The sequence below is a fragment of the Trichosurus vulpecula genome, chromosome 1 (assembly GCF_011100635.1).
Source record: "Trichosurus vulpecula isolate mTriVul1 chromosome 1, mTriVul1.pri, whole genome shotgun sequence".
NCBI lineage: Eukaryota > Metazoa > Chordata > Mammalia > Diprotodontia > Phalangeridae > Trichosurus > Trichosurus vulpecula.
The window spans coordinates 550,241,525-550,313,613 of NC_050573.1; the positions used below are offsets into that span (position 1 = coordinate 550,241,525).

The window sequence follows — 72,089 nt, forward strand, 5'->3', positions numbered from 1 at the left end:
TTGTGGAAATGGAATGGTTAATGACTTTACTAACCACCCTGATCTGCTTGAGCTCCCTCACTATCCAGAGGAGACCAGACTGACCCAATCAGCCAATCAGGAGGCAAACTGAGCACCCCTTAAGCTTGACATACCTGAGATCCTTTGCAGCATTCACTTGCTAAACCCAGAAATCCCTCTGCTGTGCTGGTGACCACAGAATTGATTTCAGGTGGTTCATACCAGCTCTAATGGACAGAACAAGCACAGGCATCCTAGTGTTGGGACCTTGGGGATTTTTCAACCTGACTCTCCTCCTTGTTCTGTGTAGGTGTCTCTTGATCTCTGTGAAATGGCTCCTCCCTGAGAAACTGAATCCAAGGTACTGTGGCAATACCTGATTGGGCCATGACACAATGGGGAAAATCAAACCCACAGTGGCAATATCTGATTGGTCCACGATATGTCCATTCCCACCCAGCTTTTCAGTTTCTTTTTGTCTTTATAATTCTAGCAGCCTAACCCCAAAGAGAGCTCAGTTCCAACTGCAGCTCCGCATGAATGCCCACCAGCTTGAAAGAAATAAATACACATATGACCTAATTCTTTTCATCTTAGACTGAACTCTGGATTTGGACAGTATGCATATGTGTGTATATACAGACACATACACACACGTGAATACGTATCTGTATAGGTATATGCATATACACACATGTCACTCCAATGGCCCACTCCATGTCCAATGTCACTCCATGGTCCCAATGGCCAGACTGGCCCTTTAAGGGGCACAGGCCATTTACCTATTTTGTTTCTTGAAGTACAAGAAGAGGGGGAGTAGCATCAGAGTACATACTTGTGCTACTACAACCTGGTGAGGTTGAGTGAGGAAATAGTTTCCTGAGTTCCTTACACGATAACCATGGAGACAGAAGAAAGTAGCATACTGTATCCTTTTAACTTTGATGTTTATTCCTTTAATCTCTTAATTACCAAATTGGTTTTTGTTGCATTTTGTTTGTCTACCAGTTCCTCACTGTATTTTAGCCCTCAAGGCTAAAAAGCCAATCATTGGACTTCCCTAGCTTAGGCCTGGGCCAGAACAACATAGTAGGTACTTAAAGTGTGTTCTTTGATGTGAAGGGAATTTAGTGATCATCTAGTCCAAATTCTACCTATTTTACAAATATGAAAAATGAGGCCCAGAGAGGTGAAATTATTGCCCAAGGTAAATAAGGACTGAACCTATTTAAGACTTTTCCTGTTATACTACATACCTAATCAAATAGCTACTTCACCAGTTGAAGCCAGTGAAATGATCCTGGCCCTCTTAGTTTTCCAATATGTATTCCCTAAGAAACACTTCTGGTGCACTGGCAAAATGTTATTTGCCAGGTTGCTTTGGCAAAGGACATTTCACAGCAGTTAAACACATACAAGGTATGCTTCTACTAATTATAGTTGTACATGTATTTTTTCCTGAAACCTTGAGAACTTTTCAAAGAAGATAAGGGGAGATTAGAAAAATTAGAATAGAACATAAGCAAAATTAAAATGCATGGACCATGAGCCCAGAATTATCTCCTCAATACGCTCCATGAAGTCAGGAAATTGATATTTGAGAAGCAAATAAATATTGAAAAGTTTACAGAGAGACATAACCATTTTAGGGAAGATTTCAGAGTAATTTAAAAAAAAACCTCTACATAAAGACAAGTACTTGAAGCAGTCCAAACACAGAAACCAAGGTAAACCAGTTGCTAATGAAATTTGAGAAATTTCAGAATATTGTATAAGCTAAATCACTAAAGGTTCCAAAAGGTCATTTCAGAAACACCGAGAAGAAAAAATAGGGAGAAAGACTCCTGTTAATTTCCTACCATTGACAGAAAGGAAGTGCAAAAAGCTTACAGAGTTATGGATATAAATTGGAAGAAACTTTGTTTAGAATGGCTTCTTAAAACTATTTAGTTTAATAATTGAAATAATATTGTGTGTACTTTTCTCTGAAACAGTAGCTTAAGGCAAAACTAACAATTTAAACATTAAATGAAAATGGACTAGATTCTCCAATAAAAACAAAAGAGAACCACAGACTACATTAAAAAGCACACCACAACAATATTTTTACATGAAATATATTTAATCCAGGAAAATTCAAATAAATTCAAATGAAAAGATGGTCTAAAATTTACCTGGTTACTACCAAATCATGAAAAGAAGTAGTACTAATAGTAGTTGAATTCATATATATATTTTTCCCTCATTCCCAGATATTTTATGCAATTTTTTGTTAATTTAAATGGGAATTGCCCTTCTTTTCTTTTTTTATAAAATATTTATTTAATATTTTTAGTTTTCAGCATTGATTTCCACAAGATTTTGAATTACAAGTTTTTTCCCTGTTTCTACCTGCCCCCCATTCCAACATTGCATATATTGTGATTGCCCCATTCCCCAGTCAGCCCTCCCTTCTGTCACCCCACTCTCGCCCATCCCCTTTTCCCTTACTTTCTTGTAGGGCAAGATAGATTTCTATGCCCCATTGCCTGTATATCTTATTTCCCAGTTGCGTACTAAAACAACTTTTTTTTTTAATTTTTTAATTTATTTAACATATTTAGTTTTCAGCATTGATTTTCACAATAGTTTGAATTACAAATTTTCTCCCCATTTCTACCCTCCCACCAACTCCCAGATGGCATATATTCTGCTTGCCCTGTTCCCCAGTCAGCGCTCCCCTCTGTAACCCCACTCCCCTCCCATCCCCTTTTTGAACATCTGCTTTTAAAACTTGGAGTACCAAATTCTCTCCCCTCTTCCCTCCCCACCCACCCTCCCTAAGAAGGCAAGCAATTCAGCATAGGTCACACATGTATCATTATGCAAAACCCTCCCACAATACTCATGTTGTGAAAGACTAACTATATTTTGCTCCCTCTTATCCTGTCCCCCTTTATTCAATTTTCTCCCTTGACCCTGTCCCTTTTCAAAAGTGTTTGCTTTTGATTACCTCCTCCCCCATCTGCCCTTCCTTCTATCATCCCCCCTTTTTATCCCCTTCCTCCTTCTTTCCTGTGGGATAAGATACCCAATTCAGTGTGTATGTTATTCCGTCCTCAATTCAAATCCAATGAGAGCACGATTCACTCACTCTCCCTCACCTGCCCCCTCTTCCCTTCCAAGAAACTACTTTTTCTTGCCACTTTTATGTGAGATATTGTACCCCATTCTATCTCTCCCTTTCTCCCTCTCTCAATATATGCCTCTCTCATTACTTAATTTGATTTTATTTGATTTTTTTCAGATGTCATCCCTTCATATTCAACTCACCCCATGCCCTCTGTGTGTGTGTGTGTGTGTGTGTGTGTGTGTGTGTGTGTATTCCCTTCAGCTACCCTAATACTGAGGTCTCGTGAATTATACACATCATTTTTTCATGTAGGAATGTAAACAAAACAGTTCAACTTTAGTAAGTCCCTTATGATTATTCTTTCTTGTTTACCTTTTCATGCTTCTCTTGATTCTTGTGCTTGAAAGTCAAACTTTCTATTCAGCTCTGGTCTTTTCACTGAGAAAGCTTGAAAGTCCTCTATTTTATTGAAAATCCATATTTTGCCTTCGAGCATGATACTCAATTTTGCTGGGTAGGTGATTCTTGGTTTTAATCCTAGCTACATTGACCTCTGGAACATCATATTCCAAGCCCTTCAATCCCTTAACATAGAAGCTGCTAGATCTTGTATTATCCTGATTGTGTTTCCACAATACTCAAATTGTTTCTTTCTGGCCGCTTGAAGTATTTTCTCCTTGATCTGGGAGCTCTGGAATTTGGCGACAATATTCCTAGGAGTTTTCTTTTTGGGATCTTTTTCAGGAGGCGATTGGTGGATTCTTTCAATTTCTATTTTACCCTCTGACTCTAGAATATCAGGGCAATTCTCCTTGACAATTTCTTGAAAGATGATATCTAGGCTCCTTTTTTGATCATGACTTTCAGGTAGTCCAATAATTTTTAAATTATCTCTCCTGCATCTATTTTCCAGGTCAGTGGTTTTTCCAATGAAATATTTCACATTGCCTTCCATTTTTTCATTCCTTTGGTTCTGTTTTATAATATTTTGATTTCTCATAAAGTCACTAGGTTCCACTTGCTCCAATCTAATTTTTAAGGTAGTATTTTCTTCAGTGGTCTTTTGGACTTCCTTTTCTCTTTGGCTAATTCTACCTTTCAAGGCATTCTTCTCCTCATTGGCTTTTTGGAGCTCTTTTGCCATTTGAGTTAGTCTATTTTTTAAGGTGTTATTTTCTTCAGCATTTTTGGGGTCTCCTTTAGCAAGTCATTGACTTGTTTTTCATGGTTTTCTCACATCACTCTCATTTCTCTTCCCAATTTTTCCTCTACTTCTCTTACTTGCTTTTCCAAATGCTTTTTGAACTCTTCCATGGCCTGAGACTAGTTCATGTTTTTCTTGGAGGCTTTTGATGTAGGCTCTTTGACTTTGTTGACTTCTTCTGGCTGAATGCTTTGGTCTTCTTTGTCACCAAAGAGAGATTCCAAAGTCTGAGTCTGACTCTGAGACCATTTTCCCTGCCTGTTCATGTTCCCAGACAACTACTTGACCCTTGAGCTTTTTGTCAGGGTATGACTGCTTGTAGAGTAGAGAATAATTTGTCCCAAGCTTGAGGGGCTGCACTGCTGTTTTCAGAGCTACTTCTACACAGAAAGCTGTGCCATACCAGCCCTCCTTCTCCCCCAAGAACCGCCAGCCGGGATTGTGACACAGATCCAGGCAGGGCAAAGCAGGTTTTGCACTCCCGCTCTAATCCACTGCTTAATTCTTCCCACCAGGTGGGCCTGGGGCCAGAAGCAACTGCAGCTGTAGCTCTAGAAGCAGCCTCAGAGCTGCACTACCTCTGCCACCCCTGGGGCAGTGGCCCACCATGAACTCCTTTCATTCTGTTCCAGCAGCTTTTCCCATTAACCTGCTCTGTTGTCTTTGGCATTTGTGGGTTGAGAAGTCTGGTAACTGCCACAGCTCAATGATTCAGGGCCCTATGGCCTGTTCTGCCCGGCTCCCAGTGTGGTTGGTCTGGGTGCAGCCCACGCTGGGCTCTGCTCCGCTCCTCTCCCAGCTCCGTGTGATAGACGCTTCCCAGCAACCATCCAGGCTGTCCTGGGCTGGAGCCCTGCTTCCCTCTGCTATTTTGTGGGTTCTGCAGCTCTAGAATTTATTCATAACCATTTTTATAGGTGTTTGGAGGGACCTGGGGGGGATCTTAAGCAAGTCCCTGCTTTCCAGTCACCATCTTTGCTCCACCCCACAGTTGAATTCATATCAGAAATCATTCAAAGACATAAACAAGGATATTGTACTATAAAGATCTACATGAAAATGCAAGTATTTTTATTTTAAATATATTTATGCATTAAATAACTTTATTTCAAAATAAGTAAGTCAAGGCAACAAGCCTACTGTGTTCTAAGAACTATACTAAGTACATTAAGGAATACCGGAAAAGTACCAAATACTGAGAAAGGTAAATAACAGTCCCTGCTCTCAAAGAGCTTATAGTCTAATGAGAAAGATAACATGCAAACAATCAGCTACAAACAAATTCTGTATAAGATAAATTTGAAGAAAATTAATAGAGGGAAGACTCTAGCATTACAGAGTATCATAAGAGGGTTCTTGTAGACAGTAGGATTTTAGCTGGAAATAGAAGGAAACTAGAGGAACCAGGAGTTGGAGATGAAAAGGAATAGCATTCCAGTCAAGGGAGATAGCCAGTTTATATGCAGGGATATAGGAAATGTAGTGTATTGTTTGGGGAACAGCAAAGAGGCCAAGATCACTAGATCATAGAGTATGTGTCCTGGAAAGGTAAAAGGGAACCAAGTTATGAAGGACTTTAGATACTAAACAGAGGATATTATATTTGATTCTTGAGGTAATACAAGATGCTAAAGTTTTATTGCATGGGTGTGTGTGTGTGTGTTTGTATGTGTGTGAAAGAGACAGAGAGAGAGAGAGAGAGAGAGAGAGAGAGAGAGAGAGAGAGAGAGAGAATGAGAATCACATCTGAGCTTTAAGAAGATCAATTTGACAGCTAAGTAGAGAATAAACTGGAGTGGGGAGAGACTTGTGGCAGGGAGACTAACCAGTAGGCTACTCAAAAAGTTCAGGTATGAGTGATGAGGGTCTACAGCAGGGTGGTGGCAGTGTCAGAAGAGAGAAGGTGGCACATATAAGAAATGTCATGAAAGTAAAATTGATAGGACTTGGCAAAAAATCGAATATAAGGGAAAGAGAAACAGTGAAGAGTTGATGATGACACCTAGGTTTCAAGTCTAGGTGATGAAGAGGATGCTAGCATCCTTGATAGTAACAGGAAATATAAGAAGAGGGAAGGGTTTGGGGATAAAAAGAATCAAATCACCTCCCCATTTGTAAGCTATTAAAGGTTTAAAGTTAATCTAGTAGAACTTTTAAAGCTCAATATTGCACTAAGACTTTTGGGACATCATGTTTATTTAGTACTGGCAGGACTATCCACAGAAAAAAGAGAAGGAAGAGAAAATGGGGTAGAGGCAAAAGGGAAAGGATGGGGAAGAGGGTCCTTCAAAGTAGTAGAAGAGTCAGATTAACTAGCACCAGTGACATCTCAGATAAAAGTAGTACAGCCAAAAAGAAGATCACACTACAAAAAGTGGGATGAACTGTCTATTAGATATCAAAAATGGAAATCCCATAGACATCTTAAATTCACTATGTCCAAAACAGAAGTCATAATTTTTTTTTATTTTCACATTAGTCATGTTGTAAAGAATTAGAACCAATGGAAGAAACCATGAGAAAGAAGTAACAACAGAAACAACAAAAAAGAGCAAATAGAATGCTTTGATCTGTATTCAGACTCCATAGTTCTTTCTCTGGAGGTGGACAGTATTTTTCATCATGAGTCTTTTGGAATTGTCTTAGATTCTTGCATTGCTGAGAAGAGCTAAGCCTATCAAAATTAGTCATCGCAGAATGTTGCTGTTACTATGTACAATGTTCTCCTGGTTCTGCCCATTTCACTCAACATCAGTTCATGTAAGTCTTTCCAGATTTTTCTGAAGTCTGCCTGCTCATCATTTTTTATGGAATAATCATATTCCATTAAATTCATATATCACAACTTGTTCAGCCATTCCCCAATTGATGGACATCCCCTCAACTTCCAATTCTTTGCTACCACAAAAAAGAGTTGCTATAAATATTTTTGGACATGTGGGTCTTTTCCCCATTTTTATAATATCTTTGGGATACAGACCTAGAAGTGGTATTGCTGGATCAAAGGGTATGCACAGTGTTATAGCTTTTGGTCGTAGCAGAACTCATTGTCTTTACCCTGTGACCCACCAATACCACTACTAGGTCTATGCCCCAAGGAGATCAAAGGAAAGGGAAAAGGACTCATTTGTATAAATTTTTTTAAAAGTAAGACTCTGAGTGCACTGAATTTAACTGCCATTCTGGAGAGCAATTTATTGAGTTCAATTACTGTATTTCCTTTCTGATGAGAAATGAACTGAGATAACTTGTATTCTGTCAGGAAGACATTCTGAAGAGAATTACCGAGAGAAATTAAGAGATTAACTGCCATCTTGAGAGAAATGAATTGCTGAATTGTAGTTCCAACGTTTTGGAGATAGGTATTATTTACACCTGTTGAGGACCCTGGCTATGGCCTTTCTCACAGTCTGTTACATTACTTAAATGTTTATTCTGTGTCTTTGTACTATTACTGTTAATAAATTACATGGTAAGTAATGTTAATGTTTGCCTAAGACATTGAGTTTGGAGTTTGCACCTAAGAGAGAAGACACAGCTTATGGGAAAAGAGGTTTCCTCAGTTTTTGCCAGGGTGAGGACTCAAAACTGATTAAAGAGAGATTTTTCATTTTTAAGTAATTTTGGAGGTAATTTCTGGTCATCCTTACTAGTTAGCATCAGTGAAAAAAAGTTATTTATGAGGTAAGAAATTGTATTGCAATACTGTGAAATGAGGATTCAGTGTGTTTGTCCTCAAAAGTACCTGGGAAGTTGTAAAGGTAATGTAAAGTTGAAGCTCTTCCCATCCATCAATAGGCCGATTTGAGCTGCTGAAGTTACATGGAAGCCTAAGTTACATGAAGCCTGTGGTAGGAGGAGCCTGCTGAACTCGTGGAACAGGAAGTGTGGAGCAGGAAGAGTGGAGCAGAATGGAGGAAGTTAGAGCAGTTAGAGCAGTGGGAGAAAGATGACATAGGCAAGCAGTCAGCTAGGTTTGTGAGTGTTTGTTTGTGGGAAGGCCCCAGCAGGGGGAAAGGCTTTGGGATGGTGTTGCTTACTGCTATGATAATGTGTATTAACTTCTTTGTTGCTATGATGGATTCAGTGTACTGGTGTTGGGATTTGGCTTTCTGATGTCTGAATAAATGTTTTGGTTCTGTCTTCCATACAGAGAGTCTGTTATATTTTGTGATTCAGAACTACACCAGCATATTCACAGTTGCTGTTGGCGTTGTGAATGCTGTGTTGGCGATACAGAAATACAGGGTGTTCCTAAAGTCTGGACATGTAGGAAATGTGGAGTCATTGCATCAAGTTCACATGAACCTTGCAAAACACATCAACCTTTGCATCACAAATGATGGAAATCATATTGAATATATTATTTGTTAATATTCCAATTAAATAAAATGTTGTTGAAAATTTCATTCATTTCATTTCTTGAAAATATGCATTTTGCCTATGTGTCCAGACTTTAGGAACACCCTATATGTTTCTCATTTTGCATAATGTACACATTTTAAAGTTCTCATCTATGGGATGCATTCTATGAACATAATGGAATATTATGAATATTATTATTCCGTAAAAACAATATGCTCTTGTCTCCTTGTTCTATTACTGATTGGATGATGGGACCTGGACCCCTAAAAGGAAAAGACCATGTCTTTGAAAGCAGCCCATTCCCACACATTTCAGCAGCCCAGATCACTGGCATCTCACCCAAAGCATCTGGCTCAGCCCAGACCACCTAAATACTTGACAATCCTTTCACAGTGGCTCTTGACCCACCCCAGACAACTCAATAGTCCTTTCACTGTGGTTCTTGACCCATCTCAGACCACTTAACTCCTTTCACTGTCACCCCAGGCAATTTACCACTCCTTAATCCCATCCAGATCTTTTCACTCTTCCTTTTTTGTATATAAGTATCAGTCTTACCCCCATTAAGGTGCAGATTCATTAGGAACCTAGCCCCTCTATTGGCATTACAATAAACCTTGCCGCTTTGACTAGAAAATAGTTTGAGTGCTTAAATTCTTTCCAGGCAAATTCCCTTGTACCCTGACATTTCCAGGTTCCCTGCAACCCCAAACCACATCATTAACACTCGTCCCTTTTCAAAACTCAACCCACGATTTCTCCCATCATTCCTGTTCTCTCTTATTTGCTTCTGAAGCAGATGGAGGCAGTTATGTACTTTGATGACCAGGTCCCCTCTGTATGTGTGCTATATATAATGGGATCAAGCAGGTGAACCTGGCCCTGACCTGCAGGACTCTGTGACACTTTCAGCGACAGGCAATTTCATTCATACTTAGGATCTTGCCAAAAAGGGTCTAGACTGAGCCAGATGCTTTGGGTGAGATGCCAGTGATCTGGGCTCCCCTTTTGTAGGGAGGAGTCAATAACTCTTTAATCAAAGTTCAATTATATGAAATTTGCCTTAGACTGGGTATATCTAACCTCAAGAGGGCCTTTACTGTTGCATAACGATCCTTTTTTATTCTCTTCATCACACTCCCCACAGCAACAGCTACAAACCTCTCTCCTCAAGCCCCCATTTCCCAAGGACCCCTCTTAGCTGAATATCTTGGCTTCTACTTTACTGAGTAGACTGAAACTATCAGGTATAAATTCTCTTATTTAGCTAACCTCTAACCAGAAGTCCAAGAGAGAAGAGGAGAGAATGACAGAGATAGAGATAGAGACAAAGACAGTTAACATGTTACATTAGCAGGAAGAAAGAAATGCATACAGAAGCTGACATAGCTTTGATGCAGCCCCAACTCTCAGCTGTCATAAGGTTAGGAGAGATGACCATTATCTCAAAGCACCAATAACTTCAGTGTGAGCAGAGTAGCCCATAGATCTGAAGATTAGGTAGGCTCACCTGTTTATGCTAATTACTCTTGGCACTTTTAGCTATACCTGATCTATGTTGTACATTTAGTAACTATTTACTCCCTTTTTTCAATTTTTTTTTCACTTGAAGGCAGGCCTCGCCCAAGGTCAGATTTTGTAATGTAAGGGAAGTTTGTCTTCAGGACTTCAGGATCACTTAACAGGATGGGTTGAGACCTATCTGATGGTGACTGCTACAGTTTCAGGGGTCTCCAAGATAATTTTGGAACGAATTATTCCCCAATAAGGTTTAGTGGAAAGTATGGATTCAGATAATGGTAGCCACTTTATCTCCAGGGTATTACAAGGAATAATGGAAAGTTTAGGAGTATCCTCGGATTTTCACACCCCCTGACCTCCTCCATCAGGATGGGTTGAATGTATGAATCAGACATTTTAAAAAATCTGTCTAAATTAGTGCTAGAAACTAAGCTCCCGTGAACTAAATGTTTGCCCATTGCCTTGTTGAGAATTAGAACAGACCCAAGAAGGCACTTAGGACTATCACCCTATGAAATGTTGTTTGGTTTATCTTATATGGGGGGCAGGGGGGACTGGAGATATGCCAACAATAGAAACAAAGGATAGATTTTTAAAGGACTATGTACTGGAGTTGTCTTCCTCTCTATCACATCTCAGGAAAAAAGGACTCCTTGCCCAGATGCCACCTCTTGAGTTTTCAGTACATAATATACAACCAGGAAAATGGGTCTTAGTCAAATCATGGACAGAGACCAAGTTGCAGCCCAATTGGGAAGGAACCTATCAGGTGCTCCTGACCACAGAAACTGCAGTCCAGATGGCTGAAAAAGGTTGGGCTCACTACATCAGGATCAAGGCACCAGTGGAACTCTCTCATGTAAAAGCTGAACAGTATAGTACACATCCAACCAAAGACCCCTTGAAGCTAAGGTTAAAAAGACATTAAACAAAAGTAGAACTGGGGAATGTACTCAGGGTGAGGGGGACATTAGCTGCTGGAATTTTGTTTTTGATCTTTGTAGGAATAATATTCATTTGTTGTATTGATAAGGAAAGGTTCTGTGGAAAGCCAAGGACAGATGAGGGTTTATTAATCCTGTGGGGAGGACCACTATTGTGGGCAACTCCAACAGCCAGTCAAGTGGATTTACATGCTCAAGATGATAGGATTAAGGAAGGGGGGTACCCCATCAAAATTTGGATAAACATCACCAAAGAAGCTACCCCACAAGCAATTCAGTTTGATGCATGTCAAATTATAGAATATGGAGACTTAAATAGTCACAGGCAATTAAATCATCATGATAAGTACTTGTGCCCAGAAACGCAACCTGCTACCAGGGGATACGTTAGCCTGTGGACCTATAGGGAAACCCCTGGTTTGAGCTGGAATGATGTCTAGTTCACCACATCTTATAAGGGACAGACCACCTCACGTTCAAAAGGAAACCCACTAAAATCAAAATTGAACATGTTCAAAGGAGAAGCTAGATCCAATTGGCAAAAGTTAAAATATAATCCCGTAATTTTAACTATAAAAAAATGTAGATTAGAAGTGCATCAGACTATAGGCAGGACAGGTCAAGATCCAGGAGCAAGATTTAGGATAGTGGTTTGGAATCTGGAGATACAGGGAAGCCCTAGTGCAACCATAGCGCCCCCAGTGAAGGAATGGAAACCCCTGAATGACCCTAAGATTGTGAAGGTAATCTAAGTTAAGGACTTAAGACAGACCATAGAGATAGAAACAGGATATGGTGATACAAATGGCTGGGTGGAATGGGTAAAATATACCATTACGAACTTAAATAAAAGCAACTGCTATGCCTGTGCCTCAGGCCAGCCAGTGGCCCAGGTCGTCCCCTTCTCCTTGGGGTGGACCAAGGACAAACAAGGGATGAGGTATATGGTAGTATTATATCAGAATAAAATTGCATGGAGAAACAATACCTGTAAATCCCTCTCACTACTGTTCCCAGCTCTACGGGGCAAAGTTATCAGGATACCTCTTGCCTTCTCCACAGTGACTGGAAACCATACAGTTTGTCTGTCATGACAGGGTGTGAATGCTACCAGAGATCTGGGAGAACTGGAGACAACCATAGATACATGGGATATGACTAAGGATGAATCTACTCTGCTTTGAGCATCCCCAGAGCAGATTTGTGGTGGTATTGCGGGGGCAAAACCTTGAGACCTACACTTACCCTGAATTGGAGAGGCACATGTGCAATAGTACAATTGGCTATACCATTTACCCTGGCATTTGAGGGAGAAAATGTGTCTAAAAACAGAAAAACAAAATGAAGGAATGCACCAGCTAACTCATTTGGCAACAGAACTTACCTCGATGCCTTTGGAGTTCTGAGGAGAGTTCCAGACAGGTTTAAGACTAAAGATCAGATAGCATCAGGATTTGAATCTTCCTTATTTTGGTGTGTAACCATTAATAAGAATGTAGATTGGATTAATTATATTTATTATAACCAACAGAGGTTTATCAATTACACTAGGGAGGCAGTTAGGGGAATAGCCAATCAACTGGACGCCATGAGTCAAATGGCACGTGAAAACAGAATGGCCTTGGATATGATGTTAGCTGAGAAAGGAGGAATATGTGTCATATTGGGGGCAGATGTTGCACCCTTATTCCCAACAACATAGCGCCGGATGGAACCATTACCAAGGTATTGCGAGGTCTAACCACTTTGGCTGAAGAATTGGCAGAGAACTCTGGCATAGATAATTCATTGACAGGATGGTTAAAATCATGGTTTGGCAAGTAGAAGGGAATGGCAGTCTCTATCTTGACCTCCTTAGTAGTAGTTGCTGGTGTATTGACAACCGTAGGCTGTTGCATCATAGCTTGTGTAAGGGGGTTGGTACAGAGATTAATTGAAACAGCAGTAACAAAACAAACACCCATGAATACTTGACCAAATAATCCATTCCTACTAGGTGAAGAGACTGAGAAGGAAAGTGAAATAATGTTATCGAAACTAGAATCTTCTTGTGGTATAATGAAATAAGATACAGACGTAACAGAGGGTAAATAAAAAAGAGAGGTTGTGGAAAATGTGGTTGGAGATGTTGCTTCTGCACATCATCCATCAGGGTGCAGAAGCCTATGTGACAGCACACTTGAGAACATATACTGGAACTGGCAGGGTTGACCCTGCTTGAAACTGGTCTTGTGGTCCAACATGTCTGCTCACGCTTACAGCTATGGGGAATTATGATCAAATAGGATAAAAAGGAAATAAAGGCAAGGGGGCACCGAAATGTTGGGGATGGGAGATGTGAACAGGGCAGAGACTCATGTGGGGGGTTTAGGTGCTCTGGATAGTACCCAGCCAGTGGAGAAACAGGCGAGGGAAATGCAAATCGGGGAATAAGGAATAAAAAGCTGTTTATTTGTCTTAACTGGTGTGCCTGCTTGTTGGACAGCCGCTCTTGCAAGAACATTAATAAAAGTCTTTCCTGGTTCACCAACAGTTTTGTGGGGTTCTTGGTAAGACATTTGTTTCTTACATCACTACAGGATTTCTCTTATAACCCAGGGTAGCATTGAGGAATTGACAGAAAAACTGTTAATATAATAACAGAAAACTGTTAATATCAAATGTAATATTATTCACCACTTCCTTAATGACACTATTAATGTCAGGATTTCAGTAACAGCCTTACATTCCCACTCTTAAGATATTTACTCTCAATTAGGTTGAGTCGAACGACAACCTTTAAGTACCCCCATCCTGAGATTTTTAACTTGTAAAGGAATTCAGCTTAAGCTGGACCTCAGTTCCTAATGTCCTTGCTGCCTTCCATTGAGATTCATGACATAAAGGGCAAAACAGTCAGAATGAAGTGGTTTTCCTTGCCTGGATTGCCAAGCATAATTGGGGGTCTCATGATCAGGTCTTGCTACCTCATACTACCTCCTCCCTCTTTTCTCTGAAAAGTATAAGAACCTTTCTCTTGGGTCTCTGGGTTGAGAAATCCATTGTACTCATAGGACATTTCCCCAGAGTGGCAGGTTTGCTACCCTGTTATCTCAATTAAAGATGCTCTATTCCCTCACTTATGACTTTGATCTATTTCCAGACTTGACAGAACCAATCTTCAATTTGAGTGTAGGTTGGAGGAAAGAGCCCAGAGACAGTGCTATATTGCAGATAAAGAGTCATAGACTCTCCAGGCAGGAAAGAGCATCAAGAAGTTGTCTAGTCCCTCTCTTGGACCTAACACATAAAGGAATACAATATGGTTTAATGGCAAGTTACTTGTACTTAGAAGACATGGCTTTGAAATCTAGTTCTGCCATTATGGAATATGTGACCTTAAGAAAGTCACCCAAGATTTTTGATCCTCAGTTTCCTCATCTGTAAAAAGATGAACTTAGGTCACTAAAGTCCCTTCTAACTCTACCATTCTGTGATTCATTCCCTATAACTCTTGAAGAAGCTTAAATAATGAAATAAAATCCCCAGGGATTAAATAACCTGGTGATTTTAGCAAAAAAAAAATTGGATATGTTGTGGATTTGGCCTAAATATTCTTACTGTTCAAAATTGTTTTCTGGGTTTTACAGGGGGTGTCCCAGCTGATCGGTTGTCTGATAGCAACAATGAAAATACACAAATCTGCAGTTACTACCAATTAGGTTAATCTTTAGCTGTAATTGGAAGATAGGTCATTTTTTCCTTCTCAAATAGAATCAGTTTTTTCTTTGCTTGCTTGGGTTTTGTTGTTTTGTTTTGTTTTTTTGGTCTCAGCTTGCATTTTTGTCAATATAGGGAGCTTCCTGTGAGGAAACTTCCTCTACCTCTACCAATGAAAATTTATACCATCTCTGCAACTGTCATCTTAAAGAGTTACCCGGGGCAGTCACAGAGCCAGTATGTGACAGAGGACAGATTACATCAAGGTGCATCTCAGGTAAAAATCATTTTCCATTGGGATAAGACAAAGAACATATTGCCCCCAAGTGCCATCTTTTTACGGCCGAGTTAGAGCTGAGCCCTGCCCTCCTCAGACCTCCACACCCAGGGGCCTGCTGAGATAAACTCAGGGCTCTGAGATATGGGTGGAGCCGGGAGGAGGGGTCTCACCTTTGTTGCCTCCATAGCAATTCCAGGTCTTTGCAGGACCTGCTTGAGCACACGGAAATTCCGGCTCTCTGTCTGGGCTTGCCAGAGCACATGGAACTTCCGGTTCTCTGCCTGGACTGCCTGACCGCAGGGAGCTTCGGGTTAGTGCAAACCCAGGAAGAGAAGGGGAGGAGAGTAGGCAGAGTCGGGGCGGTCCTAGTACCCAGGTGTCTTGATTTTACCTGTTCTTTCACCCATGTAACCAAAGAATGTAAAAGTTTGCTGCTATCCTGAATAAATCAGAGTTATTAACCACCTTCAGCTCCTGCCCCATACATTGTCCACGAGATCAGGCCCTTTGCTAGGCAAAGGCCTGGGTGTGGGGGGCTAACAGACCCCCACGAGTTGGTTGTTGAGGCGGAGGACCTCGCAACACCATCTCAGTGAGAATTCTGGCATTTTATAATGAACATGCTAAGGAACTTAAAGTAAGAGTCTCAAAATGATTCACCATTTATGTTTATTCACCATTTGTTGGGTTTGACAAGAAGCACCTGACAAGTACATTTGATTTGGGAGCATAGAGTACTAATAAAGATGGTGTCAGGAGTATGAATTTGGACACCATCTGGCTTTGTGCTATGAGGACTCAAAACCAACTAATTGCTGGAAAGTTATTTTGGTGTTGTGGGAGGTTAATAGAATTTGTGTAGGCTACCCTGTAATATCAATGCCAAATGACCATCCAAAGTAGAGGTGAAGGACCCCTCTGTGTATTCAGACCACCCTTAGATAATGCTTTTGGTGTTCACTTCAGAAGTGTAAAGAGGTTTTTCAAATGGGATGGCCTGGTCACTTTAGAAGAATTTGAATAAAAGAAACAGGTTATATAATATGATGAGAAATGATAGCTCAAATTCAGAGTTGAAACCAGAAAGAAGGTGCTTTTTTCTTCATTGTCATTCACTAGACCTTTCCTAAGATGAATCAGAAAAAATACTTGAAAAATACTTGTGAAATGAGCCATTTCTATGTTCCCTTGGTCTCTTTATGACACTCAGTGGTTGTTTATTTGGAAAGAGTCTCCCCAGAGTTCAAGATGTGAAGGTCTAGAAGACATCTTCAAGTCAAGGTAAGATTCCCCTAGAAGGTAATGAGGGATTTTCCAGGTGGTCATTTGGATTTGAGGTTTTATTTGGTTGTTTTTGGGTGTAGAAAGAGAAGGGAGAGAGAAGCAGTGGCCTGGCATCAAGATGTTTCCCAGACCTACATTATAAAGGTCCCATACTCTTGATTACTCCCCCTGGACACACTCATTCATCAGAGGCTTGTGTCGGTCATCTGGCCAGGATGCTGCAGTAACTGCTTCCTTCTACCTATGGCATTGAGGATTTTCTTCCTTGGGCCCAGCTGCATTTGTATGCTCTGGAGATCCTCATCTGAGCAAAGTAAGAGGGCTTCTAGATCTATTTGTTCTCTCATAAAGATGGGGATGAACTCACTCAGGTTCTGAGATATCAAGAACAATTCAAGAGGGGTAATATCTGCTTCATCTTCCTCCCATTCCACTTCATTCCCATTCCAAGGCACATCATCTTCATCTTCTTCTTCTACCTCTGCTTCTGGGTCAGTCTCACTAATGCCTCCTGATCCTTCTTTCTGGAGTAATCCAGAAACTATATTAAACCTTATTTCTCTTTTGCTGTCTGAGATATCTTCAATGGCTGAATTTCTTTTAAACACAATATTGCCCAGACCAGGACGGTTGAAAATGGACTCTTGCTGCTCATCACTATTCTTGTCTTCTGTGAGCTGTAGCTTATCTTTGAAACCATTTGTGAATGACTCTTCCTCATCTTCCTGGAACACTTCCATCACATTTTGCTGCCCTCTCCTGCTCTTCTTCTCTGTGCCTTTTCCCATCTGTTCTTCTGCATTCCTATTCTTCTTATATCTTGCCTTGAAGGTACCTTTTAAACCCTTGGAGAATGTTTCAAATACAGTGGGAACAGAGGAGTTTGAAGATGACCTGGAAAAAGTACCCTTGGAAGAAGTCAGGGTCCCAGCCTTCTCCTTGTTGAATGTGCGATTCATTTTATTCTGATGTTTATCCTGAAGTTTTTCACAATCTTTAATCTGCTTCCTGGCATTTCTTTGGGCCTGCTCCTTCTGTCTGGCAACTTTTTTTGGATTCAGGATGCTCTGATCCCTGGCGGCTTGGTCTAAGATGCCAACACATTCACTCTGCTCTCTGCTGGCAGCAGCATCTAGTGGAGACTGTAGGTCATTGTCTAGGGCAAATACATTGGCACCAAAGTTGATCAAGAATGAAACACAGTGGGTGTGTCCATTGGAGGCTGCACAATGGAGGGGAGTATTTCCCCAAATGTCACATTTATCAGGATCACCCCTGAAAGAGAAAGTGTAGAAAACACATATTAGTGTCCTGTCTTCATTCACTCAGCACCCATTATGTATCAGGAATAGTCCTCGGTACTAAGAATGCAATGAAAACAACCCCAAACCTGGAACAGTCCCTGACCTCAAGAAGCTTATGTTCTATTGGTAATAAAGAGCATGAACACACAACAGCTCATATGAAACAGATACAAAGTACTTTTCCAGAGGCGGGGGGGCCCTAACTAGTGGGAAGATTGCTTATAAGAGCTGGCACTTGAGTTGAACTTTGAAAGAAACTAGGAAATATAAGAGGCAGAGAGATGAAGAGAGCACCTTTCAGACTTGGGGGCAAAGAACTGAGGTAGGAGATGGAATGTTGTGTGCTGGGGCTGGAGCTTAAGAGGGTGTAGATGAGAGGATTGCAATAAACCTGGAAAGGAAGACTGAAGACAGATTGTCTTTTAAAGCCTTAACAGTGAAATTTTATTTTATTCTAGAGTCAAGAGGGAACCACTGGAGTTTCTTGAACAAGGAAGCGATGTAATCAGAACTGCACTTTAGGAATATCAGTTTGATGTCCACATGGAAGGTAGATTGGAAAGAAGGAAAGACTGGAAGTTGGCAGACCACTTAGGCTACTAAAATAAGCTAGGCAAGAGGTGATAAGGACTTAAACTAGGTTGATGTCCCCAGGAGAGGAGAGAAAGTGACGGACAAGAGAAATCTGATGGAGATAGCATTGCCGAGACTTGGTAACTGGTTGAATATGAGAGTTGAGGAAGAAGGAAGAGTCCAGGATGGATGATTCTAGGATTGGGAACCAGGATGGCTAGATGGATAGTGCTATCATCAACAGAAATAGGGAAGTTAGGAAGGGGAAAGGGTTAGGGAAAAGGTGATAATGAAGTGCTTATGGGACATCCAGTTCAAAATATCCAATAAGCAGCTGGGGCAGTAAGACTAGGGTTCGAGAGTGAGACTGGGGCTGGGTAGAATTTATCTGAAAGTGGTTTGCATAGATGTGGTGGCTGAATGCAGGGAAACCAATGATATTCTTTAGACAAAGAAACTGTAGAGAAAGAAGGGAAGAGGGCCCTGGGGTTCAGTTGTGCATAGGAGGTGGAACATTAATGATAACCAGCAAAGAATATTGAGAAGGAGCAGCCATGTAGGAAGGGGAAAAAATAGGAGAAAGCGGTCACTAAGACCTAAGGAGGAGAGAGTGGTTAATATCATTAAAAATGGAGAGGTCAAAAAGGATGAGGACTGAGAAAAGGTCATTAGAAATGACAATTAATAAATCATTGATAACCTTGGAGAAAATAGTTTAGCTTGAGTAATGGAATCAGAAATGAAATATTTATTGCAATGTGGTTGAAAAGTGAGTGTGAAGTGAGAAAATGGAGGTAGTATATATAGACAGCTTTTTCTAATAATTTAGCTATGAAAGGAGAATACATAGGATGGTAGTTTGAGGGTACAGTAAGGTCAAATGAAGGGTTTTTTTAAGGTTGGGGACAATCTGGGCATGTTTGTAAGCAGCAGGAAAGGAGCCACTAGATGAAGGAGAGATTGAAAACTAGAGAGAAAGCAGCTAATGAAGGGATATGCTCCCAGAAGAGACTGAAGGGAATGGAATCAGGAGTAGAGGAAATGGCATTGTCCAGGAAAAGGATCAGCTCTTCTTAGATTGGAGCAAAGGAAGAAAGAGTGGGGAATAACATGAAGGTGACTGGAAGTGTAGACCTGTGGAGAAGAGAGAGCTAAATTATGGTGGATGGCCCTGATTTTGTCAGTGATGTTCAGAAAGATAGACAGTCATGAAATTAGGCTTATAGGAGTCATCATTGGTGGGATTGGAAGACCCTGGGCATTCCTGAATTTATCCCTAAATGCTATCTTTCTAATACAAAGGCAAATACAGAACAAGAAGAAGTAGAACCAGGAGAATTTGGTAGGAAAAGAATAAACGTCAGGGTGCTTGGAAAGAAGGACAAAATAAGTGGAAAGGGCGCAGCTTGTCAAAGCTTTATAAAAGAATAAAAAAATCATTTTTAATCACTTATTACGTGCCAGGAAAAAATAAGTGGCAGGAGTCCTAAAACTTAGAACAAGCTAAATTTGCTGAAGAAAGCTAAAGTCAACCAAAAGGGGTTGAGTTTTGAAAAAAAATATATATATATACTAAGGGAGAAAAAAGAGGATGATAGAAGAGATAGGTCTGTTGCTTGAAATGGATGGCAGGAAGGAGGAAGTAGAGCTGCTCATTTCTCACTGTGCTGGTTTTCTTTGACCAGGAGCATGGCTTTTGAGCAACACAACAAAAATGGCCCAAGGGGAGTTGATACCCAAGTAAGGAGTGAGCAAAAGGGCTCCTCACCACCCTTGATCAGTTCAGGTTGACTTGCCCAGCTGAACTGAATCCTGAAGTACTCAAACTGGCAGCTGTGATAGCTAGCTCACTGTCTGGGATATTTGAAATATAGTGGAAAATGGGAGGGGCTCTATGGGCCTGGAGAAAGGCAAATGTTTCAGTTTTCAGAAGAGGAAATAAAATCTGCAGTGAGCAGTGATTCCTGGGAAAATTCCAGATGAATTGCTAAAAGAAATGGTTAGTGGGGCAGCTAGGTGGTGCAGTGAGTAAAGCACCGGCCCTGGAGTCAGAAGGACCTGAGTTCAAATCCAGCCTCAGACACTTGACACGTACTAGCTGTGTGACCTTGGGCAAGTCACTTAACCCCAACTTCCCTGCCTTCTCTCCCCCCATCCCCAAAAGATACAGTTAGTGAACACCTAGCCAAGGATGCAGTGATTTCAAAGAGCCAGCACAGCTTTGCAGGGGTAGGTCATGCCAGACTAAGCTTATTCCCTTTCATGACAGCATTACTAAACTGGTGGATTAGGGAAATGCTATACATACATTGTTTAACTAGATTTTAGAAGAGTATTTGATGAAGTATTCCATACTATTCTTGTAAGAAAAAGGAAGAGATGTGAGCCAGATAGTCATACAACTAGATTCTGAACTGGTTGAAAGACCAGACATGCTTGTAAGCAATAAGAAAGAATCCTATGGGTAAGAAAAGAGCAAAGTGTAGTAGTTAATGGTCCAATGAAAAAAATAAAATTGGCAGGAGGTCTCTAGAGCATGGGAATGATCGAAATAGGTCATGGTATCCAAATGGTTATGGCCCTATGATATTTAACAATTGTAATGATGGCTTGAATAAAGGCCTGAATGGCATAGCCATCAAATTTACAAATGTCACAAAGGTGAGAGTGGCAGCTTCCATACTGGATGGCAAGAATTGGGATCCAAAATGGTCCCAACAGTCCTAGAGAGTTGAACTGACTCTAATAAGGCAAAATAAAATGAAGATAAATGTAAAGTTTTACTAAGGTAGAAAAAAAAATCTGCCTTGTCCAGTTTAGTTTGTCTACCAAGTTTGGCAGGAAGATTGTAAAGGTCTGTAAAAGCCCAAATGAGGAGTCTGGATTTTATTTTTGAGGCTAGAGACATGATCAGACCTACACTTTAGTAAGCTATCTATTGGAACCCTCTCCTTGTCCAAGGCACACCTGCCTTAAGTTCATCCTTCAAAAGTCTATGGAACCAAGGGAAATGCTGTTGCGTTCCTCTCACCCCTGGTAGTCCTTGACCAGCAAGCAACTGTCTCGGTACGCAGTGATGAGGCAGGAGTCAGGATAGAAGGCACTCCATTTATTGTTTCAGCAAGCAGGATTTTTATGCAGTACTAGCCTTCGTTACTGGGTGCAAGCAAGCTCGTGCACGATCCTCTAAGCCTATCAGGAGCCCGAAGGCCATGCATCACAGCTTGTGGACAACTCGTGTCCAGTGCTTATTTGGAAGGGGGTATGTGCTGTTCACAGCCTGCCTTATCAGAGGAGGAGGACCTGAGCCAGACTGTGTAGCCCCAGATAATTCCTTTTTCCCACGGGACTGTCCATGGGCCTCAACTCCCAAGCTCTCAAGAGCCCCTTATAGAATGCCATAGATAAAGTTTACCTAAATTTTAGCAAAGTATTTTGTAAAGTATCTCATATTATTTATAGAACAGATAGAGAGATATGGGTCCAATGATAATATAGTTTGAAGGATTTGGAACTAGTTGAAAAAAGTAATAGTTAATAGTTCAATGACAATTTGTCTAAAAGTCTCCATTGAAATGTTCCAGGGGCCTATTCTTGGCTCTGTGCTATTTTTAGCATTTTTATCAATGACTTAGATAAACGGATAGATGGGATGTTTATCAAATTTGCCATCCTGTGTGTTAGCTACCTCTCCCAGTTTTTAGCACCTACAGAGTCAGGATTCTAGAAGGTTTCAATAGCTTGAATATTTGGTTGACTCTGATAAGATGACATTCAATACAGATAAATGTAAAGTTCTACCCTTAGATGAAAAAAAATAGTTTCACAAGTATAGAATGGTTAGACAGTTTGTCTAAAAAAGGCATGGGGTTTTAATGGACAGCAAACGCAATGAACCAACAGTGTGAAGTGAAAGCCAAAAAAGCTAATGTGACCTTGGGATGCATTAAGAGGAGCATAGCTCCAAGACATAAGGTGATGCTATCTCTATGTACTCTGTCATGATAAGACTGTATCTCAAGTATTTTGTTTGGTTCTGGACATCAGGGTTTAGGAAGAATACTGATAAGCTTGAGGAAGCCAACCAGGAAGATGAAGGGACTTGAATCCATGTCCTATGAGAATACCGTTGTTGTTGTTTGGGCGTTTTTCAGTTGTCTCTGACTCTTTGTGACCCTATTTGTAGTTTTCTTGGCAAGGACACTAGAGTGGTTTGCCATATCCTTCTCCAGCTCATTTTACAGACAAGAAAACTGAGGCAAACAAGGTTAAGTGACTTGCCCAGGGTCACACAGCTAGGAAATGTCTGAGGCTGGATTTGAACTCAGGTCTTCCCGACTCCAGAATAAGCACTGTATCCATTGTGCCATCTAGCTGCCCCCTAGGAAAAGAGGGCAAAGGAAATTGGAATGTGTATTCTAGAAAAAGAGAATGAGTTTTCAGATGGGGCATAAGACATAAGACGTGTCTTCAAGTATTCAAAACACTGTCCTGTAGAAGAGAGATTAGACTTGTTCTGTTCTGTTCTAAAGGATAGAACAAAGAGCTTTGAATAAACACTGTTAAGGGGTAAATTGAGGCTTGATGTCAGGAAAAAAACTTCCTTACAAATGTAGCTATCCAAAAATATAATGGGATGACTTAGGAGGTGTTGGGTTCTTCTTCACTGAAAGTCTTTAAGCAGAGTTTGGGTGAACACTTGTTGGGTAGGTTATAGAGGAGATTCCTTGTACATATGGGATTGGACTAGATGGCTGCAGAGATTGGCTCCCTTTCAGCTCTACAATTCTAAAACATGAATATATCAATCACAGACCTAAAATTTGTGGAGATGATATGTAATGGAAGGGTTGTAGCTGTCTTCCCATTCTGCAGGCAGGTATGTGAAGTTAACAATTTCAAATTAAAGGGCTTAACATTCTCTTGGTCTCCTAAAAAGAAAACCAAAAAATACTTCCAACAGATGACAGTGGTCAAGTAGGAAAAGTGCTGCATTTGGAGTCAGATAGCCTGGGTTTAACTCTTAATTTTCTTATTTATTCCTCCCACAACTTTGGGCAAATTACTTTACCTCTAAGCCTCAGTTTCCCTGTCAATTAATGAGGTGGTTGTACTAGGTAAACTCTAAACTTCCAGCTCTAAAGCTACGATTCTATAAATGTATTTTCTGAATCCAGCAGACTGTGGTAGGGGTGAAAAAGAACCCTAACCTCCTGAAAGAACAAAATTAACCAATGAAATTCAATTTCGTCTTTTTGATTGTAGGATAGAACATTTATTCCTGAACCATGAGGTTGAGACCCTGGGTAACCCTATTTGTCTCAGTCTCCTCATTTGTCAAATGAGCTGGAGCAGGAAATGGTATACCACTCTAGTATCTTTACCAAAAAAATCCCAAATGGGGTCATGAAGAGTCAGGTGTGACTGAAAATGACTTAAACAACAACTTCAGATTCTAAATCCTACACTCATTCTGGCCATTAGAATGAAAGGAAGTCTTTTAAAAAAATTCTGATAGCCAGCTACCATGTTGTGACGGCTCTAGCATGTTGGGTAGATACTCTGTGGAGAACTGATAGAAAGACATGGTCAAGAATCACACAGGACGAGGAAGTGTAGAGGGGTTGCAATACGAATCAATGGAAGAAGTAATCGACACCAGAAAAATCTATCAAAGTCGAAGTTATGGTCAGATTTAATGAACTTGCCATCTGTGACTTGATCTGAGTTATTGATGAAAATGTTAAACACCACAAGGCCAGTCAGAATACCTGAGGTACTGGATGGTTTCTCCCCTACTTGTTACTATGGAGTTGCATTCTTTGACACTTATTACTATGAACTTGGGCAAGGAGCTTAATTTCTCTAGGCTTCAATTTCCTCATCTGGAGGATCGGTTGGACTGGTTGGACTAGATAGATGGCCACTGAGGTCCCTTCCAGCTTTAGAGCTATGATACTATAATCGTCCAAGAGAGAGGTTAGCTTACAGTTGGGAATACAAATAATAGCCACTCAGCTGCAGCAGAAATAGTCTCTAAGTCACTATTATTCTCCATAATAGTTGCGATTTCAGTCCTGTTTTTGTTTTTGACTTGTGGGTGTTTATTCCTCAACCCTAAGGACCTGGTTGAAGATTTTCCAGCCAGTTGGTACCACTCAGCTTCCTTTCGTTAACATCACTAGCTTCACAACCATGTGGCTCTCTCCTTTTCATCCTTACACCAACCTTCTATAGGTTTCACTAACTTGCCCCACCCACTAACCCCCTCTATTCATTTCCTTTATTCTCTAATTGTTCCAGTTACCTTTTCTAATTTCCCTTTACTCATCTTGAAACTACCTCTTCCTTATCCTTCTTAAACTTCATAATTCTTCAGGTTTTACTACCTAATCTTGTGCCACTGCTGAATGGCACAATGGATGGACCAGTGTCCTTGGAGTCAGGAAGACCTGAGTTCAAATCTAGCCTCAGACATTCACTAGCTATGTGACCCTGAGCAAATCACTTAACCCTGTTTGCCTCAGTTACCTCATCTGTAAAATGAGCTGGAGAAGGAAAAGGCAAACCACTCCAGTATCTTTGCCAAGAAAACTCCAAATTGAGTCATGAGGAGTCAGACACAACTGAAATGACTGAACAACAAACTTTCCAGGGATATTGTGAGCATGAAATATATTTTGCAAACCATAAAACACCATAAATCCTAGCAATTATTATTAATATTATCATTATTATCATATCCTCTTCAGTTGTCTTTGACCATGCTTTTTTTTCAACCCAGAAATAGAATGTGGATCAGCATCTGGGCTTGGAGATTGTTTTTAAAGTTTTCCTCAATTTATTCCTTTTCACGAAATTTTTCCTTGCCTTATTCAACCTCTGATGTACCTCAATAGTCCAAACCCCTCGAAGACACCTGCTCTATGTCCTCCTCCTTATCTGGCTTAGGTCCTCCTTTATTCTCACACTCTTCTCACAGAAGCAAAAAAATAGTTGTATCTTTTGTATCTTCCCTGCCTAGAAATATCTGGGGAATTGCTCACATACTGTCCTCATAATTGTGTCACTCCCAGCATAAATCTCCTCTATGTACACTTGATGCAGGCCAGTTGCTTTTCCTACCTTGCTTCTCTTTAGCACCATTTCTACCTCCTCCATGAGTACAAGCGTGGTGGTTCTGTCCTTATGGATGAAAAACATTTGTTATCAAAACAAAACATTTGTTATTTAAAAATCCTTATAAATCTTTTCTATTTTTTTTATTTATTGTTCTCTATCCTTTCTCATCCCTAAATTTTCTTGGGCTGAATTTGGTTGGTTGGGTCTATTGTCAAATTTTCTTTAAATTGGTTCTAGTCTATATAGCTTCTCTCTGATAACATCGACTGTTTCTCTGATTTATCAGTGGATACTGCTTATAATCTTCTGTCATCCACTACACAAGATTTTACAAATGAGTTTTATTCTAAGTTAGTGCTTCCTTGGGCTACTATTTCATTCTCTTTGGTGAATAAATCAAGAGTTTGCTGACTAAGGCACCTTTTAGTCTCTTTGGGTATCCATGTTATGGTAACTGATTTAAAGTTAAACTAACGTATGAAATTATTGTCTGGGTCAATGCCCTTTCTATCATTATCAATAACTTGTTTGTATAGGTCAGGATTAAATTGCTTCCATTGCACTCCACATGTTTTATTTCCTTTCATGCTTTCTCCTTGCTTTGTATTCATTTTCATCCTTTTTCTCCCAAGTCTAGAGTCTGACTGACCAGGAATGACTCCCGCACTAGTAATCAAGCATTTCCAGGTGTTAAAAAGATAATAAATTATTTTTTGTGATGCTATACGGTTCTCACCATGTCTAGAGCTTAATGATTCTTTTCTTGAAGAAAGTAATTATGGCATTTAGGCTTAAGGCTTCATCTTTGAATGCTTTCATTCCTTTTTGCTGGTCCTTTTTCTCCCAATATATTTCTTACCATTGTTACCTAGTCCTGCCTTTGCATTGAAGTCACTAAGTGACCAAGTGTATATGGATTTAGTTTGGAAGATCTTGTCAAGTTCTTCATATAATTTTTCTACCTCTTCATCCTGAGGCATCATATTAGATTACTAAATATCCTATGCATTGATATTTCTTATTGTTTTGGGATGTCTAATAAAACCAATTGCCAATTCCTTTGTCTTGCCAAGGAATACCTATGAACCATCCTTACACTTAGCTTCAAATTCTTTCTTCTGATTTTTTTTATAGTAAGCTAGTCAAAATAGATGCTATTCAGTTCCGTATTTAAATATGCAATGGTGGCCACCCCATGGAATATGCATGCAGCTGGACTGAGCTCCCTTGGGCCACCTCTGAGTTGGGCCATAGGTGCTGGGTTGGTAATGGAACTTAGCTGCTTGAGATGGTGAAGCAATCTCATCATTGGTCGTCTGGTCCATGTGACAGTGGCAAGGGGTGCCTGTTGTCAAAGAAGGTTGGTCACTGAGTCACATTAATATTTTCTATCACGTTATGGAAGTAACCAAGAATCTGCTCATTCAATCCTGAGGCTAGAATAGAGGAGCTTCAAGGTCACCTAGTTTAGACCCTTGCTTCTAGGAAAGATTATACAGAAATTATCCTAGACAGCTATTTTTGCAATTCTTAAAGATCTCAGGGGAATGAAATTACAGGTGGATGATTTTTTTGTCTTCCTTTTTCACATTCCTTCCCTTTCACACTCCCATCTCTCCACTATAGCTCCCTATGTTAAACCCCATACTGTCATGTATTATGCTGAGATTGGCAAACTTTGATAGTGTCTGGCTGAGGTTCCAACTCTTTTCTCCTAGTTTTCTTTTCTGATCTGAATAATGTAATGAAACTGGCACACCCTCTCCCTTGCTACCAATCATCCCCTAGCACCCTTCACTCAATCTGACAGAATCGTACTGTGTTGGCTGACCAATGTTCTTATATTTTGGTGAGGCCCCTTTTCTCTTTCTAAGTGAATAATCCTTTTTGAACCTTGTTCACTGAGAAATAGTTAGGACCTTCGGTGGAATACCGGGATTCTGCAATAACCTCACCGCGATCATTTTCTTTTCTGTCCTTGGAGTAAGGTAGATAAACTGGAGCCTGAAGAAATGATTGATGATACTCTGCTTAAGGCTAACCCTATATGTAAATAAGTGGGTAGGTACCACCCTAGAGGCCCATGGAAAACTCACTGCCTAAAACTATTCTTACCCTTCCGATTTGAAATCATCACCTATGGATTACAAGTGGAGTAGAGGACAAAATTGGAAAGGGGTGCCATTAAGGTTGTTTACCTGGGAATGGCCTTTAAGACCTCTTCCATTAGTGCATTAGGGAAAGCTAGTTTATTAGATGATCTTTGAGCCTAATGAGAGAAGATGTTTAGTAAATTTCAAAGAGAAGATAAGTAGAGAAAGGTTAGGAGTGTGGGAGTCAGGGAACAGCAGGAAAATAGCAAACTAGGGGAGGCTTGTCCCCATAATTGGGAGTTGGGAGAAGAGATGTCAATGTCAAAGTTGAACAGAACATAAAAAACGTGGCTAACTTCACAACTCTGTCTAGGGGCTGGCCTTGACCCTGATTTTCCCCATCATAAGCATCTTTTCCATTTCTTTCCTCCTTCCCTTCTGGGTAATACCTTCTCTCTCCCTCTCTCCCTCCTCCTTTATTGTCCCTACACACACACACACACACACACACACACACACACACACACACACACGCATTGCTTAGTGCTATTGGTGGTCCTCAGAATTAAGCAGATTGCTAATGCCTCAATTAGGACAAAGAGAGATCATTGTTTAGGCCTAGCTTTGGATGAAATGGTTTCCATAGTCAGGCTAACTCAAAGTCCTATAGCTTATTAAATTGGCTCATAAATAAGCCAGTGGCCCAACTTTGAAACTGGGTCTTGCTACAGGGGCAGGGACAAGATCTTCAAGAAAGGAAAAACTTCATGCAAGAGACTTCATAAGTGAAGAGAAAATAAAAATTCTATAAGCTAGAATTTATGTTGGTAACATTCTTGGAAATAAAACTTCTTAAAGGTTGAGCATTTTCTTTTGGGTAAAAGAATTCATAAAATAATACAATTGCTTCTCCCCTACCCCCACTTTGTACCCATTTAAACTGCATTTTAAAATCATGCCAGATACATGGAGTTTGTCCTCTTGAAAATCTTCAACAAAGACGATTATGTATTTATCCTTGGCAACCCATTCCAGTGTCTCCGGCTTATAATAGAAACATCATCTTTTCTTTGCCATTATAACCAGGCCATCCTCCTCCATCCTCAATGGCAAAACCAAACAAAGCAAAACAAAAAACCTAGTGGCAGCTCAATAGTTAAAACATGCATTTCTGGATCTGTGTAAATGTCTATTATCATGATCATTATTATTGAGATAGGCCTGTTATTCAGGATTGTAAAACACAAGGAAGAAATGCTAACTGTAGGATTTCCCCTTTTCCCAAGGAGACAGTTATTTAAAGACTTCTGGAAAGAGTCATAGGATTTGCCCCTCGTGCCATTCACATTACTTTCATGTGAAAAAAATCCCCTAAGTAACTTGGCCTTTTTCAAAAACTATAGTCTAAACTTACCCCCTGCTACAGATGATCTCTAGGGCTTCCAAGTTGCCATGGTAGGCTGCCAGGAGTGTGGGGGTCATGCCATCTTCGTCAGACAGATTGAGATCTCGCTTGGTAGCCTCTTTCAGAATTTCCAGGTAGCCATCAGTTGCGGCCTGGTGGTACCGGGTTGACATTTTAAATTCGACTCTTCCCTTACCTCACCCGGCACTCATAGAGTATTTACTCTAAGTCTTCCACCAGGCAGAGTGGCTTACCCAGCAGCCCTGCCTCAATGGGGAGGGTTAATCAGTGACTATAAGCTGCAGTATACCTTCAGCAAGGTAGAAATACGAGGGCAAAGCTCATCCCCTATCTGCAGCCCTGGAGGAAGGCAGAAAAGTATTTAGGTCTGAAATTGGAAATTGTCCTTCCAGAATGGCTGTGCTCGTGGTTATTTTATTTCCCTCATACTCCCAAGTATTTCACAGTTTGGAGGGAACTGAAACAGTGGTTAAGTCACTAGCTATTATCATAAAGGTGACATACATAGGCAATATAGTCACTGAACAATAGAAGACAGTTTTCATTGTCACATAACCTAGCACTACTCCCCAGATTTCACCTGGAAAGTGTCCTTTTAAAATCTGTAACTATGCTGTCCTCTCCTGTTTTCTCTGCCCCCATTGTCACAAAGAAAACATTATTCTAGGGGGATGCTTCTATGCTTCATGTATCTTCCATTCTCAGCTACTTCCCAACAATAATTTGAGCTGAAAGCTGTCCTTTGATCCCTTTTCTGGTTGTCATGTAAACAGTAGGAGGAGCATGTGAGATAACTGAATCATTTGGCTGCAGAGAAGAATGAATTCTGCTAGGGCAGGCTAACTTTGTTCAGGAGACATGGCTAACCTGGGAATAAAGAAGAGATTGAGCACAAATGTTGACTCACTTATGAAGAAACTTTTAATGCCCAGAATGTTAAATTTAATATCCCGCCTATTTTAATCTTTTTAGTTTCTTTTGTCCCTAAATAATTTTTCTTTGTCTCTCAACCAATGTAAAGTTTTTTTTAAACAAAAACAAAACCATTATCCATATCTTGCCCCCAAAACATGAGAGAGTAGGTAAATTACATGGATTTCTTTTTGCTTGTTAACTGTATTTATTTGTTGCATTTGTCCCATTTGAAGTATTTCTAGACCAAACAACTTGTTTGTCTCTAGTTTGTTCTGAAAGAATGATGAAAATAGTTTTTTGGGGGGAAGGCTTTGAAAGAGAAAGGGTTGGGAGAAGGAAAGAACATCTTGAAACGACTGACGTAACAACAACAAAAAGGCAGTAATAGTGCTTTTCTTTAGTCGAAAGCCTATCTTTTTATCGATGAGCATGAATATGCTCCACATTGCAGGATGTGTGATTTTGGGATAGATTCTGGTTGCCTTGGCAGGGAGCAGGGGAGAGGCGGTGTTATATTCCAAAGGATATTTGAATAGCTTTTCCTTAGTAGCTAAAAGCCGCTCTCTTTTCTGCCTGCACTATCTATTGTTGGACTTTGAAATTTTGGTGTTTAACTATATGCTGCTTTGTGATTAAAGATTGAGTTGTCTGTGCTCCAAGATTTTTATAGATTAGAGCTCTGTCATCCATTTTCAATATTTCTAGATAGTTCTCATGCATTGTTCCTACATTCAGGCTTTTCAAATCAATAACATTTTCCCAGGATATCAATGATCCTCAGATTATCTGAGTCCTTTTCTCAAGGTCAGTTTGACTTTGGTAGAATATGAGCTCTTCTAATGATGTTATCCTCTGACTCTGTCCTACCAAATTTTCTGTATCTATATTTTTGAATCCCAAATCTTTCATTCCCTTTTTACAGTTTCTATTGTTTTATAGAAATTCTTATTGTTATGTGTTTTTGTATTGTAGGAGAGTCCAGATGAAATACATCATCCTACACAGAGTTAAAATAAACTTTATTGCCACTCATAGGGGAAGAAAGAGAATAGTTGACTGCAGGAACAGTCTCAATGTACAGCCTCTATGCCTGCAGTGGGTAGTACCAGGTAGCAGGGGAGAGAGGAGGAAGAATCCACCAGGTGATAGAAACCCTCAGGCTCAAACTTATACATTGTTTGAGGAAAGAACCAGTATGTTACCAGTGTGAGGCTGACTTGTTATCTATAGAACCAAAAAGATGAGAATATTTACAAAATTACCCAATGAGGAAGGAGGGACAAGGAGCAGGGAACTAGAAATGATGATGAGGGGAAAAGGAAATTTAATTCTGATAGTATCACTCCAGGAAAAGGCTGAAAAGGGTGCTTAAAGTCTAGGTTTTTGTACACTTGCATCCTAAGGGGTCTATGGCCTTATCAATCAAACTGGTTTTCACCTGTCAACATTTATTAACTGCCTAATTGCTCATTTGTTTTACTGGATTCTTCAGTAGAAGCTCTGGTTTGTTCATTAATCTCAGACCCATTTTCTACCCTTATTTCCATTCTAAATTTTCTTATTTCTTTTTTAAAAATTTGTGGAGTGTCTTGTTGCTTCAATGTTTCTCCTTTTAAAAAAAACCAAAATATTTCAACATTTTCTTGCATTTCTTTCTAAAATAAATTTTATTGGTATCTTTTGTTTTTGTATTACCTGCATTTCCCAATTTTTCTCTCCTCTTCCCCTTCACAGAGAGCCATACTTATAACAAAAAAATTTTAAAAGATAGAAGTCAGTTCAACAAAGCAACACAATGGAAAAAGTCCAACATTATCAATATTATTTCAAACCCATAATCCTCTACTTCTTCAAAAAAGGTAAGGAACTGCCTTATTATAGCTCTTCTTTGGAGTCAAGCTTGGTTGCTGTAATTTCATAGCATTCAATTTCCTTCTGGATCTTTATTTAGATTCAGCCTTGGATTTGGCCAGTGTTCTGCTATCTCTTCCTAGTTCTGATATCCGCTTACCTCCTCTATGCTTTGATTCTCTTGAGGCACCTAGGTGGCATGGTAGATAAAGCTCTGAGCCTGGAGGCAGGAAGACTTGAGTTCAAATCTAGCCTAGATATTTATTGTGTGACCATGGGCAAAGTCACTTAACTTCTGTTTGCCTCAGTTTCTCCAATTGTAAAATGGAGATGATAATAGAACCTATCTCCCAGATTTGTTGTGAGGATCAAATGAGTTAATATTTGTAAAGAATTTAGCACAGTGCCTGGCACATGGTAGGCACTAAATAAATGATATTACTGTTGTTCTTATTATCTTATTATTTTAGCTTGGCCAACCCTGACTGATGGGAGAGCTTATTAATGCATTCTTAATACCACTTCTGTCCATAGGAAAGGGTTAAAAAGGCTTTGTATTGCCAGAGCTAAATGAAAGATAGCAAGTCTGAGCATGTACATTCTGGGTCAGATATATGAAAGAGTCCATTATGAATTGACTAAAAGTAGCAGCAGTAAAATTATTTCATTAGGGACTGCAAGATATTTCATTCCCATGTGGTCATTTAGGTGGAGGGTGGGGAGGGCAGAGAAAAGAAAGCAAAGGCTATTACAAATTCATATGCATACAAATTTCTAATCCACCCTGAGAAAAACTTGTCAGCCCACTTCCAACTAGACTTTTTTCCCTTTGTTCTCTAAAGCTATTCATTGCTAAATTGTAAGAGAAATGCAGTGGCTTGGGTGACCCAGAAATACATACATTCATGTAACGAGTAGACCCTCTCTTCCCCTCAAGAGATCTGGTTTTCAACAAGCAGTTTTTCTCCAGTCTCTAAAGCTATTCATTTCTAATTATAAAAGAAACTTGCTTGCATGGAATATAAACCCACACATATTTTGGTAAGAAGGAAAAAGGCGATGAGAGGAAATCTGCCTTTCACAAATCATTTTTAATTAATGTTGTCTTGTTTTGTATTTCATTTAAGGCAAAACCAAAAAGGAAATAAGGGAGTTTCAAAAAACTCCCCATTACAACATGACCCACAGGAACCTTGTAAAGCCCAAACAATGCATCACTTTACTACCTTGGGACCTGTTGTGAACGTGTGCATGATCCTATAAAATCTCGTTATCTGTTCAGATAAGCACATTGTTGTCAAATGAACTCTTCAGAAAATGACTGCTAAATGTCTTGTCCTTTTTAACATTGGGCCAAAATTGTTTCAACCAACTTGAATAAGACTTTTCTTGTTCACAAGATTTCAGATACTAGGAATAACTGGCACATTTTCCTATTAAAGGATGTAAAAAGACATTTTTTCCTCCCATCATTACCATTGCCTACCCCTCCTTCATATTAAAATGTAAAAGAAAAACGAGGTGGGTAGATCGACTCATGGAATTTTAATGCCTCTGAAGGTCTGGTGGGACTTAATTTGTTCACATAAGTTTCAAACTATTCACAGTCCTATTTTCCTGCCAGAATAAAAAAGACAAAGTTGCTATTGTACCATCTGGTTTGCATGAGGTATTATTTGGCATCTCTCAACTGCACATTTTAAAAATGCTAAATCCCAGACGGTATTACAGTCTAATTAGGACTAGAAACAATGAAGAGGGTTTTTTGTTTTTTTGTTTTTTAAGCCCAGCCAAAAAAGAAAAGAAAAGAAAGAAAGAGACCGACCCTCTCATGATTTGGATGTGCTTTATGATGAAAAATAATGGAGAGGACGGGTTGGGGAAGACATTCACAGCAGGTGCTATGAATTTTAACTCTACTTTTGCAAATAATTGGCTTTTGTAATCTAGGGAAAGTTCTCTTTATTCTGTGCTTTTCGGATTTTGTACCAATAAATTATTCTGACCTGAAAGTCTCAATCAAGACAATCATATACTTGTTACCCCTTTTCAGATAACAAAGGTCATCAAAATCCACATAAAATTACGGAAAAGATGATTCCCTTTAAAACTTTCATTGGCTGCCATTTTCTTTCAGGACAGCAGACTGAATTATAAATCAAACTACAAATGATACACAAATGATCATCAACAGATAAGGATGATAATGATTTGATCTGGTTCTTTGGCTTTTCTCCTAAAAAAAATTCTCCTAGTGAATCATCGACTTACATGGTTTCATTTGCCATTTATACCTCCACAGCCTCATACATTATCTTCTCTTTGGTCCCTCATTTCTTTCTGTGTACAAGATACCTCGTGATAGAGTGGAAAGCACACTGAATTTTAAATTGGATGACCTGGTTTGGAACCCTAAGTCTGGCTATTTCAACAGCTTTGTGATCTTAAGAAAGTCACTTTCCTTTTCTGGTTCTCCATTCCTTCATCTATAAAAACTACTATAGATGGGGGTAGGGGCAAGTAAGAAGGCCTCTAAAGGGCCCACCAACTGGAAGTCCTATGAACGATCTACAAAGTATATACCTCGACCTAAAGTAAAATATAAAAGAAATTGAGCTCATGTGAGTCCCTTCTAAATTTTCTTCTCTAGGGCTATGAAAGATGGACACATTAATGCACTGTTACTGGAACTGTGGATTGGGTCAATCAGTTTTGAACTATACCCCCAAAGTCACTAAACTATGCATACCTTTTGACCAACCATACCACTAGGAGACATTTACTCCCTAAAGAGATTAAAGACAGAGGGAACAGACTCATATGTATGAAAATATTTATAGCAGCTTCATTTGTAGTAGCAAAGAACTGGAAACCAAAGTAGTACTTATCAATTGTGGAATGGCTGAACAAATTATGGTATAGGAATGTAATGGAATATTATTGCACTTTAAGAAATGATAAAAGGGTTAAATTCAGAAAAGATTTGAGAAGACTTTATGAACTGATGCAGAGTGAAGTGAATAGTCAGAACAATTTAAACAATGACTACAATAATGTAAAGGAAAACAACTTTGAAAGACTTCAGAACTCTGATCGAGTCAATGAACCATCGTGTCTTCAGAAACTGATGAAGAATTACATTTCCCAGGAAGGTGATAGACTAGAGGTACAGAACAACACATTCACTTCCAGACATAGCCAGTGGGTGAATTTTTTTTGCTCCATCATACTTGTTTGTTACAAGGGAGGGCTTCTATTTGGGTGAAAATAGAGTAGGGGTGGGGAAGATGTTGGTGGGTAATGATAGCCATGTGGAAAAAGAAAAGAAAAGGGTGTCAATGAAACATCTTAAAAGTATACAGAAGGGACCAAAAGGAAGTTCACAAAATAGACAAGGCAGTTTTGTTACTTACGTGTCAAATTTAATATATATTTTAAAAGCTACAACTGACCATTTAACTCAATAAACATTTTTAAGCACCTGCTATGGGCCAAGCACTGTGTTAAACTCTGGGGATACAAATAAAGAAAGAGACACTTTCTGAGAACACATAAAAGAAAGTTGAAAAGGCTGGATGCCACCAGGGATGTAATTGGCATGGGGCATGTTGTTCCCCCAAATTCGAGGCAAGCAAAGCAGCTAATAGAAAATGGAGTTACCAGGAAAGTTATGAGCCCTCTATATATGAAGGTTTGGGGAAGAGTTTAATGCTCTTCTGATAACAATTCACCCTTTCATATACAATCCTCTTTTTCTCTTCTTTGTTTATTAAGATGATTATGTATATCAATGTCTGTCAAGTTCATGCTGGGAAAGGAAATTTAAAAAAAAACTTTCCCCTCTGTCTAGCTCCATTACCATAATCCTCCTTGTCCTTCAGACTTAGAATCCTAGAACTTTAGAACTTTAGGACCTTTGAGTCATTCTGTGTGGCCAGCGCTGAAATCTCCTTTACAGCATCCCTGACGTGCCATTTGTGAAGTACCACACACATACACATCTTGAGTTGAGTAAGATTGCACTTCGCTTTGTTCTTCATGCATCCTATTGAACTTTTCTCTGAAATAGAGATTTCTACCCATTCTCAGCTACAACCTCATTTTTGGTCTTATACTCTACGCCTCTGTTGGCATAGATCTTTATCTTTTCTCCTCTCCAAAGTCTTTCATATTCAGTAGAGTACAGAGTTCCAGACCTGGGTCTGCGTTAATTACCTGGACAAGCGACTTGCCTTCTCTTCTAAGCTACGTCCGTGACATGCCTTCTGCATGCTGACCATCATTTCTATATCTTCCCCACCAGAACCTTGTACTCTACCTCTGGAACCATCCCCAATTCTGAAAGGTGAACTTTTTCCTTATCTTGCTAGGGCCTAGGTCTCTACCTCATTTTCCAGTCATCTCCATGCCATGACTCCTCTACTTCTACCATCTATTGAGTGTGCGCGTGCATGCGTGCATGCGTGATTCTATTTCCAATTTATATGCTAGCTTCCCTCATTAGAATGTAAGCTCCTTGAGGCCAGGGACTGTGTTGCCTGCTTGTATTTGTGCTCTCTAGTGTGCAGCCCACAATACTCCCAAGTGCTGCAGGAATCAGATTAAAATGTAACTGGGAAATATTTAACGAAATAATTAAAATATAACAAAACCTAAATAATATTAGTATGTGGTTTTCTAAGAAAATATAAGGCCTGCAAGGATCTTTGTATATGAGTTAGCAGCCTCCATTTCTGTTTGAGTTTGACATGACTGCTCTGCTTTTTAAGGTAAACTAGCGCAGCCTCCATGGTAGGGCCTTAGTGGTTGCTATGCCTACCACAGCACTGCAGAGTTAATGTCTTACAATTATCTAATAGCATAGTTTACTGGGTATTAGGCATTAATTTTCATTGCAAAGAATATACATGATCCATGACCTAGTTCTGGAATTCCTGTTCTGGAATGACATGGAGCCTCCATTCATCCTGGGTGTGACCTGACCCAAAAAAAGGAATACAGGCATTTCTTATTTCCCTGACTCAGTATACTTCTATTCATTCCCAGAGTAGAATCCTAAGGAAAAGCCCTAAACAAAGCTTAAGTACAACTCATATCTCGAGGCTCCCCAAAAGGGATTAACAAGGTGCTCAATGTACAAAATAGGTATCAGAGAACAGCTATTTCTTTCCTCTATTACTCCAAAAAAAATGCTTAAAAACACAAAAGACTTCAATATAGCACAGTGTCCAGCACTTATTAAGCACTTAAAATACAAGCTTTATATATTTGTCTATTGTTGTTATTAAGTTGTGTCTGACTTTTCGTGACCTATTTGGGGTTTTTTTGGTAAAGATACTAGACTGGTTTGCTGTTTGCTTCTCCAGTTCATTTTACAGATGAGGAACTGAGGCAAACAGGGTTAAGTGACTTGCCTAGGCTCACACAGCTAATGGGTTTTAAACGCAGGAAGATGAGTTTTTCTGACTCTAGGCCCTGCACTCCATATACTGTGCCACCTGGCTGCCCCTATTTATCTATGAACAAATATTTAAAATACAAACAACAGTCCATCACCATCATTATAATCTCCTCTCAAATATAAAGGCAATTTGTGAGAGACTGCTGAAGAGTAGCTTCGCTTTCATTTCATGCCTGAACCACCTGAGTTCCTCACAAGGTCAAGATCTCCTAGGCAGCTAGGCATAGCTCTTTAGTTTTATTAGGTTCAGAATGATTCTTTCAGTGGTCATCTCCAAGAAATGGCGCACAGACAGCCAGAACCAACTGGGAACCTAGGGGCTTATGGAGTAATGACCAATATTAAAATATCCAGGCGTTGCTGCTGGCTCCTTACAAATCTGTGCTCAAGGGGCAAAAGGGGCAACTATCCAGGCAAGCACATGTCCTCATTGTCCTGAGCATAGAGCCTCAATTTCTATTGGAAGGACAGGGAAAGAAATCTCTCCAGAAGTCTAAGAGAGAGACAACAAAGTCCCAAAGTGACTTGACCAAGAACCAAGAGAGTAGAACCACTCTCCAGCTATTTTATAACCTACTGAAGACTGGAGATTCTTCCTGGCTCTAGCCCTGTGGTGAATCATATTCAACAGAATGTCTATCATTGGGATCAAAGGATCAAAACTTATCTGCTTAGCAAGGGCCCAGCTCCATGGGAGGTGGCCCAGCCTGTTCTGTTATATATCATCTTTTCCCCCAGGTTAACTGAATGTAGCAAGACAGGAAGGGCCCCAGGTATGGTGAGCATGGGTGTAGTTGTATGACTCAAAGGAAGGCCTTTGAACCTCTTTTCCAAGAGAGACTTTAATTCCTGCCAGGAGGGGAAGCAGGAAGTTATGGCTGGAGGCTACTCTGAGAGGCTAAAAGCATATCTACTCCCTTAAATATTGTTAGTCTAGGGTTCTGTTAAACTTCTGATCACCTTGTCATTTTGGGGGGAAAGGGAGACCCTAAGCTCTATATCCAAGGTTAGACCCCTTTCCCACCAAATGCCAGTTCCATCATGAACACACATAAAGAATAGTGAAGAAAACCTATTTATCCAAATTGGTAGCAAAACAAAAAGCAGGGAATATGTACCAGACATGGGAGAATATGTACCAGACGATACAGAATGAAGGAACTCTCTCACTGGGAAGAAGATAACTCAGATTAACCAAGAGAAAGTGTCCTGGATCTCATCCAAGGGGAAACTCCCCAGAGTCTCTAGTGTTTCGAGCTGGGGACAGGAGAATGGTGGAGACTGCCAGCTCCTCTCATGTCTTCCCAGAATCTTTCCTTCAACAACCTGAAATGGAGTTGGTCTCTTCCACCTTCTCTCTCAAAGCTGGAGGCCAGAAGTATCTGAAGCAACTCACCCCTTGATAAGTCCCCAAAGAGGAGCTGACAAAGACTGGCAAAGGCTAGAACTCTCCCTGCTTTTGACAACCCCAACCTGCTTCTCATGCGAGTCAGTGCATTCGTCTAGACAAATACGTAAGAGAATCTCATACCAACAGAAGTGAGAGAAGGGTTACATCAGTTTCATAGGATCATGGATAAAAATCCAGAAAGGACCTAAAAGGCCATCTAGTTCAGTTTCTTCATTTGACAGATTAAAAAAAAAACTGAGGCCCAGAGACTTAAATGACTTGTTCAAGGTCACATGAGCAGTAGTCAGTGACTAGGCTGGATTTGAACCTAGGTCCTCTGCTGCATTGGCCCATGCTATTTTATACTCTTTTGTTTGTGGCTAGTTATATTTTCTATGTTTCTGATTGACCACAGAATGTCTCAACTAGAAGGAAGGTTAGAGGTCATGTCTTTCAACTCCCTCACTTTACTGGACCCAGAAAGGTAATATAATTTTGGCAAGTTAGTGGCAGAACCCATTCCTCATGCTGTCTGTGGAATATTTCTAATTAATCCTTGCACTCAGAAGCAAAGTGCACTGTACACAGGGGTGGGTTGGATCCAGACCAGCTTGAGCCAGCGAACTAGAACCAATTGTTGAATTCTCAGTGCGAGCATTTATGTCCTGGAAATCAGCGGAAGCTACAAATCAGGGCTTGAGTTATTGTTCTGTTGATTGTCTAGGCTTAATGGAAGGGCTGGAGAAAGTGTGACTACTGCAGATTATTCTCCAAATCGTGTCCTGCATTTTCAGACAGCACACACTGCTGACTGTGTGTGAAGCATTTAGGAGTTTTGGCATGGTCCCACTCTGGAATTTTGTTGGGATGGAGAATTCTCAATGAGAAAAATCACTCTACTGTTGCAGATCAAAAGCTTGTCTGCAACTTACAATCTCATCTCAGGAGCATTGAGAAGCAAAGTGTCCTGCCCAGAGTGACAGAGCCAGTACTTGTGAAGGGCTAGATTAGAACCCACATCTTCTCAACTCTGATTCGTTACAGCAAGCTTCTCCCTGCATGTGAAGTATGGCTTGTATACAAATTTACACACATTCAATTATTCTAGATCATTTGGCCAGTCTGGTTTCCGGTTCCTCTTGTTTCCTGGAGCAACAAGCCAGATTGTCTCCATCTCTTTAGGACTCAGTTTCTTCATCTGTAAAATGAGAAAGACTAGATGATCTCTGAGATCCTCCTTTCTAACTCCAAAACACTAAACTCCAAAACGCTTAAGATGTTACATATTTTAATGGTAACAGAACATTCTTGGAGCTGAGAAACTTTAATGTCAAGGAAGAATTGTCTAATAATGGTGTCAGATATCGTGGCAGGCCTGTTGGGGAGATTTTGGAGCAGGGGTCCTCGAGTGAGACTAAACTAGCAACTGCCTACACAAAAGACCATCCTTGTAAAGAAAAAAATGGGGGAGGGGATCCTTAGATGCCAAGCCCAAGATAAAGTCCACAGTGGCTGAGCAGGAACTAAATAGTCCTGACCTGCATCTAAAGGGGGTTTTGCCTGTATCTTTTTGCCTGCTGCCCATGAAACTTGCACATAAGCCAAGAAATTAAGAAAAAGAAGAAGGCCCTTTGTTCACAGCATCTAAATACTGGACTTGGGAGCAGAGAGCCTGAGTTTGAATTTTGGTTTAACTGTATGACTTTGGAGCGGTCACTTATTCTGTCTATGCTTAGCTTCCTCAGGTGTTAAAATATAGATTAGGAGTAAATGATCTTGTAGGTTTCTTCCGCATCCAAATCCTCTGATCCTACTGTAGTGGTAGGAGAGTTGAGAGGTATCACACTCAACTTGTTTTCCTCTTCTTTTCTTAAGCAGCTCATTTCCTTTCTTTTAAAATAAAAAAAGCTTATATTTATGTAGCCCTTCAAAGCTTACAAAATGCTTTCTAAATATTATCTCACTTGATCCTCTCCACAACACTGAGAGGTACTTGCTATTATTAGCCCATTTACAGAAGGGGAAACTGAGGCAGACAGCCATTAAGTGACACTGAAGGTCATACAACTAGTAAGTTTCTGAGGCTGGATTTTAACCCAAGTATTCATTAGTCCAAAAGTGTAGGGTATTATCTACCAGTCACCTAGATCTGTGAAAACCATTCCCTTTCAAACATGGTGCTACCAGGTGCTAAAGACTGGCATTTTCCTCAACCACTGAGAAGGATTCCAAGCCACTCACCTGGCACCTCTTGGGCAAGCTCAAGGTCAATAGAGACTTTCTGGGGTGAAGGGTGTGGGGAATGCCTCAGATGAGCTGCAGGACTGTGCAGATCCCAACTTCCCTGGAACAGAAGCACTAGGCCTACTCTCCACTGTTGAGAGGGCCCTGGACCACATTGTCCCCTTCTCTCTACAGGGATTCTGTGCACCCCCAGCTTGTGCTCATTGTGCTTGCCCCAATTCTCTGCCTGAGCCAGGTGTTCTCAATGAGACTCAAAAGTCAGCTATGAGTCCAGGCACCACCTGTGGGGGACAGGGTGGGGAGCAGGAGGAAACCTTGCTTGTGCACAGCCTTCCCTACATAAGTTCAGGCTTCTGAGCTGAACCCTCAGCAGTTTGTTTGCTGTGAACAATGTGGAGAAGGCTCTTTGGAGTCAGGCTAACTGGGGCCTCTAAAGGGACATGGTGAGTGGCCCTAGATGCATGGATTCTTAACTCGTGGTCTTTGGATGGATTTTATAAGGTCTGTGAACTTGGATGTGAGGGGGAAAAAAGCCAAACCCAAACACATCTATGCTTTTATTAGTCCTCATTATCCTCTGTAATCCAATGTGTTTTGATTTTATGCATTTAAAATTATCATTCTGGGAAGGGATTCATAGGCTTCACTATGGTGCTAAAGGGGCCCATGATAGACAAAAGGGTAAGGACCCCTGCACAAAGTGAAGAAAGCAGAGGTGCCCTTGTTATGTTCTCTCACTGAGCCAAGGCCTCTCTCTCTTTTTCCCACAGCCCTAGCCCACAGTTTCCCTGGCTCTTCTGCCTTGTGGCCCTGGTAACCTCTGCAGTGGTTGGTAACTTCTCAACTACCAGCTTCCCAGGTACATTGGCTGTTGTTTCTCCTCTTGGTGTCAGTAGAGAGGCTCCTAGTAAGCCTGGGGCTAAGTAAGGTAATCCCCTTCACCCTTTCTTCCACGTCTAACTAGAAATTCTCTGCCCCCCACCCCAACCTGAAGATAGAAGAAACAGCTGGGTGTTATTTACTCCCCTCTGGTTTCTAGGCACAGTCACTTGCTATGATGATGAAATGAAGATTGGATTTCCTGAAGATCTTGGCAACAAGTCTTGGCAAGCATATGTGGTTGGTAAGTCTTGCTGATAATTGGACCCATTTTACCGACACGTGATTTTGGTGTCTACTGCATGCAGTACCTTACTGTAGAATACAAAGATGGGAAAATGATGAGCCCTGACTTGAATGACTTCACTGGGTTGTAAATGTCCCAGTACTTTGTAACAGTTGAAATATCCAAAGGGTAGGACAGTCTCTATAAAACTTGAGAAGGTTGGGAATAAAGGAAAGTCAGTTCCCAGGGTGGAGATGTCCCTTCATGCCTTTCCTGGAAAGGATAATTTTCTCCACAAGCCTTCATGTGCTTTGCCATCAGGTTAGTTGACTCTTTTAAATATATTATTTATATTTATATGTGTGTATATATATATATATATATATATATATATATATATATATATATATATATGTGTGTGTGTGTGTGTGTGTACACACAAATTAATGGACAATTGGATTGGGGGGTCTTTGTAGGGCAAATTCTACATTGAACATTAACCAAAGTCAAGTGCTTTGCTGAAATTTCTGTGGTGCTCTGGGCCTTTTTCTGATTCTTCTCTGGTTCCTCCAGATTCCTTTGGCAATGAAATCTTTCGTTGTGCCCATGTTGTGACCTCAGAGAACCTCATCTTGAGAGCTACGTATAAGAGTTGTGCTGAAAGGGTGGTAAGTGTTTGTTCTGGAGGAAAATAATTGAGCCACTTCTGCCTGAACTGGGAGGCTATTTTGGTTGTGTTAAATGGGGAATCACTGAACCATGACAACAGATGTCAGAATAAACATTACAGGTGGCAGAGAAAAGCTATTATCTCCTAATAGCGACTATAACAGGAGACTAAGTCAGTGATATTGGCCAGCCAATAGCTAATGCTCTGTGATTTATTGGTGATTGTCATCACTAACAAAAAAACCGAGGAAGCCTTGGAAACCACACATCCAAGGCATCCATGCTATAAGCCATCTTAAAAAATTGTGAATAGCATGCCAAGGATAAAATGGCCAATGGTAGGTTTGGTATAAGTGGTTTTAATTCATCCATTTACTGAGATTGTGGGCAATTCAATTCCCTTTCTGAGTTCCTTCTCTGCAAAGTAAGGGGATTATACTAGATACCTAAATCCTATGATCCTGGTTAAGTAGGAAGGGTATTTCATTTTTTACAGATAAAGAAACTGAGACCCAGAGAAAAGAAGTTTCTTTTTGAAAGTTACCCAGCTAGTAAATGACAGCACTGGTGGATGCGCTAATATCAATCTATAGGGACCACAGATTGACCTAGAAGCAACTTTAGAGGACGTTTAGTTCAACCCTCTGATTTTTAGAGGGCTAAGCTACATTGGTTTCTAAAACTAAACTATAAATAGTCACATCCGCTTGTTCCTATGTGCTTCGTGCTTCTTTGGTGATACTAACTCTAATTTGATTAAAGTGAAATTGGATACGTTTTGATCAGTAGAATAATAGGGGGAGGGAGTTGGAAATGAAACTGCCTGTTGTTGCTCACAAGTGAGTACAGAAGAATATTCCTTGTTCCCTCTCTTCAAGGTCACCAGAGAAAAAGAAATTTTCGGATTGCAAAGAAGTCTGGGAAATTTAGGGTTAGAACATGGGAGCAGATATCAAAGGTGTCAGGCATGGCTTGGAGGGTGAGATGTGATTTATGGGATTATATAGTCTTTGCTTGAGTAACAAATAGGATGAAAGTGGAACTACAGGTCTAGTTCTGGGTGCTTAAATCAAGGACCCAAAAATATACTGGGCTACTTCATTAGAGGGGGGATGGAAATTACAAATTGCAAACTCAGTGGCTCAGAAGGCCTTCTACCAGAAGGTACAACCTCAGCAGACTATCTGAAAGGGTAATTGTTCATAGGACTTCCTCCTGATGTTCAAAACAAAAACTTCCTTCGAGTGAAGTGTGATGGGTTTATTCCAGAGCTCTGAGTCTGCAAAATTTCTTTGATCCAAAGTTCTTATAAAAGAGCCAACTGTGTCTTGTGCTTTGTCTGTATCCAGCATGGTACGTATCGAGTGAATCTCAAATTCCTGTCCAATGAGACTACGAGCAACCAGGTTGTAACCTACCAGGTCAGCTGTCCTGCCATTCAAGCTGATGAGGTTCTAGGTGAAATGTTAGCAGCCACGAACTGTACCAAGGATTTCATGTCTGTGAGTATTGCCATCTGACTATCCTTTTAGCTTCTTGCTTTCAGAGGGCCTCTCCCACAACTTTTGGTTTTCTTTATACATGTGATAATCTAAGCAAGCTCTTAGGTGTTTTGTTTTGGAATCCTGTTACCCCTACTAGGTAGTATGCTCCTTGAAGGCAGGGACTGTGCCTCCCTACATTACCCAAACATCATATACAGATGTGAACTTGAAATGCCTGCTCAGCATCACAGTGTAGCTACTCACGTGAGCCTACAGTTGAGGCCAGGTGCCATGTTTTTGAAAACCCAATAGAAAATTTTAGTGAAGCCTAATAAAACCGAGGGTTAGGACACTTACGTGCCTGTTTTCCTCGTCAGATAATAATAGTACCCATCTCCCAGGGTTGTTGTGAAGGTCAAGTGAGATAATGTATGTTGTGTTTCATAAACCTTAAATTTTTATGTAAACAATATCACTGCTCAGGGTGCCAGCTGATTGGTGTTAGAGGAACTCCAACTGGCCGTGATTCTGGGCAAGTAGCTTCTGCCTCTGGGCAGCTTGTTCTGTGACGCTGAAGGTGGAGTTGGGCTGTGGTAGATTGGGGGAACAGATACTCTACCCAGGGGTGGGGAACCACGTGTGGCCTTCTAGGTCCTTGGATGCAGCCTTTTGACTGAGTCCAAGTTTCACAGAACAAATCCTTTTATTAAGGGGATTTGTTCTGTGAAGTTTGGATTAAAAGGGCCTCATTTGAGGGCCTAGAGGGCCACCTGAGGCCTCAAGGCTGCAGGTTTCCCACCCTCCTGCTCTACATTGTATCTTTATATGTTGCATCTTTTTTATCCTCATTTCTTGAACACAACTACAAGATTCAGAACTAAAACTGTATTCATTGCCTTTGTAGTCATGGATGAACCTGAGAAAGAAGTTTATAATTTTCATATTAATTGATATATATGTAATGAATACTAATTTACTTTTCTCAAGAACTGCCTCTCTGGCTCGGAAGTCAGAGCTCACAATGCAGCTTAAGCTGATTAATCGAACTCTGACCACTTACATTCCTGGACCTCAGGTGAAGCCTATCAAAGGTTGTAGAACTTGTTCTCGTTCCAGAACTCTGGTTCTATACTTTAGGGGAGAGGGTCACAACCCCCAGACTTGACTCCTGGATTGTCATATTGTGGTACTTATGGGAAAGCACTAAATGATGGTTTGTAATCCACCTTCACCCTTCCTTCTCCAATTGTGATTTGAGTCTATAACCTGTGCTTTTACTTCCTCTAGGAGAACATTCCTCACTTTGAAATTAAACTACTTGATTACTGGTACTCCCATCTCTAGGCATGATTTGTGTAGCTTAAGCATTCTCAGATTAGAGAATGGCTCAGTAAAAATTCTGTTAAGAAATCCTCTGAAGGCTTTCAGTACCTTAAGACAAGAGGCTAGGTACATTTTACCTCTAAGATCTTAAGTTCCCTACTCTAACATCAATCAATAAACATTTATTAAGTGCCTACTATATGCCAGGCACAGAAACTCATTATTCAATTAGGTTGTTCAATTAGGTTGTTACTAAACCAGAACAAAAACCTGGGGTCTCCTAGTTCTCAGCCTAATGTTCACATGGCCTATTAATGGGTGGGAAAGATCTTCAAATCCAAATTGCTAAACTTTAAGAACTATGTAAATACCATGTACAATTTTTTTAGAAGCTAGAATGATTTTTTTTTTCCTTTCAGGTTTCATTTTCACAGATCCTACCCAGTTTTGATGATGAGACTATGGTATGGGTTATTTTTTTAATTAAAGACTTCAAGGTAATTTGCATTTCTCTGCTTATGGGCATTAGCCTATTTTAAAGGGCTTTAAGGATAAAGCATCATTTGAACTAATGAGTTTAACCCTGCCTATAAGATTTAATTGAGACACAACATCTAAGAAGGCTTTTTGATTTCAGGGTAGAGAACCTCAGGTGGCTTGGACTGTCATTGTGGGTGATAGCCCCAGAATGCAAACCCTTACACTTCAGGAAGCCATGCAGCAGGGCTACAGTTTTGTCATTGAGAACAGTAAAATCATCTTGCGAGTGTCCTTCAATGCTGCTGGAGTCTTGCACTATGAGGTGTGTGTGTGTGTGTGTGTGTGTGTGTGTTTGTGTGTGTGTGTGAGTGAGAGAGAAGAGAGAGTGAGTGATTAAAAAAAGATTCTTAGTCATAAGAGAAGGTAGTATTTGAATTTCCCTTTTTGTGGCAGTGATTTGTTTATTTGTTAGTTTCTTTGTTTTGGTCTGGACCTGTGATTCCATTAGTATGGAGAACTCTAGGCACATAGACTGCCTCCACAGATGTGGATGAAGATTACCAATTCATCTCTTACTTCTAAATTTGCTGTTCTAAGTGACTTGTCTGTGGCCGAGTAACCGGTATATGTCAGGACTTAAACCCAGGCCTTTCTGACTCAAGGGTTGGCTCTCTGTCCATTATGTAACACTGTTATTCATTATAGCTTACAGCTATAATGAAGACATATACTCTTGCTCATATTTTGTGAAGGCCAATTACCCATTAACCATCACTAATTCATACCTTTGTAACTTCTGCCCACTACTATTAGTGCTGTTTCTTTGCCAAAAGAAAATTTATGGGGTCAAGCAAGTTTTGTTCTTTTTTTTTTTTTTTTTTTTGCTTATTCAGCTGGCATTTCTGAAATGCTTAATGAGAGTATGGTTCCTTCACACAAGAAGTGCTCTAATTTTATAAATTACTAGCTTATCACCTACAGAGAAAGCCATCAAAATGTTAAACTTTGTCTAATGCTTCCCACATGGATTAATCGTACTGTGCTATGATAGAATGTCCATTTAAATTCATCTTTTTTATTTTTAACAGCAAGAAAACAATCACCTGTATACTGTGGCTCTCCAGCTTACATATGGACCTCCTGAACAGAGGCTTACCCTCTCGTCCCGAATGGTTTGCATATTAGGTGAGGCCAATGGAAGTTAAGAAAACATTTTTAGTTGGAAGCCTTGTTTAAAATTGACATAAGTAATACTGATCTCTCCTCAGGTCCAGTCACCTGTAATTCAACACACATGACTCTTATTATACCAGAGTTTCCAGGGGCATTGACAGCCATAAGCATAGAGAATCGTAACGTTCCCGTGAATTTGTCAAAGACCAGTGGCGTTGCTGTAGAGTCGAGAAATGGCTCAAGACTACATTTCAACAAAAGAATTCTGAAATCTAAAGTAAGATTCTTATTTTGCATGATTTCACATGTATAATTGATATATTGCTTGCCTTCTCAAGAAGTAGGGAGGAAGAGAATTTGGAACTCAAAATTTTTTTTAAATCAAAAATTTTTTAAAATGTGATTAGGAAATATTTAAGGAAATAAAAATATATTAAAGTAAGTTTCTTTTAAATCAGGAAAACTTTTAGCTTGTAGTACTTCCTTTCAAAGGAAGAAGGGATAAAGTGTGCTACCTTACTGGCAAGTTGAAGGAATTCAGACCTCATTCATTAGAATGAAGAGATTTGACTAAATATCTACACCTAAGGTCACCTATAACCCTAAGATCCTAGGGAGCTACTGTACTGACCACCTTATTTCCTGTGGTATAAGAGATTCAAACATAGTAACAGCTCTCTGGTACAGTGAATGACTTGTTCACTCTAAGTGACTTTTCCTGGTAACCTGAGGTCATACACCTCTCCTTCCCCCTAAGCAGCAAACCTTCTATTTTCTACCCTTAATGGAAATGCATCTAAAATTCCCTGTTAAAGCAGAGAAGCCTTTTCTTGAAGATTTGTTCGCTATTAACAACATCTGTTCTTTTTATGGAGACATAGTACAAAGAACATTAGAGTTCCTTATGGCATCACCTCTGCCACTTACTGGGTAATCTTAGGTTTCATAACCAGTATCCTCGTCCGTAAAAGAAGGGAATTGGACCCAATGACCTGTAAGGTCACTTCTAGGTCTAAATCTCTGATCCTGTGTTCCCACTGAGTGAAGACTATTGAGGGACGTAGGGACCTGCAATACGCTTTGTGACAGTGGACATTTCTCCTCATACCAAGACCCTCTAGTCATTTATTTAACAATATTTGACAATATTTGACTCTCTTTTGATAACTACTGCCCACTTACCATACATCTTCCCAAAATGTCCAAGCTGGGAAGATCCTTAGAGACAGTGTTCAACCCTCTCATCTTAGATAAGGAAAGTGAAGCCAGAGGAGTAAAGTGAGAGTCCCAGGGTCACACAGCTAGTGAATGTTTGAGCCAAGAATTAAAGTTGGGCTTCTTGCTTCCAAGTCTAATAACTTCTTCTATCCCATGCTTGTATTTCTGTGTCCTCAGATAAGTGGTGTTTTGGTGGGAAAGAAAAGGAGGTGCTGCTGTCGTATATGGTGTCTGCTTCTCCTGATCTCTTATATTTGCCCTTGGATAGGACTTAAAACATTCACACTGAGGCATCATTGTACCAAGGGAAATAACCCCTGCCCTCAAGAAGCCTCCAGATCTAATGAAATGATCTAGAGTCCCTTGACCTGGTGACTTAAAAAAAAATGCTATAAACATCCTGAGTGTTGCCTTTAGTGTTGACCTCTGGTAACTCATACTAGCCTTGATGACTAGTTATTAACTCTTAAATTAATCTCTTTTCAGATGTCTGAGAGTGGTGCAGGTGTTCAGTTTTACTTGCCTTCACTAAAGCTGAGATTTCAGTATTATGGGGAGATGGTATCTGTGATCATCTATCCTGAATTCTGTGAGTCCCCGGTTTCAGTAGGTAAGGATATTGTTGACATCGGCTTTGTCATTTTGTTGTGTTTTTTTTCCCCTCTTCTCCATTCTGGCCATACCAGACTCTATGGACATATAGTTCAAGTGAATCGCCCAGAATTGAAGATGTTAAAATTCTATCAAAGTAGTCAGACCACTAGGAGTCTTAAAGCATCGTTTTATTTGGTAAGATTCTCTGCACGAGGAAGAAGTAACAGAAATAAGCATTTACAAAGTGCCCATTATATGTTAGGTTGTGTGCTAAGCACTTCACCATTCGATCCTCACAACAACTCTAGGACACAGGTGCTGTTATTATTCCTGTTGAAACTGAGGCCGACAAATTAATCATGATCACACAGTAGTAAAATCTGAGGCTGGATTGGAACTTGGGTGTTCTGACTCAAGGCCCAGAGCTCTTTCCTTAACTAAGTAGCTGACAAGTTATCAGTTTATAAAGCTTATTCAGGAAAAAAATTTTTCCTCCCTGTAAACCATAGTTGCAGGTGGCACATGCACCTCCGATGGCTTTATGGACTTTGAAGTGTACAGCCACCAAACGAAGCCTGCCTTGAACCTGGATACACTCCAAGTAAGAGATACAGCCTGCCAGCCGGCCTTTAAGAATCCCTCTCAGGACATGGTTCGATTTCATATACCCCTGAATGGGTGTGGAACAAGAGCAAAGGTCAGTAATGGGGAAGGGTAAGAGGTTGAGATCTGCCCCTCCTCAAGTTAACCAGTTACTAATAAATTCTTCCTTAAACTGTCTTGAAGTTTGAAGGAGGCCAAGCCATCTATGAAAATGAAATCCATGCTCTTTGGGCAGACCTCCCCCCAAACAAAATTACTAGAGACAGTGAATTCAGGTAAGAGGCTCTTGGCTCAGTATTACAGTCCTCTAGGTCAGTATCAAGTCAAATTGTTTAACTAGAAACACTTACCTTCATTTCTTCCCTCTCCCGCCCCCACCCTCCCTTAGTCTGACAGTGAGATGCTATTATAGTGGCACTGACCTCATGGTCAGGACAAATATCAGCAGTCCTCCTCCTCCAATTGTGTCAGTGAAACCAGGACCACTTTCCTTAGTCCTTCAGATCTACCCAGGTAAGAGTAATACAAAGGCTCGATGGCACTTGAACTGTCCAGAACAAATCCAATGCCCTTGGGTTGGTCACTTTTCCATAACCTGTATTAATTTCAGACCCTGTTGGCAAAGTTACCTTTTGCTGACTTAATTTTATACAATCCTGGTGATGCTTGAGTAGCTATTGTCAGTTGTTTCTATTATTATTAACAATATTAGTACACTATAATAATCTAATATTTTTATAGTGCTTCAATATTTGTAAAGCAATTTACATATTATTTGTTTGGCTCTGGCAACAAACATGTTATGGGTGCTATAGAAGCAGCTGGTGTCACAGTGGATAGAGTGCTAGGCCTGGAGGCTGGAAGACCTGGGTTCACATCTGGCCTCAGACACTTACTATCTGCCTTAGTTGGCTCCACTATAAAAAATGAAGATCATAATAGCCCCTACTTCCCAGGCTTCTTGTGAGCATCAAATTTGAACATTTACAAAGAGCTTAATACAGTGCCTGATACTATGGTAAGCACTTAAGAAATGCTTATTCCCTTCCCTTCCCCCTATTATTATCCATTTTATAGATGGGAAAACTAAATCTAAGTGACTTGCCCAGGGTCACACAGCTAATAAGTATATGAGGCAGAATTTGAGGTTGGGTCTTCCTGAATCTCATCTGGTACTCTGCTATGCTACTTGGCTTCCTCATATTTCTACTCTGGTCTTAAAACTATCCAAAAATCTCACAAGAAGTTGTCCCTTCTTTTCTAGACGAGTCCTATCTGCAGCCTTATAGGGATGATCAGTACCCAATAGTGAGATACCTGCGTCAACCAATTTACATGGAAGTACAAGTAGTAAATAGAAATGACCCAAACATCAAACTCGTCTTAGATGACTGTTGGGCAACACTGTCTGTGGACCCTATGTCTCTTCCCCGATGGAATGTCATTGTGGATGGGTAAGGCCTATATAAAATACCTTTAAACTAATTAGTTCTTGGGTGCAGAATTCTGATGACTAAATTAACAAGCTGCCTATGGAATTATGCAAAGTCACTTGGGTTCATAGGAAAGGTGAAGCTGGACGGCCTCTTTGAAATGAATGATTGAAAATAGCATTTACCAGGCTTTCATGTGTCTTGAGCACTATGGATACAAAAAAAATGGTTTCTGATCTCAAGGAACCTGCATTCTAATGAGGAAGACAATGCATATCAGAGAATGATGGCAAGGGAAGGGAACTTTCCTCTGGAAAAAGTTACAGAAATAGTGAGGCTAGGGAGGGGTTAGATTGACACTGTCCATCCAGGAATTACAACAGCTGATTTGATAATGGTTCACAGTACCAGAAAGGGGGGATGGGGGGGAGGGGAAGAAGGGAGGTATCAGTTGGCTGATAAGGACACTATGGATAAGGTGGTGGGACAGGAGGGACTGAAGTAAAGCCTGGCTAAGGCTTTCCTGAGATAGTGGCTTATGACAGAAGGGTCCCAGGAGAGAAATTCCTCTAAGGCCTGGTTTCTAAAGTGGGCAGTAGCTATTGAGGTTCCCTGGCCTGACCCAAGATGGGTGTAGGGACAAGCATAGTTGGGTGACTCTTCTTTCAAGTGGTTTTTTTGCCCCTTGAATCTGAGAGCATTCTCAGAGCCAGCGTAGCTTCTTAAATGCCCAAACAGCAATGGAAACTTGGGTTTGTGAACACAGGGCTTCAAATATTGCCTTGGCACATCATCAACGCTTAATAAATGCTTATTGACAGACCAGAGGTGTATCTCTTGGAGACGGCTTGAAGTTCTGTAATAAACCTTGAGATGGAATACATCTAAACCAAATGGACACCATTAATCCATGCATGCCTAAGGATCCCCAGGCCTCATACTGACAATTTTAAAATGTAATATCTGTATAATTTTATTTTTATTTATTTTGTTTAACATTTCCCAATTACACTTTAATCTGGCTCGAGCTTCACCAGACACCTTGTGTTTGACAGAGGTGAAACAGCGACGTATGTATCTTGCCTTCTAGCTGTGATTATACACTGGACAACTATCGCACAAAATTCCACCATGTAGGCTCTTCAGTGAACTATCCCAATCACTACCAAAGGTTTGAAGTGACAACTTTTGCCTTTGTATCTGGTGGCCAAGCTCTCTCTAGCCTGGTAAGTGATTTAAGTTGTCTCAATCCTCCTGCGACATAGGTCGTTAAACTGGCTAAACTCCTTGTTCCTCCATGTTCACTTATGTCTTTTAGATTTATTTCCACTGCAGTGTCTTGCTCTGTGACCAATTCCATCCAGATTCTCCTTTGTGTTCCGTGACTTGTCCTGGGTCATCTAGGACGAAAAGAGGTAAATACTTAAAGGCTTTGGGACAGGCTCAAAGGTTCTAAAATCTTTGCCCTTCTTAGGAGGTAAGAACTTCTGCTGTTCCTTGATCTTTAACTGGCACCTTTGTGCTTTTATATAAGCTGTCCCCAGCTGAGAAGAATGAAAAGTTCAAGAGACAGTTTCTGGGCAATAATCTATTAATTAGGCTAGCAGATAATCAATAAATTGAGGTCAGTGGTTCTCTCCAAGATCAAAGATCCCATGTGGGGGCTGCTTGAATGTTTAAATACCTTTGGGAAAAGGGGTTGTCCCCGGGATGGGAATCTTTAACAACTAATGGGGGAATGAATATTATAATGGAAGGTGGGCTTATTCTAATGAAGGGCTGGGGTGAGGGGGCAGGGGAAGTCATGACTTTGATCATGTCCCTCTTGGACAAAGACACTCCTCTCCACCAAGATCATTCCACCTCCAGCACTCTATACAAAAGGATCTGTTTTCCACCTTGTCCTACCTAAATACAACAATGGTGGGGTAAGAATTCCACTTGGATAAGATGGTCTAGGTAGGATGAATTTTGGGGCAAAGTCAGAAATGTCCTTGAAAGGCTAGGCTTTGAACAAAAATAATCTTTGGGTTGTATACAAAATTAGTTATTAATATAATAAGAAAATAGCCATTTTTCCCACATCTTTGTTAAAGTCTATTGCTGTCTTTCAGGCACAAGTGCCACATCCTCCATGAAGGCTTCCCTGTTTCAACTAAGGGGGAAGAATTGTGGGTTTTTTTTCTTTTATTCCTCAAACTTTCCTAGATCATTTTGTTTAGATTTCTCCTTTATTGCTCTCCATCCATTTATCTGTTATTCTCTGTCCTTTGCCCCAGACTACTTTTCTCACTGGGCAGGGACTTACCAGATGTGGTAAGTACTGCATTCAGTGTTGGAGATACAAAGATGATTTTTTTAATCCCAATCACATGTAAAAGCAATTTTTAACATTTGGTTTTTTTTAATTTTGAGTTCCAAATTCTCTCCCTCCCTCCTTCCCCTCTCCCTGAGACAGTAAGCAATCTGATATAGGCTATACATGTGCAATCGTGCAAAACATTTCTGTATTAGTCATGTTGTGGCACCTCTTAAGAGTGATATTTACCTACTTTAAATATGTATTTAGTTATGTGCCTTACTCTGTGAGGTCCTCAACTTGCCTCTTAAAAACCTGGAGAGTAAGTTACTTGTCTAGAGCAGTAGAGCCATAAATTGATTTTTTTTATCTTAAGGATACCATCTTATTGTAGAACCATTGTTCTGAATTTGCTTTAGAAGCCATTGCTCATCAGTAGATCTTGCCTTTTGTAAACAGTCATAATTTCCACCAAAATCAAGACTAGGAAATACACTGGAACTCATTTAAAAAAACAGGAGCAAGTAAGTAAATGTTTCTACTAGTTCTAACAGGAATGCTTACAATGGTCTACAGAGGACAAGGCATTCCATGGTATTCTTTCTCATAAACCTTGTACTAACCATTAATCTGGATGACCAGATGGTAACACTAAATGTATGTATGTATGTGTACATATAAATTTTTTTTTCCTCTCAAAGATATAATTGAAGAAAAGTCTACAATAGCAAGTCTTCCTGGACCTGTCTTCTTGGTATCAGATCAAGCCCCCTCATTTAGAGGTATGATACAAGGCATCCGGAGAAATTTATTTTTATTTACTTGAGTTATTTAACTTTAGGTTCAAATATTATCTTGGTCTCAAACTCCTAAACCAGTTAACTGTATTTGTTTTCAAAAGTACCCATCTGATTAAGAATGGGCCTCACCGTTTAACACCAGATTCTTGTTAGCAAATGAAAATTTTGATGGGAAAGGACTGATTCAGACCATCATTAGGACTTTTAATATCATGATACTATACTCAAGTTGTCCAAAAAGTTTAACTTATAATCAACTATGATTAAAACAGTGCTATTCTTTGTCATGGAAGCTTTGAAGAATGATGATCTTAATTTTAATGTAGGCATGACCTGACTCTTGAATCTGCTTGCCTTGCCTTTTAGGACGAACAAACACTGAAGGTCCTTGGTATGAAGGAACAAGTATTGCCCTTCAAGTAGGGTCTATCCTAATAGCAGAGATATTTATTGTGGCAGTGCTTTGTCTGGTTAAATGCATGCCAGGCAGGACAAGAGCTGTGAGTTAACAAATGAGCTGCTTAATAAAATCATCCAAACATCAAATTTATTTTGCTTCTTAAGAGTGAAGGTAACTTTCCAGGTTATAGTCAACCGTTGTCCTCTTTCTATAGCTCCCTGCATCTATGCTGGACACTGCCTTCTAAAATTTTTCTTTATTCATTATTTTATCAGTACTTATACTAGAAAAAAGTAGCATGAGTTATAGAACTTCTATAACTGGAGAAACAGAGAAATGTTTGCAGTTTATGGTTAAATCCCAACTCCTTTACTGAAACCAAGAGGAATCTTAAGCTTGTCTATATCACTTTAAGTATATCTTTGGATAAAATTCAGTCTCTCAGTAATAAAGAAGCTAAGGGTACCATGTTTTGTGACTTAACCCAACAAACAGCAACACAGTTTCATGACATCTAACCCTTTCTTCTTCCCATATGATGGGGTTGTTAATGGAGTTTATTATAGTGTGGATGCTAACTAGACTGGCTAGTATGAGGAGTTGCCTTCCTTTGCACATTCTTCAGCAGATCAAGGTCCTTTAAAACCCACTAAAATACTCAAATAATTTCTTCTATACCTCCTATCTTGGACCTATGAAGTGTAAAAAAAGAAATACAAGCATAAATCATTTCCCTAATGGCAAATTTTCTTAATGGTAAGTTTCCACAACTCTAAGAGGAAGCCTAGCATTCTAACCTATTGATATCTTTGGATTTTGACTCTTATCCAATGTGTTGGCTGCCTCTCCTGGTTTTGTACCACCTGCTGCTTGCTAAGCTTGCCAACTATCCTATATTTGTGTCTGATAAAGATATTAAACACAAAAGGAAACTACCAAGGCATTCTATGGGAGATGCCATTCCAAGCTAAGATATGAATAACTTCTTTAAATGTAGCCATTGAGGATCCATGTAACTGTACCTTTTCTTTTTTTTGTCCCCATCTCTACTTTTGTTAAATATTTGTCAAGTATTTCTACCACTTTCCTCTGATCTACTAGACTAAACTGTGTCAAAAAGGAAATGAGTTAGGCCAGCATGACTTGTCAGTGACAAAACCATGTTTGCTCTGTGTCTTGTTGATCCTTCTTTTGGGATATTCATTAACCATACCTTTGATTCTACAATTTTCTGGGGGAAAAAAGGCTCACTGATCTATACAATGGATGTTCCGTATTCTTCACTTTTTTGAAAATCAAGACACTTGTCTTTCAGTATGTATTCATTTTTTCTTTTTTTTTTTTTTAAAAAGTGTCTTATCAACTCAATCAACAAATGTGTTAATAACCAAAGAATAACAGGATTATACATAAATCCATGAATTTCTGTTGTAGATGTTGTAGAGACTGAAACTATATACCTCATTTTTATTCCTCATTAGAATTATTTTTCTTTGAGTTCTTAGGGAAATTCTCAAATTAAATTCAATCTCTTTCCTTTACTGACTTCCCTTATAGCATTTTAGATCATGGGATTATATATAGCCTTTTTTCTGAACCCTTTTAAGTCTGGATGTCAGAATTTTATTGAAGATACTTTTTCAACTTTTGTTAGATCTCTAGGAATCTTTAAATTTTCTTCCTTTTAATTATGCTTATTAAATGAGATAAGGTTTGTTAGGCACTTAGCTCATGACCCAACACCTAGTGAGTATTATGTAAATGCTTATTTCCTTCCCACTTAATGTATTTTTCTTATTGCTATTGCCAACATTTCCAGAACCACATCAAATAACGATGGTGACTAGCCATCCTTTCTTTGCTCCTGATATTATTGGAAAAGTGTCTAGTGTCTCTTTACTATAAATAATGCTGGTTCTTTGGTTTTAGGTACAATTTACCTTATTAAAGTCTATTTTTTCCTGTGCCTTTTAGTGTTTTTAACATAAATGCTTTATTTTGCCGAAGACTTTTTCTGCCTTTAAAGATATCTGGGATTTTTTTTTTATTACACTGAACTAATATGCTTTTAGTTTGTCTAATATTGATGGGTATAGAGGAGTTTGCCTAAGCCTGTACCAAAAACAGAGACCTCCAGAAGGAAGGTCAGTGGGAGAAGGGGGCTGGCACGGCAGAGGGATATTTAAGAGTGAGAAGGTCCCAGGGGCTGAGGAAGTTCCAGAGTCAGAAGGCAGTTAAGTCTTAGTGCTGAAATCTGGAGAAGTACAGCTGGGAGGGGAAGGACACATGGCCAATCTGGGTCCATCCTCCAAATAGAAGACTTTTGAAGTAACTTGCCAGTGGGATGAACTGGCCAGCAGAAGGGGTAGGGCAAGGCAACTGAGTTATGAAAATTAAACTGGGGAGTCAGGAGCACAGATGGAAGAGGAGTGGAATAGTAAGTAGTCAAGTTTGGGTGGAACATAAAGGATTTGTCGGGAAGCAGGAAGGTTAGAGTCTCAAGCTCATATCATATAAGAATTATCTGAAGGAACTGGGATGTTTAGTCTGAGAAGAAAATACTTGGGGTGGGACAGAATACTATTTCTGTCTTCAAGTCAAAGGACTGTCATGAGGAATAGAATTTAGACTTGATTTGATTGGCCACAAAGGACAGAACTACAAATAATCAGAAGTTGAAAAAAGACAAATTTAAGTTTGAAATAAAGAAAGCTTCCTAGAAATTCAAGGTCTGCAGAGCAGAATGGGCTGTTTCAGGGGGTACTAAGTTCTTCCTCAGTGGAAACCTTTACACAAAGTCTGAATGACTACTTGTCAAGTGCGTAACAAAAGAGTGTTCTTGTTAGGTTATGGGTTGGGCTCTGTGGTCTCTTTCAATTCAGATTCTATGAGGGCCTAGATTTCCTTTTCATTTCTATCATAACTTTAATCCGAGGGGTCCCTTTCCCCAAGGTTCCCATCATTTCGACCCCAGAAATTAGTTTCGTCTTGCCAGAATTAGGTCCAGATTAGAATTATGGAAAAATTGAAAGGGTCCAACCTACACAAACTCAAAAGCAAACCTCACCATAATATGCAGTAAACACAGATAATGGAAGAGGATATTTGACCCTTTTGGGATGCCAAGTCTGAGCTACAGGACTTGTGGCTTTCTAGTCTTGCCACTTTTTGAGTATGTCAGGGTTTCTTTTTTCTTCTTCAAGCCATGCTTATTACCTGAATTGTATATGATGATGTAGAACATATCTATTAATCCCAATAGATACAGAAAAAGCATTTGATAATGTCCAACACTCATTTCTATTAAAAACACTTGAAAGTTTAGGTATAAATGGACTTTTCTTTAAATTGATGAAGAAACATTTACCTAAAACCATCAGTAAGCACTATTTGTAATGGAAATAAGCTAGAAGCCTTCCCAGAAAGATCAGGTGTGAAACAAGGATGCCCACTGTCACCAATATTATTCAAAATTGTATTGGAAATCCTTGCAATAGCAACAAGAGAAGAAAAACAAATAGAAGGAATCAGAATAGAGAAGTAACAAAACTATCTCTTTTGCAGATAATATACTTGGGAAATCTTAAAGATTCAACTAAGAAGTTAATTAAATAATTAATAATTTCAGGAAAGTAGCAGGATATAAACCCATGTAAATCATCAGTATTTCTATATATCACCAACAGGACCCTACAGGAAGCTAGAGGTACCCCATTTAAAATAACACAACAGTATAAAATATCTGGGGATACAACTGCCAAAACCCAAAAATTATATTAACAAAATCATAAAAAGCTTTGCAAATAAAATCAGATTTAAATGTAAATGGAGAAATATTCATTGTCCATGGGTAGGCATGGCCAATATGATAAAAATGATATTTTTACCAAAATTAACCTATATATTCAATGCCATCCCAATTAAATTACCAAAAAATTATTTTACTGAGATAGAAAAAATAAAATTCATTTGGAAGAAAAAAAGGTCAAGGATATCAAATGAACTAATAAAAAAGGTGAAGGTGGTTTAGTAGAACCAAAGCTTAAACTATATTATAAGGTATTAATTATCAAAATGACCTGGTACTGAAATAAAAAGGCAGATCAGTGGAACAGAGTGGACATATAATCTATAGCAGCAAATGAATATAGTAACCCAGTGTTTGACAAGTGTAAAGACTTAAGTTTTGGGGAAAAGAATTCATTATTTGATAAAATTGTTGGGAAAGCTGGAAAGCAGTCTGGCAGAAATTGGGCATAGACCAATATTTTACACCATTTAACAAGATAAGGTCAAAATGGATACATGACCCAGATAAAAAAGGAGATATTACAAGAAAATTTGAAGAACATGGAACATATTACCTATCAGACTTATCAATAGGTGAACAATTTATGAACAAATGAGATAGCACTGTGAGGTATAAAATAATTTTGATTATATTAAATTGATAAGGTTTTGTACAAATAAAACCAATGTGTCCAAGGTCAAAAGGAAAGCAGAAAACTAGAGGGGAAGTTTTATAGAAAGTTCCTCAGATAAAGGTCTCTTATCTTAAACATACAAAGAACTTTGTCAAATCTATAAGAATATGAACCCCAATTGGTAAATGGTCAAAGGATAGGAATAGGCAGTTTTCTGATGATGAAATCAACACAATTTGTAATCATATGAAAAGATGCTCTGAATCATTATTGATTAGAGAAATGCAAATTAAAACAACCCTGAGATATTATTTTACACCTATCAGATTGGATCAAATGATAGAAGGGGAAAGTAACAAATGTTGGAGGAGATATGGGAAAATTAGGACCTTAATTCATTGTTGGTGGATATCTGAGCTGAGCCAACCATTTTGAAGAGCAATTAGGAATTATACCCAAAGAGTTATTAAACTGCCTGTCCCTTTTGGTCCAGCAATGCCACTGTTAGGTCTGTTTCCCAAGACTATTAGGGGAAAAGGAAAAGAACCTATATGTTCTAAAATATTTATAGCATCTCTCTTTGCAGTGGCAAATAACTGCAAATTGCAGGGCTTGCCTGTTAATTGGGGACTGGATAAATAAATTGTGGCATATGTTCTTTATGGAATATTACTCTGAAATAATAAATTATGAGATTGATGATATTAGAAAAACATGGAAAGACTTGGATGAAACAATGAAGAGAAAAAAATGAGTAGAACCAAGAGAATGTTGAATACGTTAACAGCATTATCATATAAGAACAACCTGGAGTGATCAAGTCATCCTATTATAAGTACCCAAATTAACTGCAGAAGTTCTATGAAGGAAGATGCTGTTTGCATCCAGAGAAAGAACTCACATGCACACACACACATATACATATGAACACACATATATACATATATATATACATATATATATATATATATATATATACGCATACACACATATGCATATTTGTGTCCAATGGTAGCCATCTCTAGGGTTGGGGGGGAGGGGAGGGAAACATTTATATGATAACTTTGATGTATATTTAAAAGGAATAGCAAGTCGTACATAATAGGTAAACAGTTTCAGGGGCAATCTTCTTTTTTTCTATTCCACTTTGTTAGGGAAATGCTTGTGTTATTTATTAAGTTCAGAATGCTAAATTTAAAAAAAAGAAAGTATCTACAAATTACCACTAAGCAATTTAATATATATCGAATATGATGGAAATGTTACTTTTTTGTGTTGTGATGAATTAGAGAGCCTGCTTGTTGCCCATATCTGTGCTTTTCTGTATAGACATCTGAAGTCATGTTTTTGCTGCTGGTTCTGTTTTTGCTACTACTCTCTGCAATTTGTAGCTTTCTTCTTTCCATATTTATCTTCCTTTTCAACCTAAATCCCTTCTGACTAGATATGAAATATTCTAGTAGAGGAGAGCCTAAGAGAAATGGGCCACTCTCATTTGCTTTAAGCACATACCATCCTTGACCAGGATCATATGGGACCCAAGCAATTCAAACATTTAGCACTAATGTAGGGGATGACCAAACACACTAATCTTTAGTCTAGAGCAACACAAAGATGAGGTCATATATTCTGCCAAAACCATATTCAGTCATTGGTTCCATACCACCCAGTGTGTATACACATATATGTATACACAGATATACATATGTATACATGTTTGTGTATATATACACATGTGGATATATACTGGCAACACTGGCTATATACACACACACAAACTTGGTGGTACACTCCTGACTGAATATGGTTCTGGCAGAATATTTGATCTTATCTATTTTTGTAAAATTTTTTAACATTAAAATTTTTTTAATATTTTAACAGTTTTGAATTTCAAATTCTATCCCTCCCTCTCTTCTTCCCTTTGCCCCTCCCTGGGATGGTAAACAATCAGATATGGGTTACACATGTTCAATTATGTAAAACATTTCCATGTTAGTCATTTTGTACAAGAAGACTTGAATAAAAGAAAAAATGAAAGGAAGTGAAAAATAACATACCTCAGTCTGTATTCAAACAATATCAGTTCTTTCTCTGGAGGTGGATAGTATGCTTCATCTTTAGTCCTTTGGGTTTGTCTTGGGTCGTTGTATTGCTGAGAATAGCTAAGTCATTCGCAATTATTCATCAAACAGTATTGCTGTTACTGTGTACAACATTCTCCTGGTTCTGTTCACTTCACTATACATCAGTTCACATAAGACTTTCCAGCTTTGTCTGAAATCATTCTGCTTGTTATTTCTTATAGCCAATAATAATCTGTTACGATCATATACTACAGCTTGTTTAGCTATTCCCCAATTGATGGGCATCCATTCAATTTCCAATTCGTAGCCACCACAAAAAGTGCTATAAATATTTTTGCACAAATAGGTCCTTTGCCCTTTTTGTGGATGTCTTTGGGATACAGACCTAGCAGTGGTATTGCTGGATCAAAGGGTATGCACGGTTTTTTTAAAATATTTTATTTATTTTCAGTTTTCAACATTCATTTCCATAAGTTTTAAATTATCCCCCCTTTCCTCTCCCCTCCCTCCCCAAGATGACATGCAATCCGATATGGGCTCTACACATACATTCCTATTAAACACATTTTCACATCAGTCATGTTGCATAGAAGAATTATAACAAATGGATGAAACCATGAGAAACAAAACAAAACAAAAGAGAAAATGGTCTGCTTCACTCTGTATTCCAACTCCAATAGTTCTTTCTCTGCTTGCAGGTGACATTTTCCATCAGGAGTCCTTTGGAAAAGTTTGGAAAAGTTTGCTGAGAAGGGCTAACTAAGTCTACAGATATTCATCTATTTCATTTAGATTGTAAAATTTATTGGCATATAATTGGGCAAAATAGCTCCTAATAATTGTCTTAATTTGCCTAAATTCTTCCCTTATACATAGGACAGATAAACTATTCCTTGCTCTCTTAATTTGCTTATGAGAGATGCAGGATTCTTAGCTCAATAAGAAGAAAGATGAAATTCAGTTTTATGCTGATAGTAAAAATCCAAAGCATTTTTATGATGCTCTGAAGGCTATTTATGGGCCAAAGACCTACAGTGCATCTCAACTACTCAGTCCTGTTGGAATCACATTGATTAGTGTTAAGGACATGATCCTAGAGAGATGGGCTCAACACTTTCTTAGTGTTCTCAACAGACCATCATCAATCATGCTGAAGCCATTGACCATTTACCTTAGGTTGAAGTCAAATTGTTTATGGTATCACCCTTAAGGTGTAAATCATGTACCCATTTTGACCTTATCTTGGTATAGTGTGAGATGTTGGTCTATACCTAGTTTCTGCCATACTGTTTTCCAGTTTTCCTAGCAGTTTTTGTCAAACAATGAGTTTTTGTTCCAAAAGCTTGGGTCTTTGGGATTATCATATACTAGATTACTATGGTCATTTACTATAATGTAATTTGTACCTAATCTATTCCACTGATCCATCACTCTATTTCTTAGCCAGTACTAGATTGTTTTAATAATTACCACTTTATAACACATTTTGAGATCTGGTATAGCTAGACCCCCTTCTTTCACATTCACATTGATTCCCTTGATATCCTTGAGCTTTTGTTCTTCCAGACAAATTTTGTTATTATATTTTCTAGCTCCATAAAATAATTTTTGATAGTTGGACTGGTATGACACTGAATAAACAGATCACTTGAGGTAGAATTGTCATTTTTTATTATATTGGCTCATCCTACCCATGAACACTTAATATTTTTCCAGTAGTTTTGCTTTGTAGTTGTGTTTATATAGTTCCTGGGTTTGTCTTGGCAGGTAGACTCCCAACTATTTTATACTATCTACAGTTATTTTAAAAGGAATTTCTCTTTCTATCTCGATAGAGATCTCTTGCTGCTGCACTTTGTTCATAATATATAGAAATGCTGATGATTTACATGGGTTTATTTTGTTTCCTACAACTTTGCTAAAGTTGTTAATAATGTTAAGTAATTTTTAGTTGATTCTCTAGGATTTTCTAAGTATAACATCACATCATCTGCAAAGAGTGATGGTTTTGTTTCTTCATTGTCTATTCTAATTCCTTTAATTTCTTTTTCTTCTCTTATTGCCAAAGGTAACATTTCTAATGCAATATTAAATAAAAGAGATGATAATGGGCATCATTGCTTCATCCTTAATTGTATAGGGAATGCTTCTAGCTTGTCCCCATTATAATAATGCTTGCTGATAATTTTGGAAAAATATTACTTATCATTTTAAGGAAATCTCCATTTATTCCTATGCCCTCTAGTGGTTTTTAATAGTAATTGGTGCCGTATTTTGTCAAAGGCATCTATTGAGACATGATGTATGTTGGTTTTGTTATTGATATGATCAATTATGCTGATAGTTTTTCTTTTTTATCTGTTTGAAGTTTGCTAGATCATAATTTGAATTTATTGGCTTGAGGATTTCTAGAGGATAAATAAGAGTTTTAGGGGTGGGAGAAGATTGATTTTTTTTTTAGTTTCTCTTGCAAGGTATCTATGACCTTCTAATCTACTTCAGTGGTCCTTTTCAAGACTGGCTTACTTCTGACTCCGTTGTATGAGGGAATGCCTTCACCTCCAAGGATAGACTGAGTCTCTGCCAAGATATTCTAGCTCTCATCTTTTCATGCTTCTCTTGATTCTTGTGTTTGAAAGTCAAATTTTCTTTTTTTTCCAATATTTTTTAGTTAATTTATTTAATATATTTAGTTTTCAGCATTGATTTTCACAGGAGTTTGAATTACGAATTTTCTCCCCATTTTTACCCTCCTGCCCACTCCAAGATGGCATATATTTTGGTTGCCCCGTTCCCCAGTCAGCCCTCCCTTCTGTCACCCCACAACCCTCCCATCCCCTTTTCCCTTCCTTTCTTGTAGGGCGAGATAAATTTATATGCTGCCTTGCCTGTATATCTTATTTCCTAGTTGCATGCAAAAATGGTTTTTTTGTTGTTTTTGAACATCTGTTTGTAAAACTTTCAACGTAGGCCACATGCGTATCATTATGTAAAACCCTTCCACGATACTCATGTTGTGAAAGACTAACTATATATTGCTCCTTCCTAACCTACCCCCCTTTATTGAATTTTCTCCCTTGACCCTGTCCCTTTTTGAAAGTGTTTGTTTTTGATTACCTCCTCTCCCATCTGCCCTCCCTTCTATCATCCCCCCTTTTTTATCTTCTTCCTCCTTTCCTGTGGGGTAAGATACCCAATTGAGTGTGTATGGTATTCCCTCCTCAGGTCAAATCCGATGAGAGCAAGATTCACTCATTCCCCCTCACCTGCCCCCTCTTCCCTTCCTATAGAACTGCTTTTCCTTGCCACTTTTATGCAAGATGATTTACCCCATTCTATCTCTCCCTTTCTCCCTCTCTCAATATATTCCTCTCTCATCCCTTAATTGTTTTATTTTTTTAGATATCATCCCTTCATATCCAACTTACCCTGTGCCCTCTATGTGTGTGTGTGTATATATATATATATATATATACATATATATACACACATGCATATATACATACACACACACACACACACACACACACACACACACACATGCATATTCCCTTCAGCTACCCTAATACTGAGGTGTCATGAATCATACACACCATCCTTCCAAGTAGGAATATAAACAAAACAGTTGAGCTTTAATAAGTCCCTTGTGATTTCTTTTTCTTGTTTACCTTTTCATGCTTCTCTTGATTCTTGCGTTTGAAAGTCAAATTTTCTATTCAGCTCTGGTCTTTTCACTGAGAAAGCTTGAAAGTGCTCTATTTCATTGAAAATCCATATTTTGCCTTGGAGCATGATACTCAGTTTTGCTGGGTGATTCTTGGTTTTAATCCTAGCTCCATTGACATCTGGAATATTGTATTCCAAGCCCTTCAATCCCTTAATGTAGAAACTGCTAGATCTTGCTTTATCCTGATTGTGTTTCCACAATACTCAAATTGTTTCTTTCTGACTGCTTGCAGTATTTTCTCCTTGATCTGGGAGCTCTGGAATTTGGCGACAACATGCCTAGGAATTTTCTTTTTGGGATCTTTTTCAGGAGGCAATCAGTGGATTCTTTCCATTTCTATTTTATCCTCTGGCTCTAGAATATCAGGGCAGTTCTCCTTGATACTTTCTTGAAAGATGATATCTAGGCTCTTTTTTTGATCATGACTTTCAGGTAGTCCAATAATTTTTAAATTATCTCTCCTGCATCTATTTTCCAGGTCAGTGGTTTTTCCAATGAGACATTTCACATTGTCTTCCATTTTTTCATTCCTTTGGTTCTGTTTTATAATATCCTGACTTCTCATAAAGTCACTAGCTTCCACTTGCTCCAATCTAATTTTTAAGGTGGCATTTTCTTCAGTGATATTTTTGGACCTCCTTTTCCATTTGGCTAATTTTGCCTTTCAAGGCATTCTTCTCCTCATTGGCTTTTTGGAGCTCTTTTGCCATTTGAGTTAGTCTATTTTTTAAGGTGTTATTTTCTTCAGCATTTTTGGGGTCTCCTTTAGCAAGTCATTGACTTGTTTTTCATGGTTTTCTCGCATCACTCTCATTTCTCTTCCCAGTTTTTCCTCTACTTCTCTAACTTGCTTTTCCAAATCCTTTATGAGCTCTTCCATGGCCTGAGACCAGTTCATGTTTTTCTTGGAGGCTTTTGATGTAGGCTCTTTGACTTTGTTGACTTCTTCAGGCTGTATGTTTTGGTCTTTTTGTCACCAAAGAGAGATTCCAAAGTCTGAGTCTGAATCTGAGTCCATTTTCACTGTCTGGCCATGTTCCCAGCCAACTACTTGACTCTTGAGCTTTTTGTCAGGGTACAACTGCTTGTAGAGTATAGAGTACTTTGTCCCAAGCTTGAGGGGCTGCGCTGTTGTTATCAGAGCTTTTTCTACACAGCAAGTTCCACCACACCAGTGCTTCTCCCCCAAGAACCACCAACTCAGACCAGGATTCAGATCTGAGCAGGCTTTGTACTCCTGCTCTGCTCTGCCACTTAATTCCTCCTACCAGGTGGGCCTAGGGCCAGAAGCAAGTGCAGCTGTAGTTCTGTAGCTGCACCACTTCCACTGCTCCCCGGCAGTGGCTGAACTGCGAACTCCTTTCACTCTGTCCCAGCAGCTTTTCCCACTAACCTTCTCTGTTGTCTTTGTTGTTTGTGGGTTGAGAAGTCTGGTAACTACCACAGCTCACTGATTCAGGGCGCTAGGACCTGTTCTGCCCAGCTTCCAGTCTGGTTGGCCCAGGTGCGGCCCATGCTGGGCTCTGCTCCGCTCTGCTTCCAGTTCCATGCAATAGACCTGGGACCATCCAGGCTGTCCTGGGATGGAGCCTGTGACCAGAATGGCCTTTGTTTTCTTTGGGTGGCTCAGTTTATCTCATTGGGTGCTGGGCCTGGTGCTCCTCTTCCGGGGCAGGAAGCCCAGAGACCCATGCCTGTGAGCAGAGAACTTCCTATGTGATGAGTCATGGGGCTGGCTGAGGGGAGGTGTTGACTCCAGAGCCATGCCCTATTGGGTGTTAACCTAGGGGAAGGGGCCAACTCAAGAACCAATCAGCCCTGGTCATTCAGGCGGCACTTGATGATGTCAAAAACTCTATAAGAGGGGAGAAGACGGCTTGAAGATTTTCTCTTTCCTTTTCCGGTTGGCGTGGGAGCAGTGGCAAGCCTGACTCAGGGCCAGCCCTTGCTCTCGGGCTGAGCCCAGATGTTGGTAACTATGAATTGTATTGGGTCTGTCTGTTGATGTTTGTAATTTGTTTGTATTTTGTTTTGAAGTTCGGGGTACTGGTTCATTTCCCCCAAACTAAATGAATGTTCTGAACCTCAGGGTGCTGGCTTTTTCCCCTGAAGTAAGTGAATGAATTAGTATTTGGTCTGTCTCTTGATGCTTGTCTGTATGCTCCCCTGAACTAACTGAATGCTGGCGTTTTTCCCCTGAACTAAATGAATGTTGTCTGTATGCTAACTGAATGCTGGATTAAAGTAAGCTGGTCAACCCCTTCACCATGCTTTCCTTGTTTAAGCAGATAAAAAGAACCTGTGCTTTCCCGGTGTGCCAGCAGCCTCCTGGGTGCTGGCTGTGGGGGGATCTTACGCCCCCACAGGAGCTGCTAGCCAGATTATTAAAACAGAGCCCTGCTTCCCTCTGCTATTTCATGGGTTCTGCAGTTCTAGAATTTGTTCAGAGCCATTTTTTATAGGTGTTTGGAGGGACCTGGGGGGGAGTTCACGCAAGTCCCTGCTTTCCAGCCACCACCTTGGCTCCCAATCTGATAGTTTTTCTAATATTGAACCACCCCTGCATTCCTGGTATAAATCCTACCTGGTCATACTGTATTATCCTTGTGATATATTGCTGTAATCTCTTTGCTAGTATTTTATTTAAAATTTTTGCATCAATATTCATTAGGGAAATTGGTCTGTAATTTACTTTCTCTGTTTCAGCTCTTCCTGGTTTAGGTGTCAATAACATATTTGTGTCATAAAAGGAATTTGTTAGAACTCCTTCTTCGCCTATTTTCCCATAGTTTATATAGTATTGGAATTAATTGTTCTTTAAATGTTTGGTAGAATTCACTTGTGAATCCACCTAGTCCTGGGGATTTTTTCTTAGGAAGTTCATTGTTGGCTTGTTCAATTCCTTTCCTAAAATTGGGTTATTTAAATATTTTGTTCCTTCTTCTGTTAATCTGGGTAATATTCATTTTTGTAGATAGTCATCTATTTCATTTGAATTGTCAAATTTATTGGCATATAATTGGGAAAAATAGCTCCTAATGATTGTCTTAATTTCCTCTTCATTGTTGGTGAATTCACCCCTTTCTTTTTTGATACTAGTAATTTGGTTTTCTTCTTTCCTTTTTAAATCAAAGCTCTCCAGTTCTTTAAATGTGGAAGCTGCCAAATCCTATGTAATCCTGACAGTAGCTCCACAATATTTGAATTGTTTCTTTTTGACTGCTTATAATACTTTCTCTTTTATCTGTGAGTTGTGGAACTTGGCTATGATGTTCCTGGGAGTTTTCATTTTGGGATCTCTTTCAGGCAGTGATCGGTGGATCCTTCCAATTTCTAGTTTGTCTTCTAGTTCTAATATATCAGGGTAGTTTTCTGTGATAATTTCTTGAAAGATGTTGTTCAGGCTTTTTTTCTTTATCATAGCTTTCAAGTAGTCCAATAATTATTATATTATCTCTCCTATTTTCTGGGTTAGTTGTTTTTCCAATGAGAAATTTCATACTTTCTTTTTTTTTACTTTTTTTTATTTTGTTTTATTGTATCTTTATGTTTCATAGAGTCATTAGCTTCCACTTGCTCAATGCCAATTTTTAAGGAATTGTTTTCTTCCATGAGTTTTTGTACTTCCTTTTCCATTGGACCAATTATATTTTTATGGAGTTATTTTCCTTGGTAAATTTTTTGTATATCTTTTCCAATGCTACTGACTCTTTGTTTATGATTCTCTTGTATTATTCTCATTTCTTTTCCCAATTTCTTCTATTTCTCTAATTTGCTTTTTAAAGTCATTTTTAAGCTCTTCCAGGAATTCTTTTTGGGCCTGACCCCAAATTACATTTTTATTTGAAGACATGTGGAGGATATGTGAGGACATGTGGCCATTTTGACACTGTTGTCCTCTTCTAAGTTTATGCCTTGATCCTCCCTGTCACCATAGGAACTTTCTAATGTCAAGTTCTTTTTGGTTTTTGCTCATTTTTTCTGTCTTTTTTGTGACTTGGTGTTTTTTTGTGAGAGTTGGGCTCTGGTCCTGCACCATTCCGAGTTTTTTGTTCTGGGGCTAAGGACCTTACTGCTGGCTTTCACTGGGCTTCAAGGCTTAGCTGCTTGCTTTCACTAGAGGGTAGGTTACACTTCTGGCTTGTACAGGGGAGGGATGGAGCATCCCTATTGGCCTCCCCTGGGTATGCGATTTAGCTGCTGACCTGCTCCAGGGTTGGGGCCTTTTTGCTGGATTGCTATTGTAACAGAGTCTTTCTGGTGGCAGGCCCTGAAGGAGAGATGTTGTTGCTGGTCTGCCCTGGGGTGGGGCCCTACTTCTGGGTTGCCATGGACATAGGGTATCTGTTGGCAGTCCCCACAGGCAGGGTCTTGCTGTTGGCCAGCTCCAGGGCAGGGCTTCAGTACTGGTCAGCAACGACGTCAAGGCCTTGATGGTGACTTGTGTTGGTGGTGGAGTTGATGGGCTGGGGCCTTGCTGTACTGCACAGACTGCTCACTTCCCTAGGGGGCTGCTGGTTTGCAGGAGGCCTGGGCCCTTGCTGGTGGATTGCCCTAAGCTTGCTGCAGACCCCCTGCTGTGAGGCTGTCTGCTGCTGCTGCTCCTGCTCCTGTTGCTCTTGGTCCTGGCTCCCCTCTCACCCCAGTGAGACAGACCTTTCCTGCCAGTCTGGCAAGTTGCCTCCCTGCTCCTACATCAATTCTGAGGTAGTTTTCTAGTTGTTTGGAGTGACATTTGGAGGGCTTCAGAGGGTTCCTCCCCCACTCACCATCCTGGCACCAGAAGACCCCAATGATCTTATCTTTATGTTGCTCTTGACACTCATGCATTTGGTCTTCCCTCCACTTCAATGCTACATATTTTAATTGCTTGGGTCCCATGCAGTGGTAGTTAGTAGAAGGTACTTTTTGCATAAAATTCAGTCCGACATGGATATATGTGTGTATACGTGTACACATGTACATATATACGCATACACATCAGTCCCTTCTCTTCAACTTATAGTCTTGAAGTAAGAGTTCTTAACCTCCCTTCTCAGAATAATGTCGGATCATAAAGTGTGAGCCCCTCCCCAAACCATTCTGAACCCCCAAGAACTCTGGATTGGCCATCAGAAGAGACATTTGGCCCACTCTGAGCTTGATCTATCATAATGCTTTGCATACTCTGGCATAACAGACGTGTTTTGCTTTGCTCTCTGAATGAACTCAAAATGCCCCTTCCTGTGTCAGCAACTACAAGGCCAGATGAAGCAGACAGGAGCATTCTTCTGTTTATGACCACCTGCTCTGAACCAGACACTATCTCAAATGATGAGACTTTCTTATGTTTTCTTATGTTATATTATGTCATGTTAATGACAGAAAAAATACAGACATCCTAGATCTATAATGTCAATTGATACTCTCTTATCTTATTGTATTCATAATCTATCCAATTAAGAAATTCCTTTCTCATATTGTGGTTAACACATATGGACATTATAATTTTGGCTGACATAGGCATCCTGAGCCAGGAAGGGAGGGAGGGTTGAGAGGGAATTACTCTGAAGATATAAGACCCCCTTTGTCTATCTGTCCTTGGGCTCATAAGCTTTGAGAGAAATAAATATGCACATCAGCCTAATTTTGTTTTTCTTAGAACAAATTCAGTAGTGGCTGGCAAAAGAAAATCAATTAGATTGAAACAGTTATTAAAATATTTTGATAACAGGTTCACGGACCCCAAGTCAAGAAGCCCTGTCTTAGAGAGTTATTTAGAGAACTAAGGGGTTGAACAAGTAAGTATTCCTGGGTCACACAGCCAGCATGTCAGAAGCAGGACTTTAACTCAGATTTTCCTGGTTCTCAATCTATCATACAGCATGCTGCTTCTTAATGTATAGCATACAGATCCACAGCACATATTTGTATATAGTTAAGAGGATGAAGTAAGCTATAACCCCACCACAGAACAAAAGGAAGGAGAGTTACTGTCAATGTTATATAACTTTGGTGAAAACAAGGGGCCAGAATCTCGAATCTGGGAAGCAAGGCCTGAATTTTACGGTTTAACAGCAACTAAGGTGAATGCTTGTTTCCATGAAAGACCAGAAGAAGTGAAATCCTGTAAGGGAAGAGAGGGCAACATTTTTCATAAAATCAATTTTCCCGATTTATAGACATACAGATGTCATCATAGGGTTATGATTAGCATGGGCTCTTTTGAAATGAGAACAGGGCCTGGGAGCAGTGGGCGGGTTCGTGGTCTACTGAGCCTGATTTTTGCAAACTCAGTGTTTTTTTTTCTAAACCAACAAAAAAAAATGTGTTTAATGCTGAGTGGTCAAATTCAACCAAAATAATTCACTTGATTCCATCAAAAATACTGAAAATTAAAGCTTTTAAAATCAACAAAGCATGTTTTCAGAGAAACAAGTCCAATAACTCACACTACGATTTCAAAATTAACATAAATACCTAGCATTTTCCTTTCTGGCTTCTTCTGAAGTAGAACAGAAAACTATAATCAAGTTCAGTACAATCTCTCATCCATCCTCAATGTCTTTTGTGCATCTGCATAATTTTCACATCTACTTTCAAAGCAGTCATAAAAACTTTGTGCTTCATGGAGGAAAGACAATACAATTATTATGGTACGCAAAATACATAGCTGTCAACAACTGATTGTCTCCCAAACTAAAAATTAACGCCCCTTGTGATGATATAACACTTCATAAATCAGTTGTGGTTAATGCATAAAAATAACAGCTCTAATAGGAAAATGATAGTTCACCCAGTATCTACTGGACATTTCAAGCTGAATTGCTAAAGGCATCTTAAATATAATATTAAACTCAGTCTTCAAGAGCATCTACTTCAGATTTTGGTGATCTGAAGTCACCACATCACTAGTATCATTTCACAGAGAGTAGAGGGAGCTCTTGGTTTTTGTTTTCAGTTATGAGTCAAGCCTATTGACTGTTAACAGTAGTGTCAGAAGGAGTAGGGAATGGGGCTATTTTAATCCCTTCGTGCTGCCTAGCCCAGGGCTGGGGAACCTGCAGCCTCGAGGTCACATGTGGCCCTCCAGGTCCTCAAGTGAGGCCCTTTGACTTAATCCAAACTTCACAGAATAAACCCCCTTCTGTGAAGTTTGGATTCAGTCAATTCCATGCCCAAACCAAACTCAATCAAGCTTAGAAGAACTGATTGCTTCTGTTTTGTCCCTTATCATTAAAAAAAAAAAATTTGGCCAAGTCATTCACTCATGACAACAGTTTGCCTTGAAATAACAAGAATATGGCACAGTGGATAGGGCACCAATGACGTCAGAGGGACCTGAGTTCAAATCCAGCCTCAGACGCTTACTAGCTACGTGATCCTGAGCAAGTCCCTTAACCCCACTGCCTCCTAAAAAAAGGAGGGAAAAAGAACAAGAATATATTCTGGGCAATGCCAAAAAGCTTCCTTTTTTTTTTCTTTAAAGGCATCATTTACACTCAC

At 39.5% G+C, this 72,089-nt stretch overlaps 2 protein-coding genes across 2 annotated transcripts; one reads left to right on the forward strand and one right to left on the reverse strand.

The window, feature by feature from the left end:
- Nucleotides 1–15,776: 15,776 nt before the first annotated feature.
- On the reverse strand, nucleotides 15,777–29,201 carry ANKS4B (ankyrin repeat and sterile alpha motif domain containing 4B). The gene is made up of 2 exons (XM_036742350.1): nucleotides 28,916–29,201; nucleotides 15,777–17,684 (listed from the first exon to the last, which is right to left on the reverse strand). The coding sequence occupies exons 1-2, from the start codon at nucleotides 29,077–29,079 to the stop codon at nucleotides 16,595–16,597; spliced, it is 1,254 nt and encodes a 417-aa protein (XP_036598245.1). The 5' UTR covers nucleotides 29,080–29,201; the 3' UTR covers nucleotides 15,777–16,594.
- An 11,905-nt stretch (nucleotides 29,202–41,106) lies between these two features.
- Nucleotides 41,107–54,515, forward strand: ZP2 (zona pellucida glycoprotein 2). The gene is made up of 18 exons (XM_036741202.1): nucleotides 41,107–41,231; nucleotides 41,559–41,647; nucleotides 41,828–41,911; nucleotides 42,467–42,561; nucleotides 43,912–44,064; nucleotides 45,789–45,833; nucleotides 46,007–46,171; nucleotides 46,938–47,034; nucleotides 47,118–47,299; nucleotides 48,727–48,850; nucleotides 49,344–49,531; nucleotides 49,621–49,712; nucleotides 49,826–49,950; nucleotides 50,702–50,891; nucleotides 51,961–52,096; nucleotides 52,189–52,285; nucleotides 53,871–53,951; nucleotides 54,336–54,515. The coding sequence occupies exons 1-18, from the start codon at nucleotides 41,179–41,181 to the stop codon at nucleotides 54,476–54,478; spliced, it is 2,139 nt and encodes a 712-aa protein (XP_036597097.1). The 5' UTR covers nucleotides 41,107–41,178; the 3' UTR covers nucleotides 54,479–54,515.
- The last annotated feature ends 17,574 nt before the right edge of the window (nucleotides 54,516–72,089 follow it).

Bases quoted from the DNA above. Each gene is read 5' to 3' on its own strand.
- ZP2 (XM_036741202.1), top strand. From the start codon at position 41,179: ATGTGGAGAAGGCTCTTTGGAGTCAGGCTAACTGGGGCCTCTAAAGGG. The intron at 47,035-47,117 runs GTGAGGCCAATG...ATCTCTCCTCAG, and splicing joins CCGAATGGTTTGCATATTAG to GTCCAGTCACCTGTAATTCA. The intron at 50,892-51,960 runs GTAAGGCCTATA...CTTGCCTTCTAG, and splicing joins TGGAATGTCATTGTGGATGG to CTGTGATTATACACTGGACA.
- ANKS4B (XM_036742350.1), bottom strand. From the start codon at position 29,079: ATGTCAACCCGGTACCACCAGGCCGCAACTGATGGCTACCTGGAAATT. The intron at 17,685-28,915 runs GTAAGTTTAGAC...TTTCTCTTTCAG, and splicing joins GAGATCATCTGTAGCAGGGG to GGGTGATCCTGATAAATGTG.